We start from the raw sequence: 72,089 nt of genomic DNA, 5'->3' as shown, positions 1-72,089 counted from the left end.
CCATTCTATTTCACCAACTTCTTTCTAGAAATTTAAAACTAAATAAGGTTTAAGTTTATTAGATAATCATATAGTTCTACACCTATCCAATATAACACATAAATTCTTTTAGTATTGGAGTGTACATGAGAACATTAATATCGTGCCAATATGATTACTAATAACATTAAAATAATTTTTAATGTTAAACGATATTTTGTGACTTTATTTGGTATTTTCTTTCTTTTTAATGTAAGTTAACTTTAACTTTAAAATAGAAAAAAAGCAGAAAAAAGATATAGTCTTAAAAGAAATACCAAGGGAATTTGGATTTTGGAAGACACAATGCTCGATCTCCGTTTCTCACCACAAGATATATACAACTTAAATATTGGATCATACTAGTTATCAAAAACTCTTATATTAACTCGTCCATACTTTGTAGCATCTACCACATTTGAAAGTGCTTAAACTCGTTCGCATGGAGAAGCTATTTAGCACACCAAATTTTGATGGTCTCCCGCATCTTAAAAAACTGACACTCCATTCCTGTAAGGAGTTGGAAGAGATTCACCCATCATTTGAAAATCATACAAGTCTCGAATACTTAGAGGTGTTTAACTGCCGCAAGCTTAAAAGGCTTCCAGCAATTCGTCAGATGAAAAACATCAAGTATCTACTAATAACGGCATGTTATTTGAAAGACGAAGATATGCCATGTGGTATTGGTGAGTTATCGAATTTAGAAGAGCTAAATCTAAGTTGTAACAGTTTTGCACGACTAGATTTTAGCCTCTCGCAACTTACTCGACTCAAAAGCCTCAACCTATCATTTTGTGACAAGCTTCTTGATTTGCCCGAGCTTCCATCAAGTTTGGCTATTCTCACAATTTACCAATGTAAGTCACTGACTCTCGTTGAAGATTTTTACAAAAATTGTAAACAGTTATGTCAAGTCTCACTTATAGATGGGTGGAGTGACAGATTACTAAAATTCTTGCTTAAGGTATCTCTCTTCTTTTGAAAATCAATTATGTAATTCCATATATAGGCTGTATATATATATATATAATGAATCAGTGTTGATCAATTAGGGAAAGGCTATTGAACATGGCTCTATGCATCTCCAAGTTGAAGGCTGTGAGATTCCAAAGGGGTTTAGACCACATTTGCTTAGAGGAAGGCGTTGTAGATTGGAACTTCCAGAGAACTGGTGCAATGACTTCTCCGGTTTCTTAATGTGTGTCGTTACTTCATACGACTCTTTCGCTATTCCATATCGTATATGGATAAGTATGAAGCAGGTTAGTGGTGACGATTCTGAAGATGATGTGATTTGGGAGGAGAGTGACGGCGATAAGTATATGACATGGGTGTGGTATGTTTCATTTGGTTTACTGAGTCACACTGCTTGGTGGAATCAAACATACAAAGCTCTTTCTTTTGAAAATGAATTTGACACTTGTAGTGGTTTTGGAGTTACACTAGTTGAGAAGAAATGTAGAAGTGGTCTAACAGAAACATCAATGGATTCTTCTTCTCAGTATGCACCTAAGATCAAAATTCAACATGACTCGGCATCTGAACTAACAATATCCTGAAGTCCATATAAATGAACATGACTCGGCATCCAAATTAACTTTTGAGTTTCAAATGTTTTTAATTGTATAAGTCAACTGGTAGCAAATTTGCGATGCAATAAATTAATTAGATTTTTGGAAGCATATATAAGTCCCGGTTTCGGGTATTGGAAAAACACCTTTTTAAAATGAATTAACTATTGAGTTTCTTTTGAAAATGAATTTGACACTTAAAAATGGGTATTTTTTAGGTAATTTTCGGGTATAGATTGGGTATTTGAAAAAACCTGGTTTCGGGTATTGGAAAAACCCGCTTCCGGGTATGGAACTGGTTCTTGTTTTCGGGTATTACAGGGTATAAGTCGGGCCCAGTACGGGTTTTGATACTGAAATACATACCCTATCTGTACCCTACGGATAGGGTCGGGTACGGGTTCGGGTATAAAAAACCCGGTTCCTGGTTTTTTTCGGGTCCGGTTCTAAGTTCGGATTTTTTGTGCACCTCTGTCTACTACTACTTCACAACTTATCACGTAAATATAGTTGAAAATTCTTTTTAGAAGACAATTTTTCTATATGACAATTTAGTATATATATTAATTTGGAGCAGTATAGGGAGAAGAAGCGCGACCTTCATATAGTGTTTATTGACCTAGAAAAGGCGTATGATAGTGTGCCACGCCAAGTGCTTTGGGACTGCCTGGAGGGTAGAGGGGTCCAGAGGAAATATATAGAGATAATTATAGATATGTATGCCAGGAGTGCTACAAGTGTCTGTGCACCCCCACTGACCTCTTCGCTGTGGAGGTAGGCCTCCACCAGGGGTCAGCGTTGAGCCAATTTCTTTTTGCAGTAGTCTTGGACGAGTTGTCAAAATCGATTCAGGAGACACTCCCGTGGTGCATGATGTTCGCAGACGATATTGTGTTAGTTGCTGAGAAAAAACAAGATCTTAACATGAGACTAGAGGAGTGGCGAACAACATTAGAGGGAAAAGGTTTAAGGATTAGTCGCTCCAAAACGGAGTACCTGCATTGTGATTTTGACGGAGTAAATGGCAATGAGGACATCCAGATCACCATCGAAGGGCACGTGGTTCCGCAAGTAACGAAGTTCAAGTACCTAGGATCGTTTGTTCAGAGCGATAGGGAGTTAGACAGTGATGTGGCCCATCGAGTTCAGGTAAGATGGTGTAGATGGAGAGCAGCCACATGTGTATAGGTGTATTGTGCGACAAGAGATTCCCAACTTAACTAAAGGGAAAGTTTTATAGGGTCGCAGTTAGACCTGCAATGTTATATGGAACAGATTGTTGGGCCATCAAGAAGACACAAGAGCGGAAGATGAAAGTAGCAGAGATGAGAATGATACGCTGGATGTGTGGGCACACAAAGTTAGACATAATAAGAAACGGTGTGTTTCGGGAGAGATTAGGGGTAGCTAACATATCAGACAAAATAAGAGAATGGAGATTGAGATGGTTTGAACATGTGAAGAGAAGACAGATAACGAATCATGTAAGATCCGTAAAAAACATTACTATAGAAGGGAGGAAGGGTAGAGGCCGACCTAAATTGACTTGGGATGAGAGGATTAGGTGTGATTTGCTAGACCTGAACCTCTCTGAGGACATGGTTGAGAATATGAATTCTTTGAGACGTAGAATTAAGGTTAATGATGTCTAGGGAGAAAATAGTAACTCAGGAGCTTTTCTTTACCTTATTTTTTGTCACACGCCATTATGTTATTCTCTTTTCTTATATATATATATATATACACGAAGTTTATTCTTATTATTTCAATATATCTATATATTATTATCATTATTATTACTAAGTGTTATTATTATTTATACTACTGTTAAACTTGGATTGTCTTTTATATCCTCTCATATATTTTTAGAGTTGAGGGTCTCTCTGAAAGCCACCTCTCTATTTTATTGAATAGAGGTAAGGTGTGCCTATATCCCACCCTCCCTAGACCCTACTTATAGCTTTGCTATCGGTGGGGATTTCTGGGTATGATCGATCGATTTGATTAATTTGGAGCCGTAATATGAAGTGTGTGGTTGATAGATTCATAAAGAAATTAGGAATGTCTTTTAATATATAAAAAAAAGTAACAAATAAAACCCTAAAACTTTGTTACAAACTTGTAGGAAGAGTTAAACTTTTTTAGTCGTGTCGTGTGCCGTCTTTTTAAAACATACGATATATATTTGTGAATAATGTATTATATAGTTTGGCACACTATATAAAATGCAAAAGACAAAGCCACAAGACACATACATGTAACTTTCATTTTGTTCTAGCGCCTTGCTAGGTATATATGCCCTTCAAAATTAAAACATATCCAAACTTCGGAATGTAAATGTATGTAGATGTCATATGTGACTAAACATTATCTATTTTATTCGTGTATCACACTTAGAAATGTAAATGTATGTAATATACGTGACCACGAATCCGCGTATTTTATGATTATGTTCATTTTTTTTTTCCTAACTATTAAAATATAACAATAAAAAATGGTTAGATTTTTCCCCCTCTTATATCATATCAAAGCTGATAACATCATATCAAAGATACACTATCGTCTACTGTTATTGTACTCGTACCATAAATTTGTTGCACATGATACATGCAAGTAATTAGTTGTACGGTCTATTCACGTTTTGAATATATTATGAAACCATGATTATATGAAGAATATGAACAATCACAATATTAGAAGAAGAATAGAATCAAACACACATTGTCAGCTAGTTCTAGAAATACATTTAATTACAATTATATGTAAGGCATAACTTATGGAGAGAATATTATCCTTGATATGCCCCCGCAAGATGGACGACTGTAGGATACGTCCAATCTTGAATAAAAGTAGATATTGTGGTATGTAAGAAAAGTTGATGAAGCAAAGACATGATTCGTAGGTTTTTATTTATTTATTTATTTTAGAGGGGAATAGTGACGGACTAGTGCGTCACCGAAAATTGACGGAATAGGGCGTCGCCGAAAAATATTTTATTGGTGGAGGGGAATAGTGGGTTGACAGAACAGTGCATCGCCGGAATATATTTTAGTTGTGGAGAGAACAGTGGGTCGACGGAACAGTGCGTCGCTGGAAAATATTTTATTGGTGGTGGGGAGCAGTGGGTCGCCGGAACACTGCGTCGGTCGGAAGTATTTTAGAGGTGGTAGGGGACAGTGGTTCAACGGAACAGTGCGTCGCCGAAAAATATTTTAGTGGTAGAGGGGAATAGTGGTGGTGGTGGTGGTGGTGGTGGTGGTGGAATGAGTAATATTGTGATAGTAGGGGAGAATATTGGAGTAGAGAAAGAGGAAAGGAGATTGATGGCCACAGGATCAAGAACTTCTCGCTGGAGATATAAGCTTTGATACCATATTAACATTTTGAATATATTATGAAACCACGATTATATGAAGAATATGAACAATCACAATATTAAAAGAAGAATAGAATCAAACACACATTGTCTATTACAATAAGACATATATACAAGAATTGGAAGCTAATTCTAGAAATACATTTAATTACAATTATATATAAGGCATAACTTATGGAGAGAATATCTCCATCGTTGATTAGCCATGATTTGTGAGATTGCATTAATTATTATCCTTGATACTATCAACTAGTTTTTTTTTTCTTTTAATTATTTTTTTATTTTTTTACACTTGAATCCACATTCAATACCTGAGTTAGCCTTTTTAAAACGGGATGTCAACCGTCCGTACTGAAATTGACGCTGCAGGTTTTAAATCCGAAATCTCAAAGATCCCAAGACTTAACTATTACCCCCACGCTATTTGACCAGAATACCAATTGACATGTCAGGCGTTAGCTACTTCATATAATATATGAATGAAACACACAAAACTTTCATTTAATAAAAATCGACATGACATTTTGGCATAACATGTTAGCATCAAAAGTCCAAAACAAGTTTAAACTTTTAGTAACCTAGATCCAAATACTCCCACTTAAACATAACTTAATCGTTTGTTTTATCAGTGTGTTAATTGTAAATCGTATATTCCTATTCCTAAACAATAAATAATAAATGATTTTTTCCCTTTCCTTTTTTTTATAAATTAAATAGCTTATTAGCTTCCCTTGTATAAGCTTGAATTCTGGCCTTCTTGGTCAGAAATAAATGTGTTGGGTTTAGAGTAAAAAAAACGGTGACGCAAAAAGCACATGCAAATGAAAAAGATAGGATGGTTTGTATATAATGAAATGAATCTCTGAGACGTGTCATGTTTTCACCCATGACCGGCATGTTAGTCTAGTAGTATGGTATCCTCCTTACAAAAAGTGAGACAGTGAGTGGTGGCGAAGCTTGGACACGAATGCTGGGGTTCGGACTCAAATGTATAAAGGTTTTCATAAATTAGGGGGGTGGGGGGTTCAATTTTCTTTTTTTGTCGAAAACAGGTAAATTTATACTACGTATAAAAATTTCGGACAAAAAACAACTAAATTTTCACCACTGCGTGGGAAAACAGGAAGCCGCCGCCACCCCTAACACTCACTATGTTTCGCCCGTGATAGTGAGTTCAAATAATTGCAAATACAAGATTTAGAGGATTTTAGAAATCTTAACATTCTAGATTGGAGTTAGTATGATTTATTTGTTGTGTATAAATTAATTATATAACAATATTCTCAATAAAAACTCTCAACATGACATATTATATAAACTAGGATAGAGCCCGTGTAATACACTGGTGACTAAAAAAATAAAACAAAATGTAATTTTGTGAATCTATAACAATTAGAAAAAGAAAAGACTTAACATAAATTCATCCTAGTTGAGTTGGTAAGCCAAAAGCATTTTAAAAATAAGATAGTGAGTTTGGTTCCCACCAACAACATTTTTTTTTATTTTATCATTCATGAAGGGGAAATTGAAAAAATAGAAACTTATACACATGGCACCCTATGTGGAGGAGGGTCTAACTGAATGACATATGGATTCATTTTCTTGCTTTAATAATACAGATACATAAACATTTCAAGATTTTAAAGTAACTTGTTATATATATATAGGATTAAGTTCATTTCAGAAGTGATTCTTATAGCGAGAAGTGTAAGAAGTGATCTCAACCATTAGATTATTAATCGATGGTTGAAACATTATTGTATTTATTGTAATTAATAAAATTTGAAAGGCATTAAAATAAATATGAAAAGGCTAGTTTAGGTAGAATAAAATATAATTAATTATTTAATTTATCTCATCTATCCCTAAATAAAAGCTCAAAGCATAAATATTCAAAGTTATGATTTGTAAGTTACAAATTATTTATTTAATTATATGTTAGTGTAAGATCTAATTTTGTTCTTTTTTCATCAATAAACAACTTTTAATTTATAAGATTTAAGCAAAATAGTATCTTCATTATTGATGACTCTTTTAAAAAAATAATAATAAATTGAATATTTGTAAGACGGAAAAAATGTGTACGAAGAAATTGAAAATGTGTAGGAAAACAAATAAGATGTGTATGAGAAAATTAAAGATGTGTAGGAAAATTTTGAAGATGTGTAGGAAGAAATTAAATATGCGTAGGAAAAAATTGAAGATGTGTAGGACGAAAAAAAAGTGTACGACGAATGTAGCTGTGTAGGAAAAAAATATGTTGTGTATGAGAAAATTAAATATGTGTGGGAAAAAAATTAAGATGTGTATGAGATCATTAATGTTGTGTAGGAAGAAATTGAATATGCGTAGGAAACAATTAAAGATAATGTAGTTGTGTAGGAAAAAATATGTTGTGTGTGAGAAAATAAAATGTGTGTAGGGAAAAACTTAAGATGTATATGAGAAAATTAATGATGTGTAGAAAGAAATTGAATATGCGTAGGAAACAATAGAAGATGTGTAGGACGAAAAGAATAGGTACGAAGAAATTGAAAATGTGCATGAAAAAAATTAAGACGTGTATGAAAAAATTAAAGATATTTATGAAAATTTTGAAGAGATGTAGGAAAAAATTATAGTTGTGTAGGGTGAACTCAAAAGATAGGGTAAAAAAGATAAATTTATTGTATTATAGATTTATTAATTTTTTAAATCTTTTAGTTATTGTGATTAGATTAATATATTAGTTAGAAATGTAACTTATGTGATTTAATTATATATATATTAATTAGAGAGAGAATGCATTTATATTACTTTAATACCCTTTTCATATATTTTTAATGATGGAAGATTGAAAATTAGATGAGTGGCCCATATTGACTTATCGTCTTTCTCATTATAACTTGACTTCTCGCAAGATCCATCCCATATATATATATATATATATATATATATATATATATGCTAGGTTAAAGGCATTTCTGTTTTTACTATTGCATTCTTTCATTCAACCTTTAATGAAACACAACAACTAAATATATTAAATTACTTAAACTAAATTATATAAAATGAAAATTCGTTCAAATTAAAAAAATAACCTACAAAGTAAATTTCTTTTACAAAAAGATAAATAAAACAAGTTTTATAAATTAAAAACAAAAAATAAAATTAAAAACATAAATAATTTTGCAAAATCTAAGGTCGTAAGAGCATTTCCAACCCATATTTTCATAAAAACATAAATTATTTGAGAGACTAACTATAAGGACCTTAAAGGAGAAATTAATTAGTTAAGGGATTAACTTGACAATTTAACAAAACAAAACAACAGAAGCGACCTGTAAAGTCATGCCATGACCCCGTCTTCATTCATTTTCTCCAACAACCACCTACAAGGCTATTCATTATTTTGGAGGTTTTAAAGCCTATTCTAAGTGTCATGTTAGCGCCACGTGGATACCAGGGGTTTTAAAACCTCAAACTATAATATCCATCTATGGTTTAACGCCTCTAAAGGCTTTAAATCTATTTTTTTTCATAAAACAAAAAATCAACACAATAAAATAAAATAAAATAATAATAAAAAGCAAACTAAATAAAAAACTAAATTAAATTTAAAAACATATAAAAAAAACTAAAAAAAAGTTACAACTATTTTTAGTCGTCGCTATAATTTTGCTTGGTCCTCCAAAGACAATAACCAAACCCGATCGAAGACCGTGCTTCATTTCCCCTAGCTTCTTCGTGTTCTTAATAAATTAGCAAGTTTCTCATCATCGTTTAGTGTTGAGATCAGCTCTGGCTCATCGTTGTACTCGCCTTGAAAAATTGCTCTACCCGAGTCCTCCGATATCATATTATGCAAGATATGCAGGTGTATATTATGTTTCTTAACTTATCCATTTGGTGAAAACGAACCGGTTGTCTAATGATAGACCAACGTTTCTTTAATACCCCGAATGCCCTTTCGATGTCCTTTCTAGAGGACTCGTGTTTTTTCTTGAAATATTGACGTTTAATGTCAGTCGGGCACGCAAAGCTAAGAACCAGTGTGGCCACTCTGGATAAATATCATCGACTAGATAATATCTGTATTCGTAGTTGACATCATTCGTGGAAAATGAGATGTCGGGTGCAACTCTGTCTCTGCCGTAGTAAAAAATAGGGGACGAATGAATCATAGCTACACTGTTTGCACCGGACATCCCAAAAAATGTATGCCATATTCAAAGATCAAATGATGCGACCGCCTAAAGCATAATTGTTGGGTCATGATGATCACCCCGATGATATTGACCTTGCAAGCAACTGAGCAGGCTTCCCAAGGCCAGTGTGTTCAATCGAAGCTACCAAGCATCCCAGAAAACCGCATTTCCGTCCCTCGGTGGTGTTCCCCAAACGCCGCCCCCTTTACCGCCCATAGCGAGGAGTCTAAATGGGTTGATTCCATCAGATTGCCAAGGAGTAAGAAAAGGCTCATTGATGGCTAGATGCTATTGTTTTTGTCCGGTTAGTGGACTATGGATCCAAGAAAGAGTCATTATTTAATGCTTTGGTTACTGTTTGTTTTTATGGTTTTTTAGTAGGAATCGTAGTTCTAATATTTCTTGGGTTGAGTGGCTACAAAATCCACTCATGTTTGTAAAAGTTCTTAATAAAATCCGTTGTTAAAATTAAAAACAGAAGTATGAATGTATGATGAAAATGTAGGGTTTCAATGTATATATCTATGTATATGTTCAATTCAAAACCATCAAATCGCTAATGAATCACCATCCTTTATCCTTGTGTTTTTTTAGTTTGTATTTAATTGGAGCAGTTAATATATGCCATGGGTCATTTGGCTTATATGGAAAAGTTTTTAACTTTTGCTAGAAAAAGAGGTAACTATTATAAAATAGTAATATGCTTTTTTAATAGTATATTTATATATTTATAACATTGTTACTTGTTTTAACTAACCTCCCATTTAACAATGGTGTATTGATTTTAACTGAATATTAAAAAGAAAAAAAAATTAATTGGTAGGTTTGCAATTAACCACACCATTGACCCCCCCCCCCCTCCTCTCTTCTCCGTTAAAGCCCATTGGCGCCCCTCAGTGGCACCCGTATAATTGTCTTGGCGCCTTCCCTTGATGAGCTGGAGACACCTTGCACAAACTACTACACACAACCTCATGTTGGCTCTCTGTCTTTTCAGCATGTCGAATATATTTATGCATGCAGACCTATAAACGAGTCAAGCTACTTGTGAGCTACTCAAGTTCGACTCGCAAAAATACTGAATCAAGCCGAGCTTAAATGATCCGGGTCTAAAAATAAACACATTTAATAAATGATCCCAAACCGGCTTGCGAGCCAAAACAAGCCTATCATTTATATAGTTTCTATTAAATATAGTGGCAGGTTCAAAAGAAACCATAAAAATGTAGGAAACTAAGGAACCATTTCTATTACAAGTAAAAAAAATAATAAAAAAACGCATTTTTACATGTAAAAAACGCATTTTTACATGTAAAAAACGCATTTTTACATGATCTTTTTAGCGCTTTTACATATAAACACATAAACACATGTATGATGTATAACCGTTTTCATAAAGAAAAGTTCTCTTTTTTTAAAAAAATAAAAATCAGCCAAAAAAAGGTAAAAAAAATATATTTTTAGAAAGCTATTTTTTTTATTGGAATGTCTTCTACATGTATTTATAAGCAAAAAAGTTTATGCTAAAACTAATTTTTTACATGTGAAATCGAGTTTTATATTATTTTTTTATATGTAAATGGCATGGTTCATAGTTTCCCACTTTTTTTAAGTTCCCTCAACTATATATATATATATATATATATGGAACTTAACTATATATATATATATGATAAAAAACTAAATAATATACATTTTGTGTTATATATAAATTTAAAACTAAAAATTTATATCAAAATAATTATCAATTATTAAAGTTAATTAATAAGTAATAAACGAGCCGAGCCCGAGCTTGACATTAAAAAACCACTCACAAACCAAGCTCAAGCTTTTGAAATAAAGTTTGAAACGAGCGGAGCTCAAACCTAATCGGGCCCGGCTCCACTCGTTTAGAGTTTACATGCACCCTATAATAATAATAACACAAAAACAATTTAGAAATTTAAGATATTATTTTTGATCTTGAGATATTACCCTTCACACATTTAATACCAGCACAATTGTCTATATGTATATTTGTAGTGAAGCAGCCAAAACGCTTTTGCAAGCATATGTATATATATATATATATATATATATATTATTACATGCAGAGACATTAGAACATGATTATTATTATTTTATTATCCATGCGAGAATAAGATAGTGTTGATAGTGGAGGCAGTTAGTTACAAGAATCCAAAATGTGCGGAAAACTTTAAGATTGGTGAAGACAGAATGTGACACTGTCAGTATTTCGTTTGGAATTTATGTAGTTACGTAAGCATTTGTATTCATCATATCTCCACCATTTTCAATAAATAAATTACATCACATTGTTTTTTGTTTTCTTACAGAATTCGCCGCCTATTGGGTGGTGGGTAACTAATTTCCGATATTACTGGTGGTGGAGATTATATTGGCGGATTCAAGCAATTTTACTTGGTACGTACACTTTGTCTTCACTTTTAGCTTCTAATTTCTACAAAACTGAATGTTTAATTATGGAGATAATATTATATGTATTTCCGTTGCTGCAAGCATTTGAAATTTCTTCAACTAAAGGCAGGGTGTTCAAGCAAACCGAAATCTGAACGGAAATTCTATAAAGACTTATCTGAATCCTTATTTGGATATTCGTTTTGTTTCTGATATGAAAATTTAAAAATTGGATTATTTGGATATCCGTGTAACCCGAATAAGCATGTAACATTTTTGTACGTTAGTGGTATTTGTTTAGACTATTTTTGAAGTTTGAATTGTGTTCAAAAGTAATTTGTGTTTTCCGATTTTGTATGGTTACTTAAGTTCTAAACTAGTAAAATGTTATGAACCAAAAATTAGGAAAAAATTGTTATTCGGATCGGATAAGAACATCTCTAATTCGGATCGTAATTCAGACATTCAAAGTTATTAATCCTATATATGTTTAAAACAAGCAATCTAAAACTGACTTTTAAAATCACAATAACCAAATATAACTTGTTTGAATAAGCTAATCTCAAACTTTTATAATATCCATTGCTGCAAACATTTGTGAAGAAATTGCAATCCAAGTGAATTCTATTGTTGATTTTTATCGGTATATATAATTACAATGCAATGTCCTATTCAGAGATGGGATGCACAACAATAACTAAGAATAATACAGTTATATTATACATATATGCTAACAATTTGAAATTTCTGCAACTAAAGGGGGGTGTTTGGGGATTGCCTATTTGATCTTATTTCTCCTAAGTTATTTAAAGCTGTTTACTGTAACTTGTTTATATAAACAATCTCAAACGGATACTATAAATACAGTTCTAACATGTACAGAATCCAACTTGTAATTACTAATTTATTTTCAGGGAGGATCACTATGGTTTCCGAGGGCGATTTTGAATTTACAAGATGTATTATAGACATTTTCAGCTTGGTGTCTGTCTTTCTGTTCTACTTGCTGCTACTTTTGAGTTATATTAAGAAAAACAACACCAATAGATCAAGTAAAAGTGACTGGATATCTGTATCAGTTGCTTCTTGTTGTTTTCTCACTTCGGTTACATATCTTATTTCTGGTTTATGGGATGCAACTGCTAAAACCCCTAACTTGAATTGGTGGGTGCTCATTGTTCGACCACTAGTTTGGGTAACTTTGACAGTTTCATTAATTGTAGAAAGATTTGCATCGGTCAAGATTCTAGCTACCGTTTGGTGGATCTTTTGTTTCTTGTCACTTTCTTTTGTGAACATTGAGAATTTGGCAAATTCATCGACCATCTTGAACTTGGTTATGATAGAATGGGCTGCTAGTTTCTTACTTCTTTTGTGTGCTATAAGAAACTTAAAAACTTTCATCACTCTGTACACACGAAGCCCGACTTTATCCGAGCCCTTATTGGTTAACGAAACACTAAATGCAAATACAAGTCAACCAGAAGAACCAAGTTTTTTAAGCAAATTGACGTTTTCTTGGGTGAACCCATTGCTTGCGGTAGGTTATAGAAAGCCATTAGTTCTAGAAGACATTCCGTGTTTAGCACCCGTAGACCAAGCTGCAGTCGCCCATGAAAAGTTCACAAAGGCATGGGATTCACTTCAAACAGAAAAATCCTTAAACAATGCCAACATGGTTCCTAAAGCATTAGCCAAAGTTTATTTAAAAGAGATGGTTTTTTCAGGATTATGCATTTTGCTTAGGAATACATCAGTCATTGTTAGCCCGTTGTTACTCTACGCGTTTGTTGACTACTCCAACAGTGAAATTAAAGATTTACATCAAGGGTTATTATTAGTAGGGAGTTTAATTTTAGTCAAGGTAGTGGAGTCATTGTCTAACAGGCAATTTTACTTTAATGCAAGAAGAACCGGTATGAGAATGAGGTCAGCTTTAATGGTGAAAGTATATGAGAAACAACTTAAGCTTTCTAATTTAGGAAAGAAACAGCATTCTACAGGGGAAGTTGTGAATTACATAGCGATTGATTCGTATAGAATGGGTGACTTTCCTATGTGGTTTCATTTGGCGTGGGCTTGTTTCGTTCAACTATTTCTATCAGTTGGTGTCTTGTTTTCCATAGTAGGATTAGGTGTTCTTCCTGGTTTAGTCCCTTTAATCATATGCGGGCTTCTTAATGTGCCGTTCGCAAAAGCTATGCAAAAAAGTCAGTTGAATTTCATGGTGGCTCAAGACAAGAGACTAAGATCCACTTCTGAGATTTTAAACAACATGAAGGTCATCAAGTTACAATCTTGGGAAGAAAAATTCAAGAAAATGACTGAATCTTTTAGAGAAACTGAAGTCCATTGGTTACGTGAACTTCAGTTCAAAAGGGCGTATAGCACGGTTTTGTATTGGATGTCACCTACACTCGTTTCTTCAGTTGTCTTTTTCGGATGCGTGCTACTGAAAAGTGCTCCTTTAAATGCTGCAACTATTTTTTCAATTTTAGCAGCATTAAGAACTATGTCTGAACCCGTAAGGTTGTTACCCGATGCACTCTCTGCATTAATTCAAGTCAAAGTATCCTTTGACCGGATTAATTCTTTCTTGGTTGATGATGAGCTTAAAGATATAAGAATGGAAAGAAACCAAGAACCGGAAAATTCACATCCTTGTATCAATATACAGGATGGGAATTTCAGTTGGGATCCTGAATCACCCGTTCCGACTCTTAGGAATATAAATCTTGAAGTAAAGTGTGGGCAGAAAGTTGCGGTCTGCGGGTCAGTTGGTGCTGGAAAGTCATCTTTGTTATATTCTGTTCTTGGAGAAATATCCAAAGCTTCTGGAACAGTGAGTGCTATTGATTGTATTTAGAGGTCTAATTGCATAAAAAGATAACAAACTTTGCTTAAATTTCTTTTTGGGTGTACAATTTTTTTGCCACAAGAAAATTCTGAAACTTTTAAAAAATGTATAAAGACTTGAGTTCATGACTTTATCTTTGCATAGTTAAGTCCACAAAGTAATAAAGACTCAAAAAAACACTATTTTTGTGTTTTTATAAGTTTAAGGATTCAATTACCTTCTTATGCAATGTGCGTGTTATACAAATTCATGCAAGTTTTTGTAATCTCATTTGTTTTCAGGTTGGTGTGTTTGGATCAATTGCTTATGTTAGCCAAACATCTTGGATTCAAAGTGGGACAATTCAAGATAACATATTGTATGGGAAGCCAATGGACAGAAGTAGATATGAAAAGGCTATTAAGGCGTGCGCTTTAGATAAAGATATTGAAACTTTTGATCATGGAGACTTAACAGAAATTGGTCAAAGAGGGCTTAACTTGAGTGGAGGCCAAAAGCAAAGGGTTCAACTTGCACGCGCAGTATACAATGACGCTGATATATATCTTCTTGATGACCCGTTTAGTGCTGTAGATGCACATACAGCCGCGACTCTCTTTAATGTAATATTTTAATTTCTTGAAATGGCGTTTTTTAGTCAGTTTGACTTTAAACTGAATCCTGACCATAACATGCTTGCTTTTCGGTTTTTTGGATTTATGAATTCTTTGAATATTTACAGGCTACTCTCTTCTTTTTTGATGATTTAAATTGTGAATCTTGTGGTTCAGGATTGTGTTATGGACTGTCTTGAGGGCAAAACAGTCATTCTTGTCACTCATCAAGTGGAGTTTCTCTCATCAGTTGACAATATTCTGGTAATCAGGAATAATACTTATGAACATTTTAACATAGGTTTGTGTTATAGAGGTACCAATTTCGACCCATTTACTTAATACACGGGTTGATTTGGTTGTGTTTGATCTCAAACGGGCCTAAGGGGGGCAAACAGGTTGCCCGATTAGTTAATTCAAAGATTATGGTAATAATTGTAATAATACCATTTTTGTAATCCTGTCAGCGCGTTCATCGTTTACACATACATCTAATGAAAAAAAAATTTAGCTGGTCTATTTTGACCCGTTTCACACATGCTTTGACTTTGACCCGTTCCACACATATTTTGACCCGTTACCCAACCCACCCATGTCGTCATCTCTCTATAAATGGTTTCTGAATCACTTTTATAATTTAGTGATCACATTATATTTAGTTACTAATTTATTTTTGTTTAAAGGTAATGCAAGATGGTCAAATTACGCAGTCAGGAAGCTATGAAGATATCTTAATGTCAGGGACAGCGTTTGAACAGCTTGTGAATGCTCACAAAGAGGCAATCACAGGTTTAAACTCTTCACCTTCTGAAAACAAAACAATAAACATGCATCAAAATTTAGAAGAAATTAACAATAAACACCTCAAAAAAGAAAAGAGTGAGGGGCAGTTAACGACGGGCCCACCGGGAGTGCAGTTGACTGAAGAAGAAGAAAAGGAGGTTGGGAATGTTGGATGGAAACCTTTCCTTGATTATGTTGTCATTTCAGAAGGATCATGGTATTTGTTTTTATGCTTTTTTACCGTAACTGGTTTTGTTGCTCTTCAAGCAGCAGCAAGTTATTGGCTAGCATATGGTATTCAAATCCCGAAAATCACCACCATTATGTTGATTTGTGGTTATACTTTGCTTTCAACAATCAGCACAGTTTTTGTGTATTTGAGATCACTTTTTGCTGCACTTTTGGGATTAAAAGCCTCCAAATTGTTCTTCAATAAGTTCAACGAATCAATTTTTCGTGCTCCTATGGTCTTCTTTGACTCTACTCCAGTTGGGCGAATTCTAACCAGGGTAAGAAATCTTTAGAAGCTTTCTTCTGAATTCTGATTATAGCAACCAACTTTTTTAGGCCAGAAAATTCAAATATTTGATTTAAGGTAACTACCTAATCTAACCAGTTTGGAGGCGCCATGTCAGCGCCACATGGAAAAAGTCAGCATGGTCAAACACTACCGACACATCATCATTTTGACCAAAACTATAGAAGATGATGGTTACCTGAAATTATTATTTATTATTTATTATTATTATTTTTTTTTTTGAAACTTTAATGCTTTCTTTCTTTGCCTAAAACATTCTTTCAGGCCAGAATAAACATCAAAGCTTCAAAGTTTTTTCTTTAAGGTATAAACCTAATAGGCTAATAGTAATGGATTGAAGGCGTCATGTCAGCACCACATAACGAAAAAAAGTCAACATGCTCAGAAGTTAGCAACACATCTTCATATTTTAACCAGCTAGTGTGTCATTTACCTTGAATCAGTTATTTAAATTTTAGTTCTTTTCTCTGGCCTACAAACAGTTGGTTAACTAAACAGACCTTAGAGCAAGGTGGTAACAATATTTTTATGAAATTAGCCCGAAAAAGAAAAAGTTTTTTTTATAACATGTTTGGTTGCTAATTTAGTATTTTGTGCAGGCCTCATCTGATCTTAGTGTAATTGATTTTGACATACCATTCTGTTTTGCCTATGTGATTGCTCCTAGTGTTGAATTACTTGCTATGATCTTGATTATGGCCTCAGTGACATGGCAAGTTCTCATTGTAGCCATCTTCGGTCTCGTGGCCACAAAATATGTTCAGGTAAATCTTTATCAGTTTTAGAGGTGTCAATATGGGGCAGGTTGGGTAGCATGCCAAGTGGGGTTCGGGTTGTTACTCACAAACAATTTCTTGTCTGGTTTTTATTTTTTGTTTGCAAAAATAATGTGTTACTTTTCCTGTTCTGTGAACTGCAGGGATATTATCAACCAAATGCAAGGGAACTAATGAGAATCAATGGAACAACAAAAGCACCCGTGATGAATTATGCATCTGAAACATCACTTGGTGTAGCAACAATACGAGCATTTAAAATGCAAGATAGGTTTTTTAAAGAATACGTTAGGTTGGTGGATACGGACGCAAGTACTTTCTTTTTCTCAAATGCAACATTGGAGTGGTTGGTTATAAGAACCGAAGCATTTTCGAATCTCACCTTGTTCACAGCTAGTTTTCTTCTAGTACTTGTTCCAAATGGATTTGTGCCTCCAGGTACGTTAGTCATATCTTGAGATGGAAAATGGGTTGGTTGGGTACTTGGGTAACGGGTCAAAACGATTATTTCTTGCTTATGTGGCATTTTTTTTCCCTTTCTGATGAGGTGGCTTATTACTAAATAACAAAGTTAGCTCATTTCAATGAAGTATACTTGCCCAAATAGGCCATTATTTTGCTAGCCTCTTTCAATAAACAAAATTATTAATTAGACTAGAATAGGGTATAATTATCAATTACGAAAACGGACCGGCATTTGTATCTATGTTGTTATCTATGACATAAGCCCTCAAAAACACTTTGGGTGACTTTCTGCGCTTTTCCTTTTTTTTGGCAGTATTTATTTATTTTTTCGATTTTACCCGTATGACCAGTTAGATACGCATAAACCACATCAAATTCTTTATAAGCAAACAGGCCAAAATTTCTACTTTCCACTATATTTCATATGTGTTCAAAGATAACATACATTAACTCCATATGTTCAATGTTTGTATAGGGTTGGTTGGCCTCTCTCTTTCTTATGCATTGACTTTGACCGGTACCCAAGTGTTTTTGACTAGATGGTATTGCAGTTTAGCCAATTACATCGTTTCAGTAGAACGGGTCAAACAGTTCATGCACATTCCACCCGAGCCACCAGCAGTTGTGATCAGTAACAGACCACCATCATCTTGGCCTTCAAAGGGAAGGATTCATTTCGAGGATCTAAAGGTAAATTCAAACTTTCTTCCATTTTTTTTAATTACAAAACGCGTCAAGATTTATGATTCAAATACTTTCATAGACTATAAAACAGGTGGCAAAATGGGTGACATGAAACAATTATAAGTGTCTGCATGTTCTATACAGTTTATATTTTTTATTTCCACATGCTTATAAATTTATGAAGCTTTATACTTTATTAAAAGCATGTAGAAGTTGAGACCTCAGTGTTTATGCCTTTATGGGGTTCTGATTTCAGTTACGATATCGTCTAAATGCACCGCTAGTTCTTAAAGGGATCACATGTACATTCAAAGAAGGGACTAGAGTAGGCATTGTCGGAAGAACAGGAAGTGGGAAAACGACATTAATAACAGCTTTATTTCGTTTGGTAGAACCGGATAGTGGAAGAATTCTTATAGATGGATTAGACATTTGCTCTATTGGACTTAAAGATCTTCGAATGAATTTAAGTGTCATCCCACAAGAACCCACCCTTTTTAGGGGTAGTATCCGAACGAACTTGGACCCGCTTGGACTTCATTCTGATGATGAGATATGGAAGGTAACCAAAACTGAAATTCATATGGATTTTTCTGCACAATATACCAATTTATTCTTACATTTTGTCCTGTTTTAATTATTATACCTTTTCTATATATCCAAATTATTAAAAGATGGTTTTTTCTATGGCTTAGGTTGTTATGAGATGTTATTGTGGTGATCCAAACCGAACAATTTTTTTTTACTAGAAGTCCACATAATGACTCAAAATGTGCAATGACTACAACATGACCAATTTGCTTCTTCTTCTTCTTTTTCTTTTTTTTTTCTTTTCTTTTTTTTTTTGCTTAAATTACCCAAGAAACTGATATATTCGTCTTGTTTTAATCATTGCACTTTTTTTAATACATTTGAGCAATTGAAGCATTGTTTTTTTGCAGTTTGGGTCATTATAAGGTATAAAATGATAGCCCAAACGACACGAAAACTTTTACGAGAAAAGCCCACATAATGAACCAAACACGACAAAGATATATTATATATCTCTGCTCAAAGAAAGTACAATTGTTTTAATGAAACAAAAGTGAAAACGCATTGGTAGTTTATACAAAAAAGCTCTATTCATACATCTATATGATCTTTTCTACAATAATGTTTATAGTTCATATGAATTTACAGGCATTAGAGAAGTGTCAGCTTAAAACTACCATTAGAAGTCTTTCAAATTTGCTAGATTCTTCAGGTAAATCGGCTTTATTGACTATCTTACTAAGTAGGCGTTCGTATTTGCTTTCGAGTATTTTGATTATTACTGTTACCCGAAATCTTTAGAACTAATTTTAGTGTTTGGATAAAAGAGATGATGATTATTTAAAAGTCATTCAGTTTTATAACTACCATAACAATAGTAGATTAGATATTAACGTTACTTGTCTACCCCCTTTATAAACAATAATTTGTAACTTACATTAAGATTTTTTAAAAGGTTAACAAATAATTGGAGTCTATTTTGGTCATTTTGCATATCAGTTCCATAGATAATCAGAATTTGTTAATGACATCCAAACACTATACATCTCTGGTAACACAAGTATTAGTGCTAATTATTTAAATGCAATTATCCTATTTTAGATAATCAGTTTCAAAACGCACAGAAATACATATTACAAGACTTTTAAATGTCAATTTTTCTGAATTTTTACAGTGAGTGATGAAGGAGAAAACTGGAGTGCTGGACAAAGGCAATTATTTTGTCTAGGAAGAGTATTACTTAGGAGAAACAAAATCCTAGTACTTGATGAAGCCACTGCATCCATTGATTCAGCAACAGATGTTATTCTACAGAGAATTATAAGGGAAGAGTTCTCAAGTTGCACTGTCATAACTGTGGCACACAGAGTTCCAACCGTTATCGACAGTGACAAAGTCATGGTTCTGTCTTTTGGTATGTTACAACTCCCAACATAGTTGAAACAAATGATTTCATGCATTCCACGTGACACTTGGGTGGGAGTTGGGATGAGCGGTTTGGGTAACGCTTTACGCTTCCAAACGAGTTTGGTCGAAACGGTTTACTTTTTGTACGAGTCAAAGCATCTATGGTGAACTTGGGTTGATCCACTAATGCTTTCTGTTCCTTATTTAGACAAACTAATATATACAATGAGCATGTGAATTCTGGATGTCCGTCTGAGTATTTGTCTTTTTTTATTAAGATCACATATTTATTGAAACTAGTTTACATAATACCGAAAATGGCCTAAACATTTTGTTGGAACAACAATTATGTTATCATATCGAGCCGTCAATAACATTTCAATGTAAAAGAAATGCGTGTGTGTTTTTTTTCTTTCTTTCTTTTTTAATAATTTGACAATTTACATTATCCTGGCATGCTTTTGTGCAAAATTTGGTATGTGACCCATAAAACCGGTTTCAATAGAGACTTTGAACGCCTTTTTCTCCACTTTATCTTAATTTTTTATGTGGCCTACTTAACATATTTATATAATAATAAATATAGCTTAAATTGTCTCTTTAAATGTCAGTCATAAGTAAATTGTTGATTTGCAGGGAAAATGATGGAGTATGATGAGCCTTCAAAGCTTATAGAGACTGATTCATTCTTTTCCAAGCTTGTAGCTGAATACTGGTCCAGTTGTAGAAGGAACTCCGCTCAGACGTTTGATGACTTCCAAAGATAAGATAATCTTTGCCTCGAGCTCGAATTATATGCGCATAATAATATTTAAGCTCGAGCTTAAAACTTTGATTAATTCTAGGCCATGCTCGGTGATCTTTCCATAGTGAGTATTTTGTTATGGCTAGAATATGGAGCTAGTTTAGCTCGAGTTCAAGCTCAGAAAAACTCCTTTTTTTAGGACACTAGTTTTGTACCTTATTACACCCCAATTTTAATGTTTAGGCTTTGTTACACCTTACTTTCCCCACTTTGGATTTGGAGTGTCGTTTATAAGTTATTATACTGGTACCATAAATTTATTGCACATGATACACACAAGTCTTTTAAGTTTTAACTACTTTTGCATTTAATTAATTATTGTCCTATTCGGCTATGCTATTCATATCATATATAAAAGAAACAAATAGAACTTTGATTTATTAAATAACGGATAATATTTTTTCTTTCTTTCTTTATTTTATTATTATTATTTTTATTTTTATTTTTTTTTTGCATAATATCAGATCACCAAAGTCCAAAACAAGTATCATGTTTTAACATTTTCAAGTTGTTGAAACAGTTGTCAGGATCATGCTTCGGTCTGTGCAAGTCGGGTCTTGCCCTTCCCAATTGTTACCTAGACTGTGAAGGAAACCCGTTAGAAGGGATCAAAGATCGAGGTCTTTGAACCTTCGATCTCCAACGGTCAAGTCAGTATAGATATATATCAATGGCGGGCCTACTCTTTGAGTAGGGGTCCCGTGTGAAAACATATTTTTAATGGTATATATGTGTTAAAATCTTAACGACCTTTGTGAAATTTTGATACCGGCCCCTGTGGTTAGAGATAATATAACACAGGGGTTGGTATAAAAAATATAAGTATATTTTTATATCTGTAAAAATAATTTTAAAAATATGTAACAAACTTTTAAACAAGTTTACATAAAAAAAACAGTCTTGGGAGACAGTATTTTAAGTAGAAAAGTTAAGAAAAAATATGGTCTGCTCTCTCAATATTTTGAAATAATTTGAACTTTAACATTTTCCCATATTTGGTTTGCTTTCTACATATTTTTAAGTCTTTGGTCTGCCCCCTCATAATTTATATATTCTCCCAATGTGTCTTCCAAGTACAAATTCTTGAAAATAATCAATAAAAAAGGCTATTTTAGAATTTCTCTCTTTAAAATAGGTTGTTTTGAGAATTTTCTCTTATAAAAACATAAATTACTGGAGAAACTAACTCTAAGGACCTTAAAGGAGAAATTAATTAGTTGAGGGACTAACCTGACAATTTGAAAAAAAGAGAGAAAAAACCAATAAAGTCATACCATGACCCCACCTTCATTCATTTTCTCCAACAACCACCTATAAGAGCATTCTCATCCGGTTTCCTAAAAATGTGTGAGGAGAGTTTGTAAATTATAGGATGGAGTTTTAAGTTGTTGTGAGTGTAAATTATAGGGAAGAAAGAGAAAATGTAGTGATTTTTTGTAAACTTTGGAAAAAGATAGTGATTTTATTTGTAAATTACAGGGTGTAAAGAGAAAGCTGTAATGATTAAAATACAAAAAAGATATTATTTAATTAAACCGAAAAGGAAAATGTAGTGTTTTTTAGTGTAATTATAAAGATAATGATAGGGGATCGGTTGAGAATGCTCTAAGGCTATTCATTATGGTGGGGGTGAGGGTGGGTTAAAGCCCATTCACAGTGTTACGTTAGCGCCATGTGTGCACTGGGGCTTTAAAGCCTCAACTATAATGCCCATTTATGGTTTAACGCCCTGAGGGGCTTTAAACCTTTTTTTTGCATAAAAAAAACCAACACAATAAAATAAAATACAATAATAATAAAAAACAAACTAAATTAAATTTAAAAACATATAAATAAAAACTAAAAAAAAGTTACAACTATTTCTAGTCGTCGTCATAATTTTGCTTGTTCCTCCAAAGATGTTCAATCAAATCCGATCGAATACTGTGATTCGTTTCCCTTCATTCGTGTTCTTAATAAATTAGTTAGTTTCTCATCATCATTTAGTGTTGAGATCGGCTCTGGCTCATCGTTGTTTTCGCCTTGACAAATTGCTCTATTCGAGTCCTCTAATATCATATTATGCAAGATAATATAAGTGTACATTATGTTTCTTAACTTATCCCCATTTCGTGAAAACGAGCCAGTTGTCTAATGATAGACCATCGTTTCTTTAATAACCCGAATACCCTTTCGATGTCCTTTCTGGCCGACTCGTGTTTTTTCTTGAAATATTGATGTTTTATCGTCAGTCGGGCACGTAAAGCTAAGAACCAACGCGGCCCACTCCGGATAAATACCGGCGACTAGATGATATTTGTATTCGTAGTTAACATCATTCGTGGAAAATGAGGTGTCGGGTGCAACTCCGTCTATGACGTGGTCAAAAATAGGGGAACGAATGTATCACAGCTGCACCATTGTTTGCACCGGGCGTCCCAAAAAAACGCATACCATATCCAAAAATCAAATGATGTGACCGCCTCAAGCATAATTATTGGGTCATCGTGATCACCTCAATGATATTGACATTGCCAAGCAACTAAGCAGTCTTCCCAAGGCCAGTGTGTGCAATCGAGGCTACCAAGTATCCCGGGAAAAGCATGTCTTTGTTAATGAACCTCGTATATTGTTATGTATGTCACTTTGAGTCGGCCCCCCACAAATATTTTTTATCATATAGTTGAGGAATACCTAATATTAATAATTTTAACAAAATTATAAAATTTACACTCAAAACAAGAAGATTTAGAAATAAATAATTAAAATGATAATAATACTCACATTCGCAGAACGTGTGAAGGGCTTCATGACTCACTGTCTCCGGCATCTGTAGATACTCTTCCTGATGGTAGGGTAGATATCATGAGAAGCTTTGAAGCTAAGCTTTATGAAAGTGAAATTCTGACCAAAAAGAACATTCAGACTCATCGTGTAAGCATTTGGAATATGTTACTTATTACATAATTTTTGCAAATATTTGGAATATGTTTTGGATTATACTTCTTATTGAAGTTATAGTATTATGATTTCTACATTTACAACTTTATCAAACTTTTATCTTGTATTTTATGTTGTAAACCATGTGATTGCTATAGCCAAATATGTGATGCTATAAAATTTGTGTCGTTGAAGTTTTTTAATTGTGGCAAAAAAATGCCACTAAAACTTCTACAAATAAGTAACTAGGAAGATTTTTTAAAGGCATAAAAATTGTGTCACAAAAGTCTTTTTTTATATTGTAGTAAAAAATAAAGTGCCACTAAAAGGCCAAAAGATTTTTGTGGCAGTTTGAAAAAGTGCCACTAAAAGGCTTTAGCGTCACCACTTGTAGTGACACTTTTTTTGTATGCCACACATTCTTACAAGGGTCTTTAGTGGCGATTTTTTGTTTTTTAGTGGCACTTTTTGTATGCCACTATATGATATTTTTTTATAGTGTAAGTTTATGCTTGGGCAACTATAAATAAATCCGCAAATTCTTCATGGACAAAATAGAAAATATTGGTTTTACGAGAGACCAGATGCTAGACCACCAGGAGAGGCGCTCTCTTTTATCTAAAACACGTAACAATTGCACTGTTCATACCGTTAAATTTTGGTATACTTGATCTATATTAATTTAATATGACATATAACCCGTATATACAAAGTATTCATTTAAGGAATATGTTGCAGTGGCATGCTGGCAGTGATGACTCTCTCAAATAATCATAACAGTTATCATCCTCATTACCCGAATTCAAATCACCCTTATAATGATGATGCGTATATTTCAAAGCACACACATAAACCAGAAATCGGGCATGAAACCCCTATAAGAAAATCTTAAAGATAACCTTTTAAGCACTCCACCAAATGTTGGTTGCTTCATTTGTTTTTAATTTCTAAAACTTATTATTTAGGCCTAGAAAACAGAAAAGTAGTTGACGTGCATTAAGTATAGTTGAATTTTCATCCTTAAATAAATGATAATGCTACAAGTAGGGAGTCCGTGCTTTGTGAGGAGTGTAAAAATGAGCAAAACACATTGAAAAACAAATTTACAGTCAATTGCCTCTCGGATTATGGCCATCGCAGTCGTACTATCATAAAAAGAATCAACAACAGGATGAAGCTCAAGATTCATAATCAACGGTAGAACAAACCTTTAAGAAATATTTCTTCCACATATCAAACTGGTCAAAGTTTGCATTTTTAACATCTCATTATACATCAAGATTGAACATCAAGCTATTGCTTCTTGGCAATCATGTTGCAAACAAGCCGACATTCCTTTCTTCACTCGTTTTCTCACGAGATGGGCCCACGACCCATGCCCGTGAAATACTCTATAAAGCATCACATTTTTTAATCTCACCAAATCTCTACAAATTAACCAACACTAAAATTAATATAAATTATAAGACTACTATTATTATAAGTATTTGTTGTAATTTTATAAATGTGAGACTAATGTGAGACACTTCATCTTGTGAGATTGTTCACATCTTTTTTACCTTAGTATCTATAGTTAGAATTAAGTTACTATTAATGTACATTATTGAAATTCGTTTCCTCTTAATGTCCATAATTTTTAAACTCTTCATCTTGTCAGTTGAAGGCTTTGTGCCTTGGTTTGAAAGATACATCGATTTTTGTGCTTTGCATCTCACGACCCGTTCGATCAATTCATTATTAAGGAAACTAAAAAAATTATCATTTAAGAAATACAATATATGAAGTTAATATGAGTGCTAAAAAAGAAGAAAACAACGTTTATTTTTTAGATAACTCAAAAGTGTTAGGGGTCATGCTAAACTTTCATCTAAATACAAAAAATGTTTATTCGTAAGAGACTTATATATTCATGCATGAATGACTTGCATATTATAATTCACACATCGAACTTGACTAAAACTTTCATTAAAATGCCAACAAAAATAAGTATGTTGTAATGGTGCGTTGAATATAATACAACATAATATGTTAATAGATATAACAAGGAAACAAAAGAAATTTAAGTTTTATGGGTGTGAGTAAAGATGAAGGGATAAAAAAACCATTAAATTATTAAATGCGCAAAAGACAATTTTACCTATTGAAAATGTTTTTATTATTTAAAATAAATACATATGTGTTATATCATATGCATTAATGTAAACTGTTAAAATAAAAAAGTTTTTGAACTATCCTTTAAAAACATGTTTTATAATATACAAGTTTCAAAACGGTTATATCATAGACAAGGCCACCGATCGACACCTTTCAAGTTTCAAAACGGTTAATGACATTATGTTATCTTCTTTCTGTTGGAACTATCTACTCTATTCAAAAATAAAATAAAATCTACTTTAAGTAGCTCTTCGATTATTTCACTTTAAAGGCATCTAGGTGTTAGGGAAAAACGACACCTACCCACGAACGGTAAACAAAAATTGCGGAATTAATCTTTGTTTGGCTAAACTTTTTCCCGACCCGAATGAACCAATGAGGATGCAAACAAATAGGGTATAATATAAAAGTAAAACGGACACAAAAATTTTAGCGTGGAAAACCTCTCAAGGCGAGAGTAAAAACCACGGGACTACTAGAGCCGCTTCAAATCCACTATCACCAATAATGAGCAATATAAAGTCTTCTCTAGGTAAAACTAGAGGCATACACAAATCATCATATACTTGGTACAAACAATCTTCAAGTATATGGAATTAAATATAAACAAAAGGAATCACCAACGAGAGAATAAATCGATCTCTGGAACGTCTCTTGTCTTCACCAAACACCAAAAGAAAAGGGAGCACAAACTATTGTCTTCGTCTGTTGTTTTTCTTCGATGGAAGGGAACTTAAAAAAATTCTCACAATTCTTTTTGCATGTGTCGGCCGAATAATACACACCACAAGAAAAAACCTCAACATAATATACTTGTTTGTTTGTTTGTTTGATGTTCACGTTTTCTGGTTAGGGCCCAAAGCCCATCAAGATCACGTAGGCCCAATGCTCCACCGAAAAATCAAAAAAACACCAAATGTGATTTGGTGTACTCAGTGCACGTTGAAGGAATAAACATATATTCCTTTTTTTTATTTCTTTATATTACTAAATGATAATAATAGTATAACTCATGTAATATAATATTTGTTGGGTTTCTCATGGGCAAAAATACCCCAACACTAGGCTCATCTAATGTAAGGCAATGCGTTATACCACCATGGAATACACCATGCTCCATAGTCGTTGTTTTCCATGCTTCCGGCTCGTTGAGCTTTAGATCATGTGTGGTGGCCCGAATCCCTACGGGGGCGTTATACGCCATATGGCGTCATATTATCATTGGAGCTTTATGGCTAAAATGGGTGTCATGGATAGATCGAGCCCCTACTAATCGTTATTTCTTTATTATTAATATTATTGATTAAAAATAATAAAATAAACCAACTCACCAATCAAAACCAACCTCCCCCCCCCCCCCCTCCATGGCGCCCAAAGTGCCCTGGGGGCGGTGTTCTCGACACTTTGGGAGCTCCAGGGGATGGGGAAGCGCCCCACCACGCATGGTCTTATATCGGTTTAGATTTGAACCAACTGGAAACATGATTACTTGTTGACCTCCTGAAACCCTGATCTCCTATTGCAATGGGTAGTTCCTACTTCCTAGTTTGGCAGTCGAATGGTCGAAAACATGATCACGGCCACTTTTTCTACTTTCTTTTTGTCGCTAATTTGTTTTTTTAATTAGGTTTAACTATTTTTTTAATTGGGTTGAATGACAAATGGGTTTAAATGAACTGAAACTAAATTAGTTATTCGATTAGTTTTTATATCCAATTCATTTACAAGGTAATTCGCAAATGTTTAGATTACATCGAAACAGAAGGCAAGCGGGCAACAAGCTGCGCCGCTACCCCTTTTTGAATTACAAGTTATTAAAAATATAACTGAGTTGCAAATTATTATTGGGTTTAATATTTTATAAATTTTTGTTTTGAAATAATATTACTTACATATAAAGTATATAAAACTATTTAAAAGTTTTGCCCCTGAAAATTGTCTAGAACAATTGCAGACCTGACACGTGCTGTATGGGTTGGGGCCGCTGATCGATGTCGAAAGGTCAATCAAAAACATTTATAAAATACCTTTACTAGCAAGGCCAAGTAAGGTGTCGAATCCACAGGGAATCAGTGGAAAGTGCTAATCAAGTTCAATACTTAGTAATAATTATGTTAAGCGGACAGACGATGTCAAGCAAGTTGAAAATTAGTTTGGTTGTAAATTAATTTAAGAAAACAGTGACTACACTTCAGGTTCAGGTAGTGCAATGAACTGATTGATGATAATTTATACCAATTGGGAAATCACATAGACATGATTCGTTTATTAGAATAGATAAATGATTGCTAGACACAATAGTTTGGTTATGATGATTCACAGAACTTAATCCGAAGAATTGACACAACTGAACATGGTCTATCTAATTACCAGTTCATTAATACAAAACTAAGCATCTATCAATGATTAATGGTAAACGGTTCAATGACGATAAGAACTTAATCCTAAATGTTGATGAACACAAACCAGATAATTGATGATAAACAAAAGTCCCAAAAACACAACTGTTTAATCAGTTCCAATAAACATATAGATTCAATCAACCAAAAGATTAATCAAACTAAATCCCAATACATGTAATCTTCATAAAAATAATCAGTTCATATGCAAACCCTACACCTGAAGTGGTCACAAGTGGTTTAGCCTTGCCTCTTCATCATGATTAGCTCGATTATGGATTGGAAGGATGAAACCATGGATGATTATGGTGATTGGTAGGTGTTAAGATGGTGGAGAATGGCCCCAAAATGGTCCAAGGGGGCTAGGGTATGAAGGATATTCGTCATAGGGTTGAACCGGGCTTAAATATGGAAGAAAATAGCAAAAAATCGTGTTTTTCCGCCCAGTTGACCGTAGCCTACGGTCTCCCCACCGTAAGCTACGGTGGGGACCGTAGCCTACGGTCCAAGCTCACTGCCTTACGGTGACTGCCCACTCGCACTGTTTTGTCCATAACTTCTTCGTTATAGCTCCGTTTTACGCACTGTTTTCGCCCACGTCTTCGTCTTCAAATTCTCTATTATTCCATGCAATAAAATCTTCATTTACACTCCATCTCATATGCTCCAGTTTAGCTCCTTTAAGCACCTTTAAGCTCCGCTCACCTGTAAACGTAAAACCACTCAAAGTAATCGTGTCCAAGGCATATAAACACATAAAACACACGATATAACTTACTTAACACACATTATTTTATCCACACATCACATTCCCACACTTGTCCTTTTTCGTACCGAAAAAGATGTACAATGAAATCAGAACCGGAAACTGTTTTTACTAAATACTCAATTTATTTTTATTATTAACAGATAACACAAAAACCGCAATTGTCGATATTGCTATCCACTTAAACCCATGCCCTAATACTTACCGGGACAAATAAGGCGTGACAATTTATTAGTTTATATGATTAAATTGAACCCACACATCAAAGCCTTGAAGCCGCCTTACCATGCTTCATTATGGTTTTACTGAGCCAGACCACCCCAACTTGACTTAAACCTTAGGGTCAGATGATCAAAATTATACACAACCATGTGTACCATTTTAAGCCCATATGCAATAGCTAAAACAATCCTGGATATTTTATCGAACCAAAACCTAAACTTAAGCGTCAAAGTCTACCAGAATGGCCATTAAATACGATTAAGGTACAATTATGTTACCAAATAGCAAATAGCCCCCACTACATGGTATACCCACGTTATCAAGCAACATCCCAAAGTCCATCTCCAGGGGTGAGTATGCACGAATTCATCTATAGGGCTTACATGTGACGTGTCCCGTGTGGTCCGTTTCTTAATGGTAATGAGACGCGAGCACGGGGACCCCACATGACTAACAGCGTGGATGATCAAGTCAGTAGTGTAATTGTACTTTAAAAGCACGTAATGATCATGTTTAATGACTTATAGTTGGCAGATAAAATGCAGGTTTGCTCTTTGAGCTCTTTTAATATTCATAAATCCACTTAGGAGATATGAATACCCAGATGATATACCGCATATAGACCCCTGGTGTCCGAACCCTAGATCATCCCATCAATACAGGATTTAAGGTTATAAAACCATACACCTATGAAGCGTTAACCACTTAAACTTGAAGCATTTTCGTTATGTTTATATTACAAGCCATCTAGCATACTCTAACGTTAAGCCTATCCAAGCATCGTTCAATAGTCTATTCATATTTTAAAATTTTATTTTGGTGATCAAATCTAACAAAAAGGCTTGAGTATGGCCTGACCTTTCATCCCAGTCCTTACACAGGCTTAGTTAAACAAACAAAACCCGAAAATTTTTCCCACTAAAATCAAGCAATTAGAGGTTCAATTATGTCATCAACCAAACCGCTCTTTCATTCTTAAAGGCTGAACCTACCGGCACATCCCAAATTAAGTGTGTTACTGTTCCTTTATTATTATTATTTATTTATTTATTTGTTTGTTTATTTTATTTATTTATTTTATTTATTATTTTTTTAATTTTTTTGTTTTTTATTATTATTATTTTTTTTAACAACTCCAGTTTTTCTATCATTTTTCATTGTGTATAAGTATAAAATTTTCGAGACATTCTTAGCATTACCCGCATCCCCACACTTAAATATTACATTGTCCCCAATGTAATTATTCATTTAAAATTCGAGTGTGACACATGGGAACTTCAACATTTTAACAACCAAAGTAAAGGAAAGTGACACATGCACCTGATTCGAATCTCTCTTGTCAAACGGGTCCTGCTGATAAGTACTGTTGCAAACTTGACCCGAACTCCTTGAACTTTGATGTTACACTATATGCTCCACCGAATCTTGACTAGACCACCATGAACTTCCCCACACTTACGGTTTATTATGACTACAAAACATAAGCAAAAAGTAACATGCAAAAAGAAAAATAAAACAAAATAAAATAAAAGGTCGGGTTGCTTCCCGGTCAGCGCTAAGTTTTTGTTAAGGTCTTCAGCCGGACCGTTACCTGATTTAGCGATTACGGTGGTTTGATGGAACATTTACCTACCGAATTTCCCAAGTAAGCTCGGTAATTAGCACGCCTCTGCTTTGCTTCCTCCTTCATGTTCAACATGTCCGATAAACCAAAACGAGCTGGCGTGAACGCATTTTTACCTTCAGAATTTCCAACATATGCTCGGTAGCGAACACGTCGAGCCCACACACGCTTTCTTATCTTCGAAACATCAAATATTGATCGTGGCCGAACCGAGCATTTTCCGACCGAGTTTCCGGTGTAAGCTTGGTAGTTAAGGTGTTGTGTCCACACTTTCTTGTTTGTAGTTGAAATGTATGTAGAACCAATATGGGCCTACTTCTTGCTATTATGCCCACTATCCTTCAAATCCGCCGATGCACCATGCCATGACAATTGGTGGCAGCGAGGTTGGTGGCGGTTGACGTGGGCGGAATCTGGTGCTAGCAGTTATAGTAAAATGGGTCGGAGGGTGGACGCGTTGACGATGTAACTATGTCTAGCACGGGATTCACCCATTGTTATGTGGTTGATGCTTGTCCTGCCTTAGATATTGGTGTTTTGCCACTCATTTTGACCGAAAAAATGAAAATTTTGAGAAAAGTTAGCTCTAGCAAAATGCACGGATGACGCAAATGAAGAAACACCAATTTACCCTCAGCCTAATCATTTAGTCCTTAGGTTAATGTTTAGGCTTTCCCACGGGGGTTGAGTATAATCTGGCAGATCTTAGTAGCTTCACCTACAAAACAGAACACCGTGAGCTCATTACGAGAATGAGATGGGGTGGGGTGGTCTTCTCGTAACCACCATCCGGCGTGATAATCAGTAGGAAAGACTGAATATATAATAAACACAAGTTATCGCGGAGCACTAGTGAGTGTTCTTGCAAGTGAGTAAAGATTCTTTTACCGTTGGGGGTTAGGTAGTATTTATAGCCAGATTAGAGGAGAGAAGGTGTGAATCGCCTACAATGTCAGGAATTCCACCAATCAGACTTGCATGCCCAAGGGGAGTTGGTGAAAAAAGTGATTGACTGATGGTGACATTTGTACTATGTAGTACTATTGACAATGTGTTGTCAGTTCCTTATTGGCTGAGCATCCTTTTCAATGAGTATCCTTTTTGCACCATACCTAGGAAGATTTTCGGCGCCACTCTTCCCAGGGTGTCAGGGAATGTTTGGCGCCTGGTAGAATGTCCGTCAGCGCCTTGTACTTTGTACCAGGAGCGCGCCTGTTCCACGAGTTATATAGTTCCGCCTGCGAATGCCTTTGTTGCCTATTAGGTGGGTGCACCCTACCTCTTCACCCGATAAACCCGTACTCATAAAACCCGAACCGGAGTAACCAGGGGAGATTAGGGTCGGATATGAGTACTCGAAATAAATTTCTTAAACCCGACCTGAAAAACCAAAAACCCGAAAATACAACCGGAATAAAACCCCTAATATGAAGTTACAACCAAAAGGAATTAAAAATTTCTAATCACATTTGACGTGAAAGCTCCTAAATCATTTTTATTAAAAAAAATGAATCATTATTTTGATAACATTACTATTCTTATGATATTAACTGCAGAAAAAGCGTGATTGATGTTTTATACAAGAATAAATATATAGAGAAGTGTTGAAAAAGTGTTGGTCAACGAAAATATCAACCCGATGTAATCCATATTCCATACCACAAAGTTATACTATCCTAGCACTTTGCATTGATATTATATTTGTATAAAATCATGCCGGCTTGATCACTACTCTCAGGTTACACGTTAAATGTTGTGCCTAAACACAACTTAATAACTTATTATATTATTCTTGTAAAAAAACATCAAGCATAAACGGACACACTTAAAGATGCTATATGACTATAACCGAAAGTACATAAGCTTTGCAACCCACTGAATGAAACAGTTTTAAACAGGCTGACCATTTAACTTTTACCCACAACTCTCTAAGCAAAATTAATATTTTTATTAGCTTACTAACATGCCGTGATACTATTGGACTCAGGGCCGGCTTCGAGAATTGAAAAAAAATTTTGGCTGAAGACGAAATTTTTTTTTTGGGGCTTTAAGTAAAAAGGGTATTTTATTGGGTTTAAACAATTTAATTTTTAAATAAGTTTACTTGGGTATGATTTGGGTTGTGTAAAAAACTTTTGTATAAAAAATAGGGTTAAACACGTCTCAAATGAAACTAGAACCCAGAACATTTTGGTTGGAAATCATACCACATTATCACTAGACCAAGTTAGTTGTTATATACTTAAGTTTTTAAACATTAAATATACATATCGTTTTTCACAAAAATACATATAATTTAAATATATATATATATATATATATAAAACTTCAGGCTTAGCGGGGTGTTAGGCCGTGGGCCGTCGACCACCCAGCCCCCTCCTAGGACCGACCCTGGTTGGACTAATTGTTTGATGGCCGGGTAACATACGGCCCAAACCAACGGCACATATCAGTATCAAGTGAAGCCGTTTTGAGCTCAAACCGGAATACCGGATCATTCGGGCCGAGAAAGTGAAAATTGCTTTTTTTTAAGAACGGCGACTTTCTTATATTTAGGCTACCACACTCTCCAAATTTGGAGTCACGATACCTCACTCTGGCTAGACTATGTTGTCTTAACCGGGCCCACGCGGGCTTCAGAGTTCGGCTTGGGCGTTTCCCTGGGAAACCATACCACCAACTGCCACTTGACAGCCGTTGTGCCACCACAAGAGCATAACTCTCTGGTGTAACACACGGTGGGACGAAAACCCGGGTGGGCTCAAGATTCGAACTGACAACCTTTGCACAAGGCCTGGCTCAAATCCTTCATTGCCAATATCCACCCAAATATGACACAAGTAGAATTCGAACTTGAGTCTTCACTGGAAAACTCAAGCCTCTTACCAGTAGGACACAAAAATCGCTTTTAAAACATAAAGAGTGAATTATTATATGATTATATTGATGCACATCTTCATAAATCTTCAACAAGAGTAAACAATCATAAAAGGAACCTTCTAAAGAGTGAATTATTATATTATTATATTGATGCACATCTTCATAAATCTTCAACAAGAGTAAACAATCATAAAAGGAACCGTCTAAAAGATGGAAAAGTTTATAATAAACAATCTTTGGTATCTGATTTGCAAGGCCAATAGTCGGTGGCGAAAGCCCCCAAAATAAACCACGTGAACGTATAGTACGTAACGAAAGGATACTTTATGCCAATTTTAAATTAATAATAAAACGTAATGAAGAATCAATCAAGTTTACGAGTCTTTATTTTATAACTAGAAGGTGTTCACGCGGAAATTGTTGTAACTTAAAAAATATATATTGATGTATGAAAAAATAGTGGCAATTTATAAATTATGGGAGAAAGTTGGTTAAAAACAAAAATAAAAGAAATATATGGGTAAAGACAAGAAACGTACAAAGTTATTGATATTTTTTAAATAGTCAAAACTAGAGTAAAGATTAGTTAGGTCACCAAGTCGTAAGTAATTTTTAAGCATTGATGGATCTAAAAGACACGCCTCTTAATATCTCAAATACATATAACAAGGGTATTTATAGATTTTAAGATACTTAAATTTTAAGATACTCAGTTTAAATGCTTTATATATAGATATAGATATAGATTAGTTAGTTATTGTACAACGTAGCCTACAATTAGGGGCAGTGGCGGACCCAGGATTTTTTGTCGATGGGGTCCCAATTTTTCGGTTTACAAAATTTTTCGGGTCGGTCGTTATTCGGGTCGGGTCGAGGCGAGGAACATAATAAAACACGGAACTATGGTGTCATTGGAAACGAGTAAGTAGAAAGAATCTAAATTAGAAACTAGATGAAACATACACTTTTAATTCATACCCGAAAAACATGAACGTAATCTGATGGAAGGTCTTCCAAATCAATTTTCTTAGATGTATTACTTGAAGAAGACGAGGGCTCAAACTTTCTTTTCAATGATTCTTGCATAATTAACCCTAAAGTTCAAGTTTTTAAGAAAACTAAGTCACAATCTAACAACAATATACAACATACAATGACCAACATGAGTATAAATGTATAATTATATATAAAATCAATCAACTAATTAGCCCTAAAATTACCTTTAGTTTGAGACAAAATCAGAGGAAACAAAGACTTATAAGACCAAAGAGGGGTGAACGGTGGCTGGAGTGAGGCGGAGGCTGGCGGATATGGGCGGAGATGGGCGGAGGCTGGCCGGAAAAACTGAGAGAGGCGTGAGTTAGGGATAAGCAGTGGGGTTGAGATGTGTGTGGAGGGTGTTACGTCTGATGAGTTGGGTTGGGATATGTTAAAACCCATGGGCCAAAAGTCAAAACTAAAACTAATATAAAGTAAATTTTTAAAAAACGAAATACATAAAAAAACGGGAAAGAGCAAGGCTCGAACTCGGGTCATTCATGTGGTATTGGAAGGGGGTTTCCACCAGACTAGAATGGTAATATTGATATGGGGTCCAAGTGTTAATTTATATGGGGTCCTTCAAAAATTTTCTATATCGCTTCTAAATAAATTTTAAAAAACATTGGTGTCCCGGGACCCCGACGGCTACTATGTAGGTCCGCCCCTGATTAGGGGTACAAACAAGCCAAGTCACTCGTCAGAGACTCGAACTCTGATCGATAAAAACCTCGAAACTAGCCGAGCACGAGTCTCAAATATAGCACGTTCAGTTACGGGTTGAGTTTGAGCCTTGTGTATTCATAAGTTTTACCTCTTTTGGAATGTTATGTGTTACTTTACATTGCAAAGTTGAGTTCGAGCCGAGCTTTGACTCGTTTAGCAATTAGACTCGTTTAAGGCCCTTCTAGAAATATATAAAAATAATTAAAAATGTATATACCTAATAAATAATAAACGAGTGGAGCTCGAAAAAACAACACAAGAGCAGAGCTTGATCATAGTCGAGCTTAAACCGTTTACATACGGGAAGTGGGGGTGGTCCGTTATACACGACCATTACGCATGATGGCCTCACGAACACCGCAGCCGGTCCCCCCATCACGCATGATGGGGGTCCGACCGTGATGGTCATCACGTGGTGAATACCAATAAATTTGAACGTTGGGGAGGGGAGTGACCGTTGGGGTTGGGTAATTAAAAAAAAATTAAACAATATAAATTAACAACCATTTCAATCTAACTCAAAATCAAATCCAACTCAAAACACTCTCAATCTTCTATTACAAAAACCTATTTCTTCACCACTTCAATTCAAAACAAAAAAATATGGATTTTCCGAGCAACTCGTTTCCGCTAGACACCGATAGCTCTTCGTCTTCGGACGATAACATTGTTGAATGGTTCCCGTTGTTATATAACGAACTTGAAGGCCCGAGCCGTCCAAAGAAAAAAAATGGTGGATCGTGATCGTATACATGCCCACGAAGTGCTAATGAACGAGTATTTTGTGGAGGAGCCGAAATACAATGACGAGACATTCAGGGATCGGTTTCGTTTGCCGAAATCTTTATTTTTAAAAATTGTAGTGGACGTCGAAGCAAGCGAAGAATGGTTTCAAGAATCTTACGACACTAGGGGCAAACGAAGTTTTACGGCGCTTCAAAAATGCACATCCGCTATTCGTCAATTAGCGACAGGTAACCCACCCGATCAATTCGATGAATACTTACAAATGTCTCAGAGAACTTCACGTGAATGTCTGCAATTCTTTTATAACGCGATTATTAAATTGTATGGCAAAGAGTTTCTATGAAAACCAACAAGACCCGACATTACACGTCTTTACGCCGCGCATGAGGCTAGATGGCATTTTTCAGGGATGCTCGGTAGCATCGACTGTACACATGTCGAATGGAGGAATTGTCCACGGGAGTTTCAAGGGGCGTATGTTAGAGGTGATATCAAACGACCGACTATCGTACTTGAAGCGGTTGCGTCAAATGATTTATGGATTTGGCATTTTTATTTTGGTGTTCCTGGCTCAAACAACGACATCAGTGTTCTATACACATTATCGTTGTTTCAAAGCGTGACAGATGGTACCGCACCCTTCTGTCCGTATTTTGTCAACGGGAGATATTACAGACGTGGCTACTTTCTTGTCGATGGTATCTACCCGGCATGGTCTGTTTTTGTGAAAGCCTTTTCGTTTCCTATCGAGGTCAAGGAAAAGGCGTTCAAGAAGTTGCAAGAATCGGCAAGAAAAGATGTCGAGAGAGCTTTCGGTGTCTTAAAGGGTAGATGGTGCATACTTAGTCTACCGGTTCGTGCAATGAAAAAACCCATGATCTCTAGCATATTATATGCATGCATCATATTGCATAATATGCTAATAAAAGAAGACGGACATGCAATTTCTCCAGATTGGGTGCCGGATCCTCATATTCAAGTTCCCGTTCCTGAGAACGTGCAATTAGACTTGCGGAACGAAGATATTCACCATCGGTTGAGATATGATCTAGTTGAACTTGTAGGCTCTTTAGGTTTGGAATTTCCGAATTCGGACGAGGAGTAGATTGTTTAATATAACTTTTATTTTTTTTAATTTACTATTGTTTTTAATTTTTAAGTTGTAAAAAAATATCAAAAAAAAAAAATTTCATCACACCACACCACACCACACCACCACCCCCACCAAAATTCCATCACTAGTGATGGAAATTAGTGGAATGAGGTGACATGCTTGTATTGGTGGGAGCAAGTGATGGTTTTTAAACCACCCCCACCCCCACCCCCACCCCCACCCCATACAACTACCACTGCTACTTTGATTTTAAAAGGAAAAAAGATAAAAAAAAAAATACTATTTTCTTTTCCAAGAATACTGTCCTCACAATCCGCGTCCTCTTCCAGCTGTAGAAACAAAAACCAAGGTGAGACTCACTTTCTCAAATCTCAAGCGGTTGGTTTCCAATTATTATACAAATTCTGAACACGTCAATGGCTTCTTCATCCTCATCTTCTCACTGTCGATCGTGTAAATATGACGTGTTTCTTAGTTTTAGAGGAGAAGACACCCGCAAGACATTTGTGGATCATCTATATTCGAGTCTTAAACAGCACCTAATCCGTGTTTACAAGGATGATGAAGCACTTCCCCGAGGCGAATCCATCCATGAATCCTTGTTTGAGGCTGTAGAAGAATCACAAATTGCTGTAATAATATTCTCCAAAAACTATGCGGATTCTTCTTGGTGTTTGGAAGAGCTTGCACATATTATGAAATGCAGGGATGAGAGAGAGCTAATTGTTATACCCGTATTTTATGATGTGGAACCCACTGAAGTGAGAAGTCAAAAAAGGAAATTTGGAGAAGCATTTGCCAAACAGGAGGTGAAGAATGTCACCAGAGCTGAAATATGGAGAAAAGCACTTGTTGATGCGAGTAACATCGCTGGATGGGAGCCCAAGAACATTGCCGATGGGTAATATTTTTTTATCTAATGCGCGAGTGTAGTAAACGTGTTTTTACCGTTGAAAGTTAATCTTGAAACGTCTGATGGTTAAGGTGTCAAGTTTGATTTTAGTGTTGTTATTTTTAGTATTAGTTTTATTTTAGTATTGTTTGTTTTGGTCTGATACGTTGAATGGTAAGAAATCGAGTCATATAAGGAAACACGGTTTCCAATTAGAATTTTTTTTTCTTGTTTGCTAAGCTAGAGCCATGATCTGGTGTTTGATCACATAGCCGATTGTCTTCGAGTGTTATTTTTGGTACAAGTTTTCTGTTCATAATACATCCATTTTTACTGACTACTGTGTATGCCAAAACGTGCCGGGCTAGATCTTTGTCTAAGCTACTCCTTTTAATTAAAAGGGATCGAACTTAAGTTAACTCGTTTTAAAGCTTTTGTGTAAATCTCGAGCTTAGCTTTGGTTTGACTTGTTTGTGAGACGGGCCTAAATGAGCCAAAGTTGTGCTCAGGTAATTAGAGTTCTGATCACTTCAACTCGTTCTTTCTTAGGAACCTCAGTAGTTGTGTTAGTCAAAATTTCACTCTAGCCAAAAAAAGTTGCTACGTCTGATTGTTTTGTGTGCATAGATTCAAAATTCATTTTTATATTTATTAGGCCCGTAAAGATAATGAACTCGTAATTTAGTTAGATTGTTTTGGGCTCTGTTGGAATTGGATTGATGGATGTCTCAGAGTTATTTTTATTATATACCTGGCTTTGGATCACTCTTCCAATTCATGAAATTCTAAGTTTAAATTCGAACTAGCTTCAGTTTAGTTAAAGATCTCAAATTTGTTTGTAACTCGTTCTTTTTAGTTTGTTGATACAATAATTTTCCATATGATACACAGGCATGAATCACAGTTCGTCAAAAAAATTGTGGATGCAATTTTGGATAAATTGTTCATGTTAAATTCATGTGTTGATGAAGACCTTGTTGGAATGAGGGCTCGCTTTCAAGATTTAGAATCACTGTTAGACCTTGGGTCAGGGGGTGTGTGCATGGTCGGGATATGGGGGGTTGGGGGTGGTGGTAAGACTACTCTTGCAACATCCGTTTATATGGAAATTTCCAAACATTTTCAAGGTCGTTGTATTGTGGAGAATGTTCGAGAGGAAGCGAACAAGTATAGGTTGAATAAACTGCAAGAGAATATTTTATCAACTCTTTTCAAAATAGAAGTGAATGTACATAGTGTTGTGGAAGGAAAACACAGGATGAAAAGTATGTTATGTCGTAGAAAAGTGTTGGTACTTCTTGATGATGTCGACAACCTTAGCCAACTAGAGGCATTAGCCGGAAAACATAACTGGTTTGGTAGTGGGAGCAGAATAATAATCACAAGTAGAGATGAACATTTGCTAAGAGCCCACAAGGTAGACCATGTCTATCCTGTCACATTATTATCAGATTATGAGGCTATCCAACTATTTAAAAGACATGCATATAATGAAGAAGACCCTGTAGAAGATTACGGGGCCCTTTCATTACGTGTGGTCTCTTATGCTGCTGGTCTTCCATTGGCAATTAAGATTTTGGGTTCTTTTCTATATGACAAAAACAAGAAAGAGTGGATGAGTACCTTGGACAGACTAAAACATATTCCAGAAATGAAAATAGTGGAAAAGCTAAAAATTAGCTACGATGGACTTAAAACAATGGAGAAAGAGTTATTTTTGGACATTGCATGTTTCTTTAGACGAGGTTGGACCATAGATGATGCAATAGAGATATTTGAAGCTTGCGATTTTCACCCAGAAATAGGGATAAAGGTGTTGAGACAAAAATCCCTCATTACTGTATATGACACCGAGTTTGGTGTTAGCTTTGATATGCATGATCTGGTCCAAGAAATGGGACACTACATTGTTAGAGGGGAGCATCCTAAGAATTCCGAAGAGCATAGTAGAGTTTGGAAACGTGATGAACTCAAAGAGATGTGTTTTGGGGACGCAACAAGGGTAAATGTTATGCTTTTAAAAGGATACATTATCTTATTTGTGTAGTTCATGATACTCAGCTCATACATATTTCCTCTTTATTGCAGGAAAATAACAAGATTGAAGCCATGCTATATGAGCCTTTACCTGCACTCCCCTGGAAAACTCGTGATCATGATTATTCATTACCCTTATGTAAGCTTGTTTCAAACATGAAGAAACTAAGGTGGCTTAGTGTGTCTACTATGAGTCAGGATGGGGATGAAGGGCCTAATTTTCTGTCAAATGAGTTGCGTTATATTGAATGGTATGGTTATCCTGCAAGAAGTCCGTTCCTGAGCGGTTTCCTACCAATGAAGCTTGTTGTTCTAAAATTGAGTGATAGCAAGCAAAAAGAACTTTGGAAGGGTTACCAGGTATTTCATTAGCTTCGTGCAAATAAAATTTCAGCAATTACACAATTAAAAAGCCGGTAAAATGTGAGTTTTCTTATATATGTAAGACATTAAAGATTATTTAGTTTATTAAAAGAAATAATTCCTTTAGTTTGGAAATACAAAAGGCGAGATCTAGTTTATGGAAAAAAAAAATTAAATGCTAGTGTAGCATGACTTGAAAATTGCTACAAGCCATTCTATTTCACCAACTTCTTTCTAGAAATTTAAAACTAAATAAGGTTTAAGTTTATTAGATAATCATATAGTTCTACACCTATCCAATATAACACATAAATTCTTTTAGTATTGGAGTGTACATGAGAACATTAATATCGTGCCAATATGATTACTAATAACATTAAAATAATTTTTAATGTTAAACGATATTTTGTGACTTTATTTGGTATTTTCTTTCTTTTTAATGTAAGTTAACTTTAACTTTAAAATAGAAAAAAAGCAGAAAAAAGATATAGTCTTAAAAGAAATACCAAGGGAATTTGGATTTTGGAAGACACAATGCTCGATCTCCGTTTCTCACCACAAGATATATACAACTTAAATATTGGATCATACTAGTTATCAAAAACTCTTATATTAACTCGTCCATACTTTGTAGCATCTACCACATTTGAAAGTGCTTAAACTCGTTCGCATGGAGAAGCTATTTAGCACACCAAATTTTGATGGTCTCCCGCATCTTAAAAAACTGACACTCCATTCCTGTAAGGAGTTGGAAGAGATTCACCCATCATTTGAAAATCATACAAGTCTCGAATACTTAGAGGTGTTTAACTGCCGCAAGCTTAAAAGGCTTCCAGCAATTCGTCAGATGAAAAACATCAAGTATCTACTAATAACGGCATGTTATTTGAAAGACGAAGATATGCCATGTGGTATTGGTGAGTTATCGAATTTAGAAGAGCTAAATCTAAGTTGTAACAGTTTTGCACGACTAGATTTTAGCCTCTCGCAACTTACTCGACTCAAAAGCCTCAACCTATCATTTTGTGACAAGCTTCTTGATTTGCCCGAGCTTCCATCAAGTTTAGCTATTCTCACAATTTACCAATGTAAGTCACTGACTCTCGTTGAAGATTTTTACAAAAATTGTAAACAGTTATGTCAAGTCTCACTTATAGATGGGTGGAGTGACAGATTACTAAAATTCTTGCTTAAGGTATCTCTCTTCTTTTGAAAATCAATTATGTAATTCCATATATAGGCTGTATATATATATATAATGAATCAGTGTTGATCAATTAGGGAAAGGCTATTGAACATGGCTCTATGCATCTCCAAGTTGAAGGCTGTGAGATTCCAAAGGGGTTTAGACCACATTTGCTTAGAGGAAGGCGTTGTAGATTGGAACTTCCAGAGAACTGGTGCAATGACTTCTCCGGTTTCTTAATGTGTGTCGTTACTTCATACGACTCTTTCGCTATTCCATATCGTATATGGATAAGTATGAAGCAGGTTAGTGGTGACGATTCTGAAGATGATGTGATTTGGGAGGAGAGTGACGGCGATAAGTATATGACATGGGTGTGGTATGTTTCATTTGGTTTACTGAGTCACACTGCTTGGTGGAATCAAACATACAAAGCTCTTTCTTTTGAAAATGAATTTGACACTTGTAGTGGTTTTGGAGTTACACTAGTTGAGAAGAAATGTAGAAGTGGTCTAACAGAAACATCAATGGATTCTTCTTCTCAGTATGCACCTAAGATCAAAATTCAACATGACTCGGCATCTGAACTAACAATATCCTGAAGTCCATATAAATGAACATGACTCGGCATCCAAATTAACTTTTGAGTTTCAAATGTTTTTAATTGTATAAGTCAACTGGTAGCAAATTTGCGATGCAATAAATTAATTAGATTTTTGGAAGCATATATAAGTCCCGGTTTCGGGTATTGGAAAAACACCTTTTTAAAATGAATTAACTATTGAGTTTCTTTTGAAAATGAATTTGACACTTAAAAATGGGTATTTTTTAGGTAATTTTCAGGTATAGATTGGGTATTTGAAAAAACCTGGTTTCGGGTATTGGAAAAACCCGCTTCCGGGTATGGAACTGGTTCTTGTTTTCGGGTATTACAGGGTACAAGTCGGGCCCAGTACGGGTTTTGATACTGAAATACATACCCTATCTGTACCCTACGGATAGGGTCGGGTACGGGTTCAGGTATAAAAAACCCGGTTCCTGGTTTTTTTCGGGTCCGGTTCTAAGTTCGGATTTTTTGTGCACCTCTGTCTACTACTACTTCACAACTTATCACGTAAATATAGTTGAAAATTCTTTTTAGAAGACAATTTTTCTATATGACAATTTAGTATATATATTAATTTGGAGCCGTATAGGGAGAAGAAGCGCGACCTTCATATAGTGTTTATTGACCTAGAAAAGGCGTACGATAGTGTGCCACGCCAAGTGCTTTGGGACTGCCTGGAGGGTAGAGGGGTCCAGAGGAAATATATAGAGATAATTATAGATATGTATGCCAGGAGTGCTACAAGTGTCCGTGCACCCCCACTGACCTCTTTGCTGTGGAGGTAGGCCTCCACCAGGGGTCAGCGTTGAGCCAATTTCTTTTTGCAGTAGTCTTGGACGAGTTGTCAAAATCGATTCAGGAGACACTCCTGTGGTGCATGATGTTCGCAGACGATATTGTGTTAGTTGCTGAGAAAAAACAAGATCTTAACATGAGACTAGAGGAGTGGCGAACAACATTAGAGGGAAAAGGTTTAAGGATTAGTCGCTCCAAAACGGAGTACCTGCATTGTGATTTTGACGGAGTAAATGGCAATGAGGACATCCAGATCACCATCGAAGGGCACGTGGTTCCGCAAGTAACGAAGTTCAAGTACCTAGGATCGTTTGTTCAGAGCGATAGGGAGTTAGACAGTGATGTGGCCCATCGAGTTCAGGTAAGATGGTGTAGATGGAGAGCAGCCACATGTGTATAGGTGTATTGTGCGACAAGAGATTCCCAACTTAACTAAAGGGAAAGTTTTATAGGGTCGCAGTTAGACCTGCAATGTTATATGGAACAGATTGTTGGGCCATCAAGAAGACACAAGAGCGGAAGATGAAAGTAGCAGAGATGAGAATGATACGCTGGATGTGTGGGCACACAAAGTTAGACAGAATAAGAAACGGTGTGTTTCGGGAGAGATTAGGGGTAGCTAACAAATCAGACAAAATAAGAGAATGGAGATTGAGATGGTTTGAACATGTGAAGAGAAGACAGATAACGAATCATGTAAGGTCCGTAAAAAACATTACTATAGAAGGGAGGAAGGGTAGAGACCGACCTAAATTGACTTGGGATGAGAGGATTAGGTGTGATTTGCTAGACCTGAACCTCTCTGAGGACATGGTTGAGAATATGAATTCTTTGAGACGTAGAATTAAGGTTAATGATGTCTAGGGAGAAAATAGTAACTCAGGGGCTTTTCTCTACCTTATTTTTTGTCACACGCCATTATGTTATTCTCTTTTCTTATATATATATATGTATATATACACGAAGTTTATTCTTATTATTTCAATATATCTATATATTATTATCATTATTATTACTAAGTGTTATTATTATTTATATTATTGTTAAACTTGGATTGTCTTTTATATCCTCTCATATATTTTTAGAGTTGAGGGTCTCTCTGAAAGCCACCTCTCTATTTTATTGAATAGAGGTAAGGTGTGCCTATATTCCACCCTCCCTAGACCCTACTTATAGCTTTGCTATCGGTGGGGATTTCTGGGTATGATCGATCGATTTGATTAATTTGGAGCCGTAATATGAAGTGTGTGGTTGATAGATTCATAAAGAAATTAGGAATGTCTTTTAATATATAAAAAAAAGTAACAAATAAAACCCTAAAACTTTGTTACAAACTTGTAGGAAGAGTTAAACTTTTTTAGTCGTGTCGTGTGCCGTCTTTTTAAAACATACGATATATATTTGTGAATAATGTATTATATAGTTTGGCACACTATATAAAATGCAAAAGACAAAGCCACAAGACACATACATGTAACTTTCATTTTGTTCTAGCGCCTTGCTAGGTATATATGCCCTTCAAAATTAAAACATATCCAAACTTCGGAATGTAAATGTATGTAGATGTCATATGTGACTAAACATTATCTATTTTATTCGTGTATCACAGTTGGAAATGTAAATGTATGTAATATACGTGACCACGAATCCGCGTATTTTATGATTATGTTCATTTTTTTTTCCTAACTATTAAAATATAACAATAAAAAATGGTTAGATTTTTCCCCCTCTTATATCATATCAAAGCTGATAACATCATATCAAAGATACACTATCGTCTACTGTTATTGTACTCGTACCATAAATTTGTTGCACATGATACATGCAAGTAATTAGTTGTACTGTCTATTCACGTTTTGAATATATTATGAAACCATGATTATATGAAGAATATGAACAATCACAATATTAGAAGAAGAATAGAATCAAACACACATTGTCAGCTAGTTCTAGAAATACATTTAATTACAATTATATGTAAGGCATAACTTATGGAGAGAATATTATCCTTGATATGCCCCCGCAAGATGGACGACTGTAGGATACGTCCAATCTTGAATAAAAGTAGATATTGTGGTATGTAAGAAAAGTTGATGAAGCAAAGACATGATTCGTAGGTTTTTATTTATTTATTTATTTTAGAGGGGAATAGTGACGGACTAGTGCGTCACCGAAAATTGACGGAATAGGGCGTCGCCGAAAAATATTTTATTGGTGGAGGGGAATAGTGGGTTGACAGAACAGTGCATCGCCGGAATATATTTTAGTTGTGGAGAGAACAGTGGGTCGACGGAACAGTGCGTCGCTGAAAAATATTTTATTGGTGGTGGGGAGCAGTGGGTCGCCGGAACACTGCGTCGGTCGGAAGTATTTTAGAGGTGGTAGGGGACAGTGGTTCAACGGAACAGTGCGTCGCCGAAAAATATTTTAGTGGTAGAGGGGAATAGTGGTAGTGGTGGTGGTGGTGGTGGTGGTGGTGGTGTTTGAATGAGTAATATTGTGATAGTAGGGGAGAATATTGGAGTAGAGAAAGAGGAAAGGAGATTGATGGCCACAGGATCAAGAACTTCTCGCTGGAGATATAAGCTTTGATACCATATTAACATTTTGAATATATTATGAAACCACGATTATATGAAGAATATGAACAATCACAATATTAAAAGAAGAATAGAATCAAACACACATTGTCTATTACAATAAGACATATATACAAGAATTGGAAGCTAATTCTAGAAATACATTTAATTACAATTATATGTAAGGCATAACTTATGGAGAGAATATCTCCATCGTTGATTAGCTATGATTTGTGAGATTGCATTAATTATTATCCTTGATACTATCAACTAGTTTTTTTTTTCTTTTAATTATTTTTTTATTTTTTTACACTTGAATCCACATTCAATACCTGAGTTAGCCTTTTTAAAACGGGATGCCAACCGTCCGTACTGAAATTGACGCTGCAGGTTTTAAATCCGAAATCTCAAAGATCCCAAGACTTAACTATTACCCCCACGCTATTTGACCAGAATACCAATTGCCATGTCAGGCGTTAGCTACTTCATATAATATATGAATGAAACACACAAAACTTTCATTTAATAAAAATCGACATGACATTTTGGCATAACATGTTATCATCAAAAGTCCAAAACAAGTTTAAACTTTTAGTAACCTAGATCCAAATACTCCCACTTAAACATAACTTAATCGTTTGTTTTATCAGTGTGTTAATTGTAAATCGTATATTCCAATTCCTAAACAATAAATAATAAATGATTTTTTCCCTTTCCTTTTTTTTATAAATTAAATAGCTTATTAGCTTCCCTTGTATAAGCTTGAATTCTGGCCTTCTTGGTCAGAAATAAATGTGTTGGGTTTAGAGTAAAAAAAACGGTGACGCAAAAAGCACATGCAAATGAAAAAGATAGGATGGTTTGTATATAATGAAATGAATCTATGAGACGTGTCATGTTTTCACCCATGACCGGCATGTTAGTCTAGTAGTATGGTATCCTCCTTACAAAAAGTGAGACAGTGAGTGGTGGCGAAGCTTGGACACGAATGCTGGGGTTCGGACTCAAATGTATAAAGGTTTTCATAAATTAGGGGGGGTGGGGGGTTCAATTTTCTTTTTTTGTCGAAAACAGGTAAATTTATACTACGTATAAAAAATTCGGACAAAAAACAACTAAATTTTCACTACTGCGTGGGAAAACAGGAAGACGCCGCCACCCCTAACACTCACTATGTTTCGCCCGTGATAGTGAGTTCAAATAATTGCAAATACAAGATTTAGAGGATTTTAGAAATCTTAACATTCTAGATTGGAGTTAGTATGATTTATTTGTTGTGTATAAATTAATTATATAACAATATTCTCAATAAAAACTCTCAACATGACATATTATATAAACTAGGATAGAGCCCGTGTAATACACTGGTGACTAAAAAAATAAAACAAAATGTAATTTTGTGAATCTATAACAATTAAGAAAAAGAAAAGACTTAACATAAATTCATCCTAGTTGAGTTGGTAAGCCAAAAGCATTTTAAAAACAAGATAGTGAGTTTGGTTCCCACCAACAACATTTTTTTTTATTTTATCATTCATGAAGGGGAAATTGAAAAAATAGAAACTTATACACATGGCACCCTATGTGGAGGAGGGTCTAACCGAATGACATATAGATTCATTTTCTTGCTTTAATAATACAGATACATAAACATTTCAAGATTTTAAAGTAACTTGTTATATATATATAGGATTAAGTTCATTTCAGAAGTGATTTTTATAGCGAGAAGTGTAAGAAGTGATCTCAACCATTAGATTATTAATCAATGGTTGAAACATTATTGTATTTATTGTAATTAATAAAATTTGAAAGGCATTAAAATAAATATGAAAAGGCTAGTTTAGGTAGAATAAAATATAATTAATTATTTAATTTATCTCATCTATCCCTAAATAAAAGCTCAAAGCATAAATATTCAAAGTTATGATTTGTAAGTTACAAATTATTTATTTAATTATATGTTAGTGTAAGATCTAATTTTGTTCTTTTTTCATCAATAAACAACTTTTAATTTATAAGATTTAAGCAAAATAGTATCTTCATCATTGATTACTCTTTTAAAAAAATAATAATAAATTGAATATTTGTAAGACGGAAAAAATGTGTACGAAGAAATTGAAAATGTGTAGGAAAACAAATAAGATGTGTATGAGAAAATTAAAGATGTGTAGGAAAATTTTGAAGATGTGTAGGAAGAAATTAAATATGCGTAGGAAAAAATTGAAGATGTGTAGGACGAAAAAAAAGTGTACGACGAATGTAGCTGTGTAGGAAAAAAATATGTTGTGTATGAGAAAATTAAATATGTGTGGGAAAAAAATTAAGATGTGTATGAGATCATTAATGTTGTGTAGGAAGAAATTGAATATGCGTAGGAAACAATTAAAGATAATGTAGTTGTGTAGGAAAAAATATGTTGTGTATGAGAAAATAAAATGTGTGTAGGGAAAAACTTAAGATGTGTATGAGAAAATTAATGATGTGTAGAAAGAAATTGAATATGCGTAGGAAACAATAGAAGATGTGTAGGACGAAAAGAATAGGTACGAAGAAATTGAAAATGTGCATGAAAAAAATTAAGACGTGTATGAAAAAATTAAAGATATTTATGAAAATTTTGAAGAGATGTAGGAAAAAATTATAGTTGTGTAGGGTGAACTCAAAAGATAGGGTAAAAAAGATAAATTTATTGTATTATAGATTTATTAATTTTTTAAATCTTTTAGTTATTGTGATTAGATTAATATATTAGTTAGAAATGTAACTTATGTGGTTTAATTATATATATATTAATTAGAGAGAGAATGCATTTATATTACTTTAATACCTTTTTCATATATTTTTAATGATGGAAGATTGAAAATTAGATGAGTGGCCCATATTGACTTATCGTACTTCTCATTATAACTTGACTTCTCGCAAGATCCATCCCATATATATATATATATATGCTAGGTTAAAGGCATTTCTGTTTTTACTATTGCATTCTTTCATTCAACCTTTAATGAAACACAACTAAATATATTAAATTACTTAAACTAAATTATATAAAATGAAAATTCGTTCAAATTAAAAAAATAACCTACAAAGTAAATTTTTTTTACAAAAAGATAAATAAAACAAGTTTTATAAATTAAAAACAAAAAATAAAATTAAAAACATAAATAATTTTGCAAAATCTAAGGTCGTAAGAGCATTTCCAACCCATATTTTCATAAAAACATAAATTATTTGAGACTAACTATAAGGACCTTAAAGGAGAAATTAATTAGTTAAGGGATTAACTTGACAATTTAACAAAACAAAACAACAGAAGCGACCTGTAAAGTCATGCCATGACCCCGTCTTCATTCATTTTCTCCAACAACCACCTACAAGGCTATTCATTATTTTGGAGGTTTTAAAGCCCATTCGAAGTGTCATGTTAGCACCACGTGGATACCAGGGGTTTTAAAACCTCAAACTATAATATCCATCTATGGTTTAACGCCTCTAAAGGCTTTAAATCTATTTTTTTTCATAAAACAAAAAATCAACACAATAAAATAAAATAAAATAATAATAAAAAGCAAACTAAATAAAAAACTAAATTAAATTTAAAAACATATAAAAAAAACTAAAAAAAAGTTACAACTATTTTTAGTCGTCGCTATAATTTTGCTTGGTCCTCCAAAGACAATAACCAAACCCGATCGAAGACCGTGCTTCATTTCCCCTAGCTTCTTCGTGTTCTTAATAAATTAGCAAGTTTCTCATCATCGTTTAGTGTTGAGATCAGCTCTGGCTCATCGTTGTACTCGCCTTGAAAAATTGCTCTACCCGAGTCCTCCGATATCATATTATGCAAGATATGCAGGTGTATATTATGTTTCTTAACTTATCCATTTGGTGAAAACGAACCGGTTGTCTAATGATAGACCAACGTTTCTTTAATACCCCGAATGCCCTTTCGATGTCCTTTCTAGAGGACTCGTGTTTTTTCTTGAAATATTGACGTTTAATGTCAGTCAGGCACGCAAAGCTAAGAACCAGTGTGGCCACTCTGGATAAATATCATCGACTAGATAATATCTGTATTCGTAGTTGACATCATTCGTGGAAAATGAGATGTCGGGTGCAACTCTGTCTCTGCCGTAGTAAAAAATAGGGGACGAATGAATCATAGCTACACTGTTTGCACCGGACATCCCAAAAAATGTATGCTATATTCAAAGATCAAATGATGCGACCGCCTAAAGCATAATTGTTGGGTCATGATGATCACCCCGATGATATTGACCTTGCAAGCAACTGAGCAGGCTTCCCAAGGCCAGTGTGTTCAATCTAAGCTACCAAGCATCCCAGAAAACCGCATTTCCGTCCCTCGGTGGTGTTCCCCAAACGCCGCCCCCTTTACCGCCCATAGCGAGGAGTCTAAATGGGTTGATTCCATCAGATTGCCAAGGAGTAAGAAAAGGCTCATTGATGGCTAGATGCTATTGTTTTTGTCCGGTTAGTGGACTATGGATCCAAGAAAGAGTCATTATTTAATGCTTTGGTTACTGTTTGTTTTTATGGTTTTTTTAGTAGGAATCGTAGTTCTAATATTTCTTGGGTTGAGTGGCTACAAAATCCACTCATGTTTGTAAAAGTTCTTAATAAAATCCGTTGTTAAAATTAAAAACAGAAGTATGAATGTATGATGAAAATGTAGGGTTTCAATGTATATATCTATGTATATGTTCAATTCAAAACCATCAAATCGATAATGAATCACCATCCTTTATCCTTGTGTTTTTTTAGTTTGTATTTAATTGGAGCAGTTAATATATGCCATGGGTCATTTGGCTTATATGGAAAAGTTTTTAACTTTTGCTAGAAAAAGAGGTAACTATTATAAAATAGTAATATGCTTTTTTAATAGTATATTTATATATTTATAACATTGTTACTTGTTTTAACTAACCTCCCGTTTAACAATGGTGTATTGATTTTAACTGAATATTAAAAAGAAAAAAAAATTAATTGGTAGGTTTGCAATTAACCACACCATTGACCCCCCCCCCCCCTCCTCTCTTCTCCGTTAAAGCCCATTGGCGCCCCTCAGTGGCACCCGTATAATTGTCTTGGCGCCTTCCCTTGATGAGCTGGAGACACCTTGCACAAACTACTACACACAACCTCATGTTGGCTCTCTGTCTTTTCAGCATGTCGAATATATTTATGCATGCAGACCTATAAACGAGTCAAGCTACTTGTGAGCTACTCAAGTTCGACTCGCAAAAATACTGAATCAAGCCGAGCTTAAATGATCCGGGTCTAAAAATAAACACATTTAATAAATGATCCCAAACCGGCTTGCGAGCCAAAACAAGCCTATCATTTATATAGTTTCTATTAAATATAGTGGCAGGTTCAAAAGAAACCATAAAAATGTAGGAAACTAAGGAACCATTTCTATTACAAGTAAAAAAAATAATAAAAAAACGCATTTTTACATGTAAAAAACGCATTTTTACATGATCTTTTTAGCGCTTTTACATATAAACACATAAACACATGTATGATGTATAACCGTTTTCATAAAGAAAAGTTCTCTTTTTTTAAAAAAATAAAAATCAGCCAAAAAAAGGTAAAAAAAATATATTTTTAGAAAGCTATTTTTTTTATTGGAATGTCTTCTACATGTATTTATAAGCAAAAAAGTTTATGCTAAAACTAATTTTTTACATGTGAAATCGAGTTTTATATTATTTTTTTATATGTAAATGGCATGGTTCATAGTTTCCCACTTTTTTTAAGTTCCCTCAACTATATATATATATATATATATATATATATATATATATATGGAACTTAACTATATATATATATATGATAAAAAACTAAATTATATACATTTTGTGTTATATATAAATTTAAAACTAAAAATTTATATCAAAATAATTATCAATTATTAAAGTTAATTAATAAGTAATAAACGAGCCGAGCCCGAGCTTGACATTAAAAAACCACTCACAAACCAAGCTCAAGCTTTTGAAATAAAGTTTGAAACGAGCGGAGCTCAAACCTAATCGGGCCCGGCTCCACTCGTTTAGAGTTTACATGCACCCTATAATAATAATAACACAAAAACAATTTAGAAATTTAAGATATTATTTTTGATCTTGAGATATTACCCTTCACACATTTAATACCAGCACAATTGTCTATATGTATATTTGTAGTGAAGCAGCCAAAACGCTTTTGCAAGCATATGTATATATATATATATATATATATATATATTATTACATGCAGAGACATTAGAACATGATTATTATTATTTTATTATCCATGCGAGAATAAGATAGTGTTGATAGTGGAGGCAGTTAGTTACAAGAATCCAAAATGTGCGGAAAACTTTAAGATTGGTGAAGACAGAATGTGACACTGTCAGTATTTCGTTTGGAATTTATGTAGTTACGTAAGCATTTGTATTCATCATATCTCCACCATTTTCAATAAATAAATTACATCACATTGTTTTTTGTTTTCTTACAGAATTCGCCGCCTATTGGGTGGTGGGTAACTAATTTCCGATATTACTGGTGGTGGAGATTATATTGGCGGATTCAAGCAATTTTACTTGGTACGTACACTTTGTCTTCACTTTTAGCTTCTAATTTCTACAAAACTGAATGTTTAATTATGGAGATAATATTATATGTATTTCCGTTGCTGCAAGCATTTGAAATTTCTTCAACTAAAGGCAGGGTGTTCAAGCAAACCGAAATCTGAACGGAAATTCTATAAAGACTTATCTGAATCCTTATTTGGATATTCGTTTTGTTTCTGATATGAAAATTTAAAAATTGGATAATTTGGATATCCGTGTAACCCGAATAAGCATGTAACATTTTTGTACGTTAGTGGTATTTGTTTAGACTATTTTTGAAGTTTGAATTGTGTTCAAAAGTAATTTGTGTTTTCCGATTTTGTATGGTTACTTAAGTTCTAAACTAGTAAAATGTTATGAACCAAAAATTAGGAAAAAATTGTTATTCGGATCGGATAAGAACATCTCTAATTCGGATCGTAATTCAGACATTCAAAGTTATTAATCCTATATATGTTTAAAACAAGCAATCTAAAACTGACTTTTAAAATCACAATAACCAAATATAACTTGTTTGAATAAGCTAATCTCAAACTTTTATAATATCCATTGCTGCAAACATTTGTGAAGAAATTGCAATCCAAGTGAATTCTATTGTTGATTTTTATCGGTATATATAATTACAATGCAATGTCCTATTCAGAGATGGGATGCACAACAATAACTAAGAATAATACAGTTATATTATACATATATGCTAACAATTTGAAATTTCTGCAACTAAAGGGGGGTGTTTGGGGATTGCCTATTTGATCTTATTTCTCCTAAGTTATTTAAAGCTGTTTACTGTAACTTGTTTATATAAACAATCTCAAACGGATACTATAAATACAGTTCTAACATGTACAGAATCCAACTTGTAATTACTAATTTATTTTCAGGGAGGATCACTATGGTTTCCGAGGGCGATTTTGAATTTACAAGATGTATTATAGACATTTTCAGCTTGGTGTCTGTCTTTCTGTTCTACTTGCTGCTACTTTTGAGTTATATTAAGAAAAACAACACCAATAGATCAAGTAAAAGTGACTGGATATCTGTATCAGTTGCTTCTTGTTGTTTTCTCACTTCGGTTACATATCTTATTTCTGGTTTATGGGATGCAACTGCTAAAACCCCTAACTTGAATTGGTGGGTGCTCATTGTTCGACCACTAGTTTGGGTAACTTTGACAGTTTCATTAATTGTAGAAAGATTTGCATCGGTCAAGATTCTAGCTACCGTTTGGTGGATCTTTTGTTTCTTGTCACTTTCTTTTGTGAACATTGAGAATTTGGCAAATTCATCGACCATCTTGAACTTGGTTATGATAGAATGGGCTGCTAGTTTCTTACTTCTTTTGTGTGCTATAAGAAACTTAAAAACTTTCATCACTCTGTACACACGAAGCCCGACTTTATCCGAGCCCTTATTGGTTAACGAAACACTAAATGCAAATACAAGTCAACCAGAAGAACCAAGTTTTTTAAGCAAATTGACGTTTTCTTGGGTGAACCCATTGCTTGCGGTAGGTTATAGAAAGCCATTAGTTCTAGAAGACATTCCGTGTTTAGCACCCGTAGACCAAGCTGCAGTCGCCCATGAAAAGTTCACAAAGGCATGGGATTCACTTCAAACAGAAAAATCCTTAAACAATGCCAACATGGTTCCTAAAGCATTAGCCAAAGTTTATTTAAAAGAGATGGTTTTTTCAGGATTATGCATTTTGCTTAGGAATACATCAGTCATTGTTAGCCCGTTGTTACTCTACGCGTTTGTTGACTACTCCAACAGTGAAATTAAAGATTTACATCAAGGGTTATTATTAGTAGGGAGTTTAATTTTAGTCAAGGTAGTGGAGTCATTGTCTAACAGGCAATTTTACTTTAATGCAAGAAGAACCGGTATGAGAATGAGGTCAGCTTTAATGGTGAAAGTATATGAGAAACAACTTAAGCTTTCTAATTTAGGAAAGAAACAGCATTCTACAGGGGAAGTTGTGAATTACATAGCGATTGATTCGTATAGAATGGGTGACTTTCCTATGTGGTTTCATTTGGCGTGGGCTTGTTTCGTTCAACTATTTCTATCAGTTGGTGTCTTGTTTTCCATAGTAGGATTAGGTGTTCTTCCTGGTTTAGTCCCTTTAATCATATGCGGGCTTCTTAATGTGCCGTTCGCAAAAGCTATGCAAAAAAGTCAGTTGAATTTCATGGTGGCTCAAGACAAGAGACTAAGATCCACTTCTGAGATTTTAAACAACATGAAGGTCATCAAGTTACAATCTTGGGAAGAAAAATTCAAGAAAATGACTGAATCTTTTAGAGAAACTGAAGTCCATTGGTTACGTGAACTTCAGTTCAAAAGGGCGTATAGCACGGTTTTGTATTGGATGTCACCTACACTCGTTTCTTCAGTTGTCTTTTTCGGATGCGTGCTACTGAAAAGTGCTCCTTTAAATGCTGCAACTATTTTTTCAATTTTAGCAGCATTAAGAACTATGTCTGAACCCGTAAGGTTGTTACCCGATGCACTCTCTGCATTAATTCAAGTCAAAGTATCCTTTGACCGGATTAATTCTTTCTTGGTTGATGATGAGCTTAAAGATATAAGAATGGAAAGAAACCAAGAACCGGAAAATTCACATCCTTGTATCAATATACAGGATGGGAATTTCAGTTGGGATCCTGAATCACCCGTTCCGACTCTTAGGAATATAAATCTTGAAGTAAAGTGTGGGCAGAAAGTTGCGGTCTGCGGGTCAGTTGGTGCTGGAAAGTCATCTTTGTTATATTCTGTTCTTGGAGAAATATCCAAAGCTTCTGGAACAGTGAGTGCTATTGATTGTATTTAGAGGTCTAATTGCATAAAAAGATAACAAACTTTGCTTAAATTTCTTTTTGGGTGTACAATTTTTTTGCCAAAAGAAAATTCTGAAACTTTTAAAAAATGTATAAAGACTTGAGTTCATGACTTTATCTTTGCATAGTTAAGTCCACAAAGTAATAAAGACTCAAAAAAACACTATTTTTGTGTTTTTATAAGTTTAAGGATTCAATTACCTTCTTATGCAATGTGCGTGTTATACAAATTCATGCAAGTTTTTGTAATCTCATTTGTTTTCAGGTTGGTGTGTTTGGATCAATTGCTTATGTTAGCCAAACATCTTGGATTCAAAGTGGGACAATTCAAGATAACATATTGTATGGGAAGCCAATGGACAGAAGTAGATATGAAAAGGCTATTAAGGCGTGCGCTTTAGATAAAGATATTGAAACTTTTGATCATGGAGACTTAACAGAAATTGGTCAAAGAGGGCTTAACTTGAGTGGAGGCCAAAAGCAAAGGGTTCAACTTGCACGCGCAGTATACAATGACGCTGATATATATCTTCTTGATGACCCGTTTAGTGCTGTAGATGCACATACAGCCGCGACTCTCTTTAATGTAATATTTTAATTTCTTGAAATGGCGTTTTTTAGTCAGTTTGACTTTAAACTGAATCCTGACCATAACATGCTTGCTTTTCGGTTTTTTGGATTTATGAATTCTTTGAATATTTACAGGCTACTCTCTTCTTTTTTGATGATTTAAATTGTGAATCTTGTGGTTCAGGATTGTGTTATGGACTGTCTTGAGGGCAAAACAGTCATTCTTGTCACTCATCAAGTGGAGTTTCTCTCATCAGTTGACAATATTCTGGTAATCAGGAATAATACTTATGAACATTTTAACATAGGTTTGTGTTATAGAGGTACCAATTTCGACCCATTTACTTAATACACGGGTTGATTTGGTTGTGTTTGATCTCAAACGGGCCTAAGGGGGGCAAACAGGTTGCCCGATTAGTTAATTCAAAGATTATGGTAATAATTGTAATAATACCATTTTTGTAATCCTGTCAGCGCGTTCATCGTTTACACATACATCTAATGAAAAAAAAATTTAGCTGGTCTATTTTGACCCGTTTCACACATGCTTTGACTTTGACCCGTTCCACACATATTTTGACCCGTTACCCAACCCACCCATGTCGTCATCTCTCTATAAATGGTTTCTGAATCACTTTTATAATTTAGTGATCACATTATATTTAGTTACTAATTTATTTTTGTTTAAAGGTAATGCAAGATGGTCAAATTACGCAGTCAGGAAGCTATGAAGATATCTTAATGTCAGGGACAGCGTTTGAACAGCTTGTGAATGCTCACAAAGAGGCAATCACAGGTTTAAACTCTTCACCTTCTGAAAACAAAACAATAAACATGCATCAAAATTTAGAAGAAATTAACAATAAACACCTCAAAAAAGAAAAGAGTGAGGGGCAGTTAACGACGGGCCCACCGGGAGTGCAGTTGACTGAAGAAGAAGAAAAGGAGGTTGGGAATGTTGGATGGAAACCTTTCCTTGATTATGTTGTCATTTCAGAAGGATCATGGTATTTGTTTTTATGCTTTTTTACCGTAACTGGTTTTGTTGCTCTTCAAGCAGCAGCAAGTTATTGGCTAGCATATGGTATTCAAATCCCGAAAATCACCACCATTATGTTGATTTGTGGTTATACTTTGCTTTCAACAATCAGCACAGTTTTTGTGTATTTGAGATCACTTTTTGCTGCACTTTTGGGATTAAAAGCCTCCAAATTGTTCTTCAATAAGTTCAACGAATCAATTTTTCGTGCTCCTATGGTCTTCTTTGACTCTACTCCAGTTGGGCGAATTCTAACCAGGGTAAGAAATCTTTAGAAGCTTTCTTCTGAATTCTGATTATAGCAACCAACTTTTTTAGGCCAGAAATTTCAAATATTTGATTTAAGGTAACTACCTAATCTAACCAGTTTGGAGGCGCCATGTCAGCGCCACATGGAAAAAGTCAGCATGGTCAAACACTACCGACACATCATCATTTTGACCAAAACTATAGAAGATGATGGTTACCTGAAATTATTATTTATTATTTATTATTATTATTTTTTTTTTTGAAACTTTAATGCTTTCTTTCTTTGCCTAAAACATTCTTTCAGGCCAGAATAAACATCAAAGCTTCAAAGTTTTTTCTTTAAGGTATAAACCTAATAGGCTAATAGTAATGGATTGAAGGCGTCATGTCAGCACCACATAACGAAAAAAAGTCAACATGCTCAGAAGTTAGCAACACATCTTCATATTTTAACCAGCTAGTGTGTCATTTACCTTGAATCAGTTATTTAAATTTTAGTTCTTTTCTCTGGCCTACAAACAGTTGGTTAACTAAACAGACCTTAGAGCAAGGTGGTAACAATATTTTTATGAAATTAGCCCGAAAAAGAAAAAGTTTTTTTTTATAACATGTTTGGTTGCTAATTTAGTATTTTGTGCAGGCCTCATCTGATCTTAGTGTAATTGATTTTGACATACCATTCTGTTTCGCCTATGTGATTGCTCCTAGTGTTGAATTACTTGCTATGATCTTGATTATGGCCTCAGTGACATGGCAAGTTCTCATTGTAGCCATCTTCGGTCTCGTGGCCACAAAATATGTTCAGGTAAATCTTTATCAGTTTTAGAGGTGTCAATATGGGGCAGGTTGGGTAGCATGCCAAGTGGGGTTCGGGTTGTTACTCACAAACAATTTCTTGTCTGGTTTTTATTTTTTGTTTGCAAAAATAATGTGTTACTTTTCCTGTTCTGTGAACTGCAGGGATATTATCAACCAAATGCAAGGGAACTAATGAGAATCAATGGAACAACAAAAGCACCCGTGATGAATTATGCATCTGAAACATCACTTGATGTAGCAACAATACGAGCATTTAAAATGCAAGATAGGTTTTTTAAAGAATACGTTAGGTTGGTGGATACGGACGCAAGTACTTTCTTTTTCTCAAATGCAACATTGGAGTGGTTGGTTATAAGAACCGAAGCATTTTCGAATCTCACCTTGTTCACAGCTAGTTTTCTTCTAGTACTTGTTCCAAATGGATTTGTGCCTCCAGGTACGTTAGTCATATCTTGAGATGGAAAATGGGTTGGTTGGGTACTTGGGTAACGGGTCAAAACGATTATTTCTTGCTTATGTGGCATTTTTTTTCCCTTTCTGATGAGGTGGCTTATTACTAAATAACAAAGTTAGCTCATTTCAATGAAGTATACTTGCCCAAATAGGCCATTATTTTGCTAGCCTCTTTCAATAAACAAAATTATTAATTAGACTAGAATAGGGTATAATTATCAATTACGAAAACGGACCGGCATTTGTCTCTATGTTGTTATCTATGACATAAGCCCTCAAAAACACTTTGGGTGACTTTCTGCGCTTTTCCTTTTTTTTGGCAGTATTTATTTATTTTTTCGATTTTACCCGTTTGACCAGTTAGATACGCATAAACCACATCAAATTCTTTATAAGCAAACAGGCCAAAATTTCTACTTTCCACTATATTTCATATGTGTTCAAAGATAACATACATTAACTCCATATGTTCAATGTTTGTATAGGGTTGGTTGGCCTCTCTCTTTCTTATGCATTGACTTTGACCGGTACCCAAGTGTTTTTGACTAGATGGTATTGCAGTTTAGCCAATTACATCGTTTCAGTAGAACGGGTCAAACAGTTCATGCACATTCCACCCGAGCCACCAGCAGTTGTGATCAGTAACAGACCACCATCATCTTGGCCTTCAAAGGGAAGGATTCATTTCGAGGATCTAAAGGTAAATTCAAACTTTCTTCCATTTTTTTTAATTACAAAACGCGTCAAGATTTATGATTCAAATACTTTCATAGACTATAAAACAGGTGGCAAAATGGGTGACATGAAACAATTATAAGTGTCTGCATGTTCTATACAGTTTATATTTTTTATTTCCACATGCTTATAAATTTATGAAGCTTTATACTTTATTAAAAGCATGTAGAAGTTGAGACCTCAGTGTTTATGCCTTTATGGGGTTCTGATTTCAGTTACGATATCGTCTAAATGCACCGCTAGTTCTTAAAGGGATCACATGTACATTCAAAGAAGGGACTAGAGTAGGCATTGTCGGAAGAACAGGAAGTGGGAAAACGACATTAATAACAGCTTTATTTCGTCTGGTAGAACCGGATAGTGGAAGAATTCTTATAGATGGATTAGACATTTGCTCTATTGGACTTAAAGATCTTCGAATGAATTTAAGTGTCATCCCACAAGAACCCACCCTTTTTAGGGGTAGTATCCGAACGAACTTGGACCCGCTTGGACTTCATTCTGATGATGAGATATGGAAGGTAACCAAAACTGAAATTCATATGGATTTTTCTGCACAATATACCAATTTATTCTTACATTTTGTCCTGTTTTAATTATTATACCTTTTCTATATATCCAAATTATTAAAAGATGGTTTTTTCTATGGCTTAGGTTGTTATGAGATGTTATTGTGGTGATCCAAACCGAACAATTTTTTTTTACTAGAAGTCCACATAATGACTCAAAATGTGCAATGACTACAACATGACCAATTTGCTTCTTCTTCTTCTTTTTCTTTTTTTTTCTTTTCTTTTTTTTTTTTTTGCTTAAATTACCCAAGAAACTGATATATTCGTCTTGTTTTAATCATTGCACTTTTTTTAATACATTTGAGCAATTGAAGCATTGTTTTTTTGCAGTTTGGGTCATTATAAGGTATAAAATGATAGCCCAAACGACACGAAAACTTTTACGAGAAAAGCCCACATAATGAACCAAACACGACAAAGATATATTATATATCTCTGCTCAAAGAAAGTACAATTGTTTTAATGAAACAAAAGTGAAAACGCATTGGTAGTTTATACAAAAAAGCTCTATTCATACATCTATATGATCTTTTCTACAATAATGTTTATAGTTCATATGAATTTACAGGCATTAGAGAAGTGTCAGCTTAAAACTACCATTAGAAGTCTTTCAAATTTGCTAGATTCTTCAGGTAAATCGGCTTTATTGACTATCTTACTAAGTAGGCGTTCGTATTTGCTTTCGAGTATTTTGATTATTACTGTTACCCGAAATCTTTAGAACTAATTTTAGTGTTTGGATAAAAGAGATGATGATTATTTAAAAGTCATTCAGTTTTATAACTACCATAACAATAGTAGATTAGATATTAACGTTACTTGTCTACCCCCTTTATAAACAATAATTTGTAACTTACATTAAGATTTTTTAAAAGGTTAACAAATAATTGGAGTCTATTTTGGTCATTTTGCATATCAGTTCCATAGATAATCAGAATTTGTTAATGACATCCAAACACTATACATCTCTGGTAACACAAGTATTAGTGCTAATTATTTAAATGCAATTATCCTATTTTAGATAATCAGTTTCAAAACGCACAGAAATACATATTACAAGACTTTTAAATGTCAATTTTTCTGAATTTTTACAGTGAGTGATGAAGGAGAAAACTGGAGTGCTGAACAAAGGCAATTATTTTGTCTAGGAAGAGTATTACTTAGGAGAAACAAAATCCTAGTACTTGATGAAGCCACTGCATCCATTGATTCAGCAACAGATGTTATTCTACAGAGAATTATAAGGGAAGAGTTCTCAAGTTGCACTGTCATAACTGTGGCACACAGAGTTCCAACCGTTATCGACAGTGACAAAGTCATGGTTCTGTCTTTTGGTATGTTACAACTCCCAACATAGTTGAAACAAATGATTTCATGCATTCCATGTGACACTTGGGTGGGAGTTGGGATGAGCGGTTTGGGTAACGCTTTACGCTTCCAAACGAGTTTGGTCGAAACGGTTTACTTTTTGTACGAGTCAAAGCATCTATGGTGAACTTGGGTTGATCCACTAATGCTTTCTGTTCCTTTTTTAGAAAAACTAATATATACAATGAGCATGTGAATTCTGGATGTCCGTCTGAGTATTTGTCTTTTTTTATTAAGATCACATATTTATTGAAACTAGTTTACATAATACCGAAAATGGCCTAAACATTTTGTTGGAACAACAATTATGTTATCATATCGAGCCGTCAATAACATTTCAATGTAAAAGAAATGCGTGTGTGTTTTTTTTCTTTCTTTCTTTTTTAATAATTTGACAATTTACATTATCCTGGCATGCTTTTGTGCAAAATTTGGTATGTGACCCATAAAACCGGTTTCAATAGAGACTTTGAACGCCTTTTTCTCCACTTTATCTTAATTTTTTATGTGGCCTACTTAACATATTTATATAATAATAAATATAGCTTAAATTGTCTCTTTAAATGTCAGTCATAAGTAAATTGTTGATTTGCAGGGAAAATGATGGAGTATGATGAGCCTTCAAAGCTTATAGAGACTGATTCATTCTTTTCCAAGCTTGTAGCTGAATACTGGTCCAGTTGTAGAAGGAACTCCGCTCAGACGTTTGATGACTTCCAAAGATAAGATAATCTTTGCCTCGAGCTCGAATTATATGCGCATAATAATATTTAAGCTCGAGCTTAAAACTTTGATTAATTCTAGGCCATGCTCGGTGATCTTTCCATAGTGAGTATTTTGTTATGGCTAGAATATGGAGCTAGTTTAGCTCGAGTTCAAGCTCAGAAAAACTCCTTTTTTTAGGACACTAGTTTTGTACCTTATTACACCCCAATTTTAATGTTTAGGCTTTGTTACACCTTACTTTCCCCACTTTGGATTTGGAGTGTCGTTTATAAGTTATTATACTGGTACCATAAATTTATTGCACATGATACACACAAGTCTTTTAAGTTTTAACTACTTTTGCATTTAATTAATTATTGTCCTATTCGGCTATGCTATTCATATCATATATAAAAGAAACAAATAGAACTTTGATTTATTAAATAACGGATAATATTTTTTCTTTCTTTCTTTATTTTATTATTATTATTTTTATTTTTATTTTTTTTTTGCATAATATCAGATCACCAAAGTCCAAAACAAGTATCATGTTTTAACATTTTCAAGTTGTTGAAACAGTTGTCAGGATCATGCTTCGGTCTGTGCAAGTCGGGTCTTGCCCTTCCCAATTGTTACCTAGACTGTGAAGGAAACCCGTTAGAAGGGATCAAAGATCGAGGTCTTTGAACCTTCGATCTCCAACGGTCAAGTCAGTATAGATATATATCAATGGCGGGCCTACTCTTTGAGTAGGGGTCCCGTGTGAAAACATATTTTTAATGGTATATATGTGTTAAAATCTTAACGACCTTTGTGAAATTTTGATACCGGCCCCTGTGGTTAGAGATAATATAACACAGGGGTTGGTATAAAAAATATAAGTATATTTTTATATCTGTAAAAATAATTTTAAAAATATGTAACAAACTTTTAAACAAGTTTACATAAAAAAAACAGTCTTGGGAGACAGTATTTTGAGTAGAAAAGTTAAGAAAAAATATGGTCTGCTCTCTCAATATTTTGAAATAATTTGAACTTTAACATTTTCCCATATTTGGTTTGCTTTCTACATATTTTTAAGTCTTTGGTCTGCCCCCTCATAATTTATATATTCTCCCAATGTGTCTTCCAAGTACAAATTCTTGAAAATAATCAACAAAAAAGGCTATTTTAGAATTTCTCTCTTTAAAATAGGTTGTTTTGAGAATTTTCTCTTATAAAAACATAAATTACTGGAGAAACTAACTCTAAGGACCTTAAAGGAGAAATTAATTAGTTGAGGGACTAACCTGACAATTTGAAAAAAAGAGAGAAAAAACCAATAAAGTCATACCATGACCCCACCTTCATTCATTTTCTCCAACAACCACCTATAAGAGCATTCTCATCCGGTTTTCTAAAAATGTGTGAGGAGAGTTTGTAAATTATAGGATGGAGTTTTAAGTTGTTGTGAGTGTAAATTATAGGGAAGAAAGAGAAAATGTAGTGATTTTTTGTAAACTTTGGAAAAAGATAGTGATTTTATTTGTAAATTACAGGGTGTAAAGAGAAAGCTGTAATGATTAAAATACAAAAAAGATATTATTTAATTAAACCGAAAAGGAAAATGTAGTGTTTTTTAGTGTAATTATAAAGATAAGGATAGGGGATCGGTTGAGAATGCTCTAAGGCTATTCATTATGGTGGGGGTGAGGGTGGGTTAAAGCCCATTCACAGTGTTACGTTAGCGCCATGTGTGCACTGGGGCTTTAAAGCCTCAACTATAATGCCCATTTATGGTTTAACGCCCTGAGGGGCTTTAAACCTTTTTTTTGCATAAAAAAAACCAACACAATAAAATAAAATACAATAATAATAAAAAACAAACTAAATTAAATTTAAAAACATATAAATAAAAACTAAAAAAAAGTTACAACTATTTCTAGTCGTCGTCATAATTTTGCTTGTTCCTCCAAAGATGTTCAACCAAATCCGATCGAATACTGTGATTCGTTTCCCTTCATTCGTGTTCTTAATAAATTAGTTAGTTTCTCATCATCATTTAGTGTTGAGATCGGCTCTGGCTCATCGTTGTTTTCGCCTTGACAAATTGCTCTATTCGAGTCCTCTAATATCATATTATGCAAGATAATATAAGTGTACATTATGTTTCTTAACTTATCCCCATTTCGTGAAAACGAGCCAGTTGTCTAATGATAGACCATCGTTTCTTTAATAACCCGAATACCCTTTCGATGTCCTTTCTGGCCGACTCGTGTTTTTTCTTGAAATATTGATGTTTTATCGTCAGTCGGGCACGTAAAGCTAAGAACCAACGCGGCCCACTCCGGATAAATACCGGCGACTAGATGATATTTGTATTCGTAGTTAACATCATTCGTGGAAAATGAGGTGTCGGGTGCAACTCCGTCTATGACGTGGTCAAAAATAGGGGAACGAATGTATCACAGCTGCACCATTGTTTGCACCGGGCGTCCCAAAAAAACGCATACCATATCCAAAAATCAAATGATGTGACCGCCTCAAGCATAATTATTGGGTCATCGTGATCACCTCAATGATATTGACATTGCCAAGCAACTAAGCAGTCTTCCCAAGGCCAGTGTGTGCAATCGAGGCTACCAAGTATCCCGGGAAAAGCATGTCTTTGTTAATGAACCTCGTATATTGTTATGTATGTCACTTTGAGTCGCCCCCCCACAAATATTTTTTATCATATAGTTGAGGAATACCTAATATTAATAATTTTAACAAAATTATAAAATTTACACTCAAAACAAGAAGATTTAGAAATAAATAATTAAAATGATAATAATACTCACATTCGCAGAACGTGTGAAGGGCTTCATGACTCACTGTCTCCGGCATCTGTAGATACTCTTCCTGATGGTAGGGTAGATATCATGAGAAGCTTTGAAGCTAAGCTTTATGAAAGTGAAATTCTGACCAAAAAGAACATTCAGACTCATCGTGTAAGCATTTGGAATATGTTACTTATTACATAATTTTTGCAAATATTTGGAATATGTTTTGGATTATACTTCTTATTGAAGTTATAGTATTATGATTTCTACATTTACAACTTTATCAAACTTTTATCTTGTATTTTATGTTGTAAACCATGTGATTGCTATAGCCAAATATGTGATGCTATAAAATTTGTGTCGTTGAAGTTTTTTAATTGTGGCAAAAAAATGCCACTAAAACTTCTACAAATAAGTAACTAGGAAGATTTTTTAAAGGCATAAAAATTGTGTCACAAAAGTCTTTTTTTATATTGTAGTAAAAAATAAAGTGCCACTAAAAGGCCAAAAGATTTTTGTGGCAGTTTGAAAAAGTGCCACTAAAAGGCTTTAGCGTCACCACTTGTAGTGACACTTTTTTTGTATGCCACACATTCTTACAAGGGTCTTTAGTGGCGATTTTTTGTTTTTTAGTGGCACTTTTTGTATGCCACTATATGATATTTTTTTATAGTGTAAGTTTATGCTTGGGCAACTATAAATAAATCCGCAAATTCTTCATGGACAAAATAGAAAATATTGGTTTTACGAGAGACCAGATGCTAGACCACCAGGAGAGGCGCTCTCTTTTATCTAAAACAAGTAACAATTGCACTGTTCATACCGTTAAATTTTGGTATACTTGATCTATATTAATTTAATATGACATATAACCCGTATATACAAGTATTCATTTAAGGAATATGTTGCAGTGGCATGCTGGCAGTGATGACTCTCTCAAATAATCATAACAGTTATCATCCTCATTACCCGAATTCAAATCACCCTTATAATGATGATGCGTATATTTCAAAGCACACACATAAACCAGAAATCGAGCATGAAACCCCTATAAGAAAATCTTAAAGATAACCTTTTAAGCACTCCACCAAATGTTGACTGCTTCATTTGTTTTTAATTTCTAAAACTTATTATTTAGGCCTAGAAAACAGAAAAGTTGTTGACGTGCATTAAGTATAGTTGAATTTTCATCCTTAAATAAATGATAATGCTACAAGTAGGGAGTCCGTGCTTTGTGAGGAGTGTAAAAATGAGCAAAACACATTGAAAAACAAATTTACAGTCAATTGCCTCTCGGATTATGGCCATCGCAGTCGTACTATCATAAAAAGAATCAACAGGATGAAGCTCAAGATTCATAATCAACGGTAGAACAAACCTTTAAGAAATATTTCTTCCACATATCAAACTGGTCAAAGTTTGCATTTTTAACATCTCATTATACATCAAGATTGAACATCAAGCTATTGCTTCTTGGCAATCATGTTGCAAACAAGCCGACATTCCTTTCTTCACTCGTTTTCTCACGAGATGGGCCCACGACCCATGCCCGTGAAATACTCTATAAAGCATCACATTTTTTAATCTCACCAAATCTCTACAAATTAACCAACACTAAAATTAATATAAATTATAAGACTACTATTATTATAAGTATTTGTTGTAATTTTATAAATGTGAGACACTTCATCTTGTGAGATTGTTCACATCTTTTTTACCTTAGTATCTATAATTAGAATTAAGTTACTATTAATATACATTATTGAAATTCGTTTCCTCTTAATGTCCATAATTTTTAAACTCTTCATCTTGTCAGTTGAAGGCTTTGTGCCTTGGTTTGAAAGATACATCGATTTTTGTGCTTTGCATCTCACGACCCGTTCGATTAATTCATTATTAAGGAAACTAAAAAAATTATCATTTAAGAAATACAATATATGAAGTTAATATGAGTGCTAAAAAAGAAGAAAACAACGTTTATTTTTTAGATAACTCAAAAGTGTTAGGGGTCATGCTAAACTTTCATCTAAATACAAAAAATGTTTATTCGTAAGAGACTTATATATTCATGCATGAATGACTTGCATATTATAATTCACACATCGAACTTGACTAAAACTTTCATTAAAATGCCAACAAAAATAAGTATGTTGTAATGGTGCGTTGAATATAATACAACATAATATGTTAATAGATATAACAAGGAAACAAAAGAAATTTAAGTTTTATGGGTGTGGGTAAAGATGAAGGGATAAAAAAACCATTAAATTATTAAATGCGCAAAAGACAATTTTACCTATTGAAAATGTTTTTATTATTTAAAATAAATACATATGTGTTATATCATATGCATTAATGTAAACTGTTAAAATAAAAAAGTTTTTGAACTATCCTTTAAAAACATGTTTTATAATATACAAGTTTCAAAACGGTTATATCATAGACAAGGCCACCGATCGACACCTTTCAAGTTTCAAAACGGTTAATGACATTATGTTATCTTCTTTCTGTTGGAACTATCTACTCTATTCAAAAATAAAATAAAATCTACTTTAAGTAGCTCTTCGATTATTTCACTTTAAAGGCATCTAGGTGTTAGGGAAAAACGACACCTACCCACGAACGGTAAACAAAAATTGCGGAATTAATCTTTGTTTGGCTAAACTTTTTCCCGACCCGAATGAACCAATGAGGATGCAAACAAATAGGGTATAATATAAAAGTAAAACGGACACAAAAATTTTAGCGTGGAAAACCTCTCAAGGCGAGAGTAAAAACCACGGGACTACTAGAGCCGCTTCAAATCCACTATCACCAATAATGAGCAATATAAAGTCTTCTCTAGGTAAAACTAGAGGCATACACAAATCATCATATACTTGGTACAAACAATCTTCAAGTATATGGAATTAAATATAAACAAAAGGAATCACCAACGAGAGAATAAATCGATCTCTGGAACGTCTCTTGTCTTCACCAAACACCAAAAGAAAAGGGAGCACAAACTATTGTCTTCGTCTGTTGTTTTTCTTCGATGGAAGGGAACTTAAAAAAATTCTCACAATTCTTTTTGCATGTGTCGGCCGAATAATACACACCACAAGAAAAAACCTCAACATAATATACTTGTTTGTTTGTTTGTTTGATGTTCACGTTTTCTGGTTAGGGCCCAAAGCCCATCAAGATCACGTAGGCCCAATGCTCCACCGAAAAATCAAAAAAACACCAAATGTGATTTGGTGTACTCAGTGCACGTTGAAGGAATAAACATATATTCCTTTTTTTTATTTCTTTATATTACTAAATGATAATAATAGTATAACTCATGTAATATAATATTTGTTGGGTTTCTCATGGGCAAAAATACCCCAACACTAGGCTCATCTAATGTAAGGCAATGCGTTATACCACCATGGAATACACCATGCTCCATAGTCGTTGTTTTCCATGCTTCCGGCTCGTTGAGCTTTAGATCATGTGTGGTGGCCCGAATCCCTACGGGGGCGTTATACGCCATATGGCGTCATATTATCATTGGAGCTTTATGGCTAAAATGGGTGTCATGGATAGATCGAGCCCCTACTAATCGTTATTTCTTTATTATTAATATTATTGATTAAAAATAATAAAATAAACCAACTCACCAATCAAAACCAACCTCCCCCCCCCCCTCCATGGCGCCCAAAGTGCCCTGGGGGCGGTGTTCTCGACACTTTGGGAGCTCCAGGGGATGGGGAAGCGCCCCACCACGCATGGTCTTATATCGGTTTAGATTTGAACCAACTGGAAACATGATTACTTGTTGACCTCCTGAAACCCTGATCTCCTATTGCAATGGGTAGTTCCTACTTCCTAGTTTGGCAGTCGAATGGTCGAAAACATGATCACGGCCACTTTTTCTACTTTCTTTTTGTCGCTAATTTGTTTTTTTAATTAGGTTTAACTATTTTTTTAATTGGGTTGAATGACAAATGGGTTTAAATGAACTGAAACTAAATTAGTTATTCGATTAGTTTTTATATCCAATTCATTTACAAGGTAATTCGCAAATGTTTAGATTACATCGAAACAGAAGGCAAGCGGGCAACAAGCTGCGCCGCTACCCCTTTTTGAATTACAAGTTATTAAAAATATAACTGAGTTGCAAATTATTATTGGGTTTAATATTTTATAAATTTTTGTTTTGAAATAATATTACTTACATATAAAGTATATAAAACTATTTAAAAGTTTTGCCCCTGAAAATTGTCTAGAACAATTGCAGACCTGACACGTGCTGTATGGGTTGGGGCCGCTGATCGATGTCGAAAGGTCAATCAAAAACATTTATAAAATACCTTTACTAGCAAGGCCAAGTAAGGTGTCGAATCCACAGGGAATCAGTGGAAAGTGCTAATCAAGTTCAATACTTAGTAATAATTATGTTAAGCGGACAGACGATGTCAAGCAAGTTGAAAATTAGTTTGGTTGTAAATTAATTTAAGAAAACAGTGACTACACTTCAGGTTCAGGTAGTGCAATGAACTGATTGATGATAATTTATACCAATTGGGAAATCACATAGACATGATTCGTTTATTAGAATAGATAAATGATTGCTAGACACAATAGTTTGGTTATGATGATTCACAGAACTTAATCCGAAGAATTGACACAACTGAACATGGTCTATCTAATTACCAGTTCATTAATACAAAACTAAGCATCTATCAATGATTAATGGTAAACGGTTCAATGACGATAAGAACTTAATCCTAAATGTTGATGAACACAAACCAGATAATTGATGATAAACAAAAGTCCCAAAAACACAACTGTTTAATCAGTTCCAATAAACATATAGATTCAATCAACCAAAAGATTAATCAAACTAAATCCCAATACATGTAATCTTCATAAAAATAATCAGTTCATATGCAAACCCTACACCTGAAGTGGTCACAAGTGGTTTAGCCTTGCCTCTTCATCATGATTAGCTCGATTATGGATTGGAAGGATGAAACCATGGATGATTATGGTGATTGGTAGGTGTTAAGATGGTGGAGAATGGCCCCAAAATGGTCCAAGGGGCTAGGGTATGAAGGATATTCGTCATAGGGTTGAACCGGGCTTAAATATGGAAGAAAATAGCAAAAAATCGTGTTTTTCCGCCCAGTTGACCGTAGCCTACGGTCTCCCCACCGTAAGCTACGGTGGGGACCGTAGCCTACGGTCCAAGCTCACTGCCTTACGGTGACTGCCCACTCGCACTGTTTTGTCCATAACTTCTTCGTTATAGCTCCGTTTTACGCACTGTTTTCGCCCACGTCTTCGTCTTCAAATTCTCTATTATTCCATGCAATAAAATCTTCATTTACACTCCATCTCATATGCTCCAGTTTAGCTCCTTTAAGCACCTTTAAGCTCCGCTCACCTGTAAACGTAAAACCACTCAAAGTAATCGTGTCCAAGGCATATAAACACATAAAACACACGATATAACTTACTTAACACACATTATTTTATCCACACATCACATTCCCACACTTGTCCTTTTTCGTACCGAAAAAGATGTACAATGAAATCAGAACCGGAAACTGTTTTTACTAAATACTCAATTTATTTTTATTATTAACAGATAACACAAAAACCGCAATTGTCGATATTGCTATCCACTTAAACCCATGCCCTAATACTTACCGGGACAAATAAGGCGTGACAATTTATTAGTTTATATGATTAAATTGAACCCACACATCAAAGCCTTGAAGCCGCCTTACCATGCTTCATTATGGTTTTACTGAGCCAGACCACCCCAACTTGACTTAAACCTTAGGGTCAGATGATCAAAATTATACACAACCATGTGTACCATTTTAAGCCCATATGCAATAGCTAAAACAATCCTGGATATTTTATCGAACCAAAACCTAAACTTAAGCGTCAAAGTCTACCAGAATGGCCATTAAATACGATTAAGGTACAATTATGTTACCAAATAGCAAATAGCCCCCACTACATGGTATACCCACGTTATCAAGCAACATCCCAAAGTCCATCTCCAGGGGTGAGTATGCACGAATTCATCTATAGGGCTTACATGTGACGTGTCCCGTGTGGTCCGTTTCTTAATGGTAATGAGACGCGAGCACGGGGACCCCACATGACTAACAGCGTGGATGATCAAGTCAGTAGTGTAATTGTACTTTAAAAGCACGTAATGATCATGTTTAATGACTTATAGTTGGCAGATAAAATGCAGGTTTGCTCTTTGAGCTCTTTTAATATTCATAAATCCACTTAGGAGATATGAATACCCAGATGATATACCGCATATAGACCCCTGGTGTCCGAACCCTAGATCATCCCATCAATACAGGATTTAAGGTTATAAAACCATACACCTATGAAGCGTTAACCACTTAAACTTGAAGCATTTTCGTTATGTTTATATCAAAAGCCATCTAGCATACTCTAACGTTAAGCCTATCCAAGCATCGTTCAATAGTCTATTCATATTTTAAAATTTTATTTTGGTGATCAAATCTAACAAAAAGGCTTGAGTATGGCCTGACCTTTCATCCCAGTCCTTACACAGGCTTAGTTAAACAAACAAAACCCGAAAATTTTTCCCACTAAAATCAAGCAATTAGAGGTTCAATTATGTCAACAACCAAACCGCTCTTTCATTCTTAAAGGCTGAACCTACCGGCACATCCCAAATTAAGTGTGTTACTGTTCCTTTATTATTATTATTATTATTATTATTATTATTATTTATTTATTTATTTGTTTGTTTATTTTATTTATTTATTTTATTTATTATTTTTTTAATTTTTTTGTTTTTTATTATTATTATTTTTTTTAACAACTCCAGTTTTTCTATCATTTTTCATTGTGTATAAGTATAAAATTTTCGAGACATTCTTAGCATTACCCGCATCCCCACACTTAAATATTACATTGTCCCCAATGTAATTATTCATTTAAAATTCGAGTGTGACACATGGGAACTTCAACATTTTAACAACCAAAGTAAAGGAAAGTGACACATGCACCTGATTCGAATCTCTCTTGTCAAACGGGTCCTGCTGATAAGTACTGTTGCAAACTTGACCCGAACTCCTTGAACTTTGATGTTACACTATATGCTCCACCGAATCTTGACTAGACCACCATGAACTTCCCCACACTTACGGTTTATTATGACTACAAAACATAAGCAAAAAGTAACATGCAAAAAGAAAAATAAAACAAAA

General features: G+C 34.4%; 4 protein-coding genes across 4 annotated transcripts in view; all 4 read left to right on the top strand.

Annotated features, from left to right (window-relative positions):
* LOC143557170 (disease resistance protein Roq1-like) overlaps positions 1-1,645 on the top strand; it is a 4,464-nt gene extending 2,819 nt beyond the window's left edge. Inside the window, exons 4-5 of the mRNA XM_077046303.1 lie at positions 425-985; positions 1,074-1,645. Of these exons, the coding sequence (XP_076902418.1) occupies positions 425-985; positions 1,074-1,580 (1,068 nt within the window). The 3' untranslated portion in view covers positions 1,581-1,645. The remainder of the gene's footprint in view (positions 1-424; positions 986-1,073) is intronic.
* Positions 1,646-12,411: 10,766 nt separating this feature from the next.
* Positions 12,412-21,056, top strand: LOC143557162 (ABC transporter C family member 8-like). The gene is made up of 11 exons (XM_077046298.1): positions 12,412-14,415; positions 14,712-15,032; positions 15,201-15,287; positions 15,707-16,315; positions 16,944-17,108; positions 17,264-17,558; positions 18,061-18,275; positions 18,526-18,831; positions 19,449-19,512; positions 19,975-20,214; positions 20,844-21,056. The coding sequence occupies exons 1-11, from the start codon at positions 12,448-12,450 to the stop codon at positions 20,972-20,974; spliced, it is 4,401 nt and encodes a 1,466-aa protein (XP_076902413.1). The 5' UTR covers positions 12,412-12,447; the 3' UTR covers positions 20,975-21,056.
* Positions 21,057-38,001: 16,945 nt separating this feature from the next.
* LOC143557154 (disease resistance protein Roq1-like) lies at positions 38,002-42,746 on the top strand. Its single transcript, XM_077046292.1, has 5 exons — positions 38,002-38,502; positions 39,385-40,495; positions 40,582-40,890; positions 41,528-42,088; positions 42,175-42,746. The coding sequence occupies exons 1-5, from the start codon at positions 38,018-38,020 to the stop codon at positions 42,679-42,681; spliced, it is 2,973 nt and encodes a 990-aa protein (XP_076902407.1). The 5' UTR covers positions 38,002-38,017; the 3' UTR covers positions 42,682-42,746.
* A 10,756-nt stretch (positions 42,747-53,502) lies between these two features.
* LOC143557161 (ABC transporter C family member 8-like) lies at positions 53,503-62,150 on the top strand. The gene is made up of 11 exons (XM_077046296.1): positions 53,503-55,506; positions 55,803-56,123; positions 56,292-56,378; positions 56,798-57,406; positions 58,036-58,200; positions 58,356-58,650; positions 59,153-59,367; positions 59,618-59,923; positions 60,543-60,606; positions 61,069-61,308; positions 61,938-62,150. The coding sequence occupies exons 1-11, from the start codon at positions 53,539-53,541 to the stop codon at positions 62,066-62,068; spliced, it is 4,401 nt and encodes a 1,466-aa protein (XP_076902411.1). The 5' UTR covers positions 53,503-53,538; the 3' UTR covers positions 62,069-62,150.
* The last annotated feature ends 9,939 nt before the right edge of the window (positions 62,151-72,089 follow it).

The sequence above is a fragment of the Bidens hawaiensis genome, unplaced genomic scaffold (genome assembly GCF_021521415.1).
Source record: "Bidens hawaiensis isolate Kalapana, Puna unplaced genomic scaffold, B.hawaiensis_p1.1 tig00018841_1, whole genome shotgun sequence".
Lineage (NCBI taxonomy): Eukaryota > Viridiplantae > Streptophyta > Magnoliopsida > Asterales > Asteraceae > Bidens > Bidens hawaiensis.
Note: the sequence above shows the minus strand (reverse complement) of the source record. Positions and strands in the feature narration are given on the sequence as shown.

What these genes read in the sequence shown, in the direction of transcription:
- LOC143557162 (XM_077046298.1), top strand. Translation starts at nt 12,448, where the DNA reads ATGTACAGAATCCAACTTGTAATTACTAATTTATTTTCAGGGAGGATC. An exon ending in CAGCCGCGACTCTCTTTAAT is followed by an intron (nt 15,033 to 15,200) that starts GTAATATTTTAA and finishes CTTGTGGTTCAG; the next exon opens with GATTGTGTTATGGACTGTCT. An exon ending in CTGATGATGAGATATGGAAG is followed by an intron (nt 18,832 to 19,448) that starts GTAACCAAAACT and finishes ATGAATTTACAG; the next exon opens with GCATTAGAGAAGTGTCAGCT.
- LOC143557161 (XM_077046296.1), top strand. Translation starts at nt 53,539, where the DNA reads ATGTACAGAATCCAACTTGTAATTACTAATTTATTTTCAGGGAGGATC. An exon ending in CAGCCGCGACTCTCTTTAAT is followed by an intron (nt 56,124 to 56,291) that starts GTAATATTTTAA and finishes CTTGTGGTTCAG; the next exon opens with GATTGTGTTATGGACTGTCT. An exon ending in TTCATTTCGAGGATCTAAAG is followed by an intron (nt 59,368 to 59,617) that starts GTAAATTCAAAC and finishes TTCTGATTTCAG; the next exon opens with TTACGATATCGTCTAAATGC.
- LOC143557154 (XM_077046292.1), top strand. Translation starts at nt 38,018, where the DNA reads ATGGCTTCTTCATCCTCATCTTCTCACTGTCGATCGTGTAAATATGAC. An exon ending in CCCAAGAACATTGCCGATGG is followed by an intron (nt 38,503 to 39,384) that starts GTAATATTTTTT and finishes TATGATACACAG; the next exon opens with GCATGAATCACAGTTCGTCA. An exon ending in TACTAAAATTCTTGCTTAAG is followed by an intron (nt 42,089 to 42,174) that starts GTATCTCTCTTC and finishes TTGATCAATTAG; the next exon opens with GGAAAGGCTATTGAACATGG.